This window comes from Ipomoea nil, unplaced genomic scaffold (assembly GCF_001879475.1).
Source record: "Ipomoea nil cultivar Tokyo-kokei standard unplaced genomic scaffold, Asagao_1.1 scaffold2422, whole genome shotgun sequence".
In the NCBI taxonomy this organism is placed as follows: domain Eukaryota; kingdom Viridiplantae; phylum Streptophyta; class Magnoliopsida; order Solanales; family Convolvulaceae; genus Ipomoea; species Ipomoea nil.
The window spans coordinates 1,662,188-1,734,276 of record NW_017618850.1 but is presented as its reverse complement, the minus strand read 5'-3'; the positions used below and the strand labels follow the sequence as shown (position 1 = coordinate 1,734,276).

Genomic DNA, 72,089 nt, shown 5'->3' with positions numbered 1-72,089 from the left:
CATAACTGTACATTCATAATTCCATACTATATATTCATAATTCCATACCGAACATTCATAATTTTCGAAGCTCTATGTTCATAATTGTAAGTTCATAATTCCATAAATGTACATTCATAATTCTATAACTGTACATTCATAATGTCATAACTGTATATTCATAATTTCATAACGAATATGCCGTTAACGCCGTTAACGGCGTTTTGGACATTTTTTTTTTTTTATAGTTAAAACGGCGTCGTTTTCAGTGAAAACGACGCCGTTTTAGCGCCGTGCGCACCTTGCAAGGTGCGCATAGCATAATTTGCCCATGGATTAGGCTAGCTAATTGATTGGATTCAATCTTTTAGTGTGTTTTGGCCCATGTGCATTATAGCCCAGTTGAGTGATCTTGGCCCAATCTTAGTGTTCGGTCTACTTTGTGTCCATCCGGTTGTCTACCGTGGTATTGATGGCTTCCAGGGGCCTGCTTGTTCACCCCACTTTGGTGGGGTTGAATCCAATTTCAAGTGGTCAACCCATTAGATTCAAAATGGTCGGGTTGTCCACTTAAGGAGTGTTAAGAGTTCCTCATTGGAAAAATAAGAGAGAACATATGAGTTTATAAGACCATGGATTAGACTAGCTAATTGATTGGATTTAATCTTTTAGTGTGGTTTGGCCCATGTGCATTATAGCCCAGTTGAGTGACCTCGGCCCAGTCTTAGATTATAACATGTAATTTTTACTGCTATTCCCTTTCAGGTTGACATTCTTTCAAATGCCGGGGTTAAAGTTTCACATTGTCCAGCTGCTGCAATGCGAATGCTTGGATTTGCACCCATAAGAGAAATGCTCAGTGCAGGGATTTGTGTATCCTTGGGAACTGATGGTGCACCATCAAATAATAGGATGAGCATTGGTAAATAGATACTCCATTTTAATTTATAGCCATATTCAAGTTTCTCTTTATGATTCGTGCTTTTTGGCTGATCACTGTCTTCTCGTGGTCTGAACTTCAAACATAGTTGATGAGATGTACCTAGCTTCTTTAATCAACAAAGGTCGGGAAGTTTTTGCCAAGGGAACCACTGATCCAACAATTTTTCCTGCCGAAACAATTCTGAAGATGGTAACAATTAATGGTGCCAAATCAGTACTTTGGGACAAGGAAATAGGATCACTTGAGGTGGGGAAAAAGGTCAGTAATTGTTTTAAACTTATCGTCTACAGTGCTTCGGTAACTATTTTCATCTTTTATTAGTCTATAGAAAAAGTTCCTTTGTGCCATTAAGGGGATTTTGGATCTTCACAATGTAGCACTTTGAATGAACAAATATGCATGCCGAGATACCAATACGTTTCTCAGTTTCAAGGTTCGAATATCTGTACTTGCTCATGAATCGCAAGTGGAGTTTGAGATTTGTAATTAATTTTTCCTTTAGACAACATGCGTGCATACATAAATATACAATGCATTCTCTCATTTTCACAAATTTGTAGCTATATTACTCTCAATTTAGACAATTGGAGCCAATATTTGTTGTTACTTGCTAGGCTGATATGATTGTCGTCAATCCTTTTTCATGGTCCATGATGCCTATTCATGACTGGTAAGAGTTTCTCTCTCTATCTGTATTTGTATGTGTATATTCCCCTCTCCTCCTATGTTATCCGTTTAACACTATCAATAATGGATAGATATGATTTCTTCTTGGTTGGTCATGACTGGTAATATGACTTCACAACCATTGCTGTATTTTTCGGTTCACTGGTTTGCAGCATTTCAAGCTTGGTATATAGCATGAGAACTGAGAATATTGTATCTGTCATATGTAATGGGCGATGGATTATGAAGGATAAGAAGATCCTGACGGTGGATGAAGTACTTCCATTCTCCTTCACTTTTCCATGTTGTTTGTCTGTCTTCTCCTTTTTCACCAGGTGATAATGTAAGGCAGTACACACGTTAACTGGCTTACTGTTTATTGTGCAGGCAGAAGTCTTAGACGCAGCTAAGCATGCCTCCATTGAACTTCTGAGGAGGGCTGGTATCCAGATTCCCAGCAGAATGAACGTGATGTAAACTGTAAAGTGTGAACTATATATAAAAACAAAATCTTCAATTTAACTTTCCGCCAAAAGACTCTGTACTATTGTAAAAATATAGTAATACAATTTCTATTCGTACTACAATTTTACGTTAAAATATGGTAATACAATTTCAAATGTAATATATTCTTTCCTACTTTCTTATTCCTAATACAATTCTAAATTAAAATTACTAATCTTAATAATAATAATCTATACTGTTAATAAAAATAAAATCATCATCTTCAACTTTTTCGTTCAAACTAATATTAATATTAATTAATTGGTAAAAAAAGTAATAAAGCTTAATTGGTAATAAAATTTTATATGAAAATTAATTAATATCTAATGAATTATTACCACAAATTACAGGGCGTTTGGTTGGAGGGGGGGAATTATGTGGGAAAGGAATTGTAATTCCATGGGAGTTGAATTACTGGGAATAAAGTGAGAATTTAAATTTCAGTGTTTGGTTGACAGGAATAGAATTACTGGGAATTTCAATTCCAATGTTTGGTATACATGGGAATTGAAAGGGAATAAGTAGTATAAAGTCAAAAATGTCTATTATTGTTGTTAGACATTAATTTTAGGTTAAAAAAGGAAGTGATAATTTTGACTCATCACTATATTTTTTCCCAGGAATTAAAATACCAGGGGGGGCATGGGGATTTTAATTCCACGAAAATGAGGGAATTGCAATTCCATGGAATTGCAATTCCCTCCAACCAAACTACGGAATTTAATGGTCTTTGGAATTAGGTGGGAATTAAGTGGGAAGGGAATTTAAAATCCCCCCAACCAAACGCCCTGTTATAGTCAATATATACTTAAAAATGTAAACTGGTTACCAAATTCTAAGAATAATTAAAGCATTGTAAACTGGTTACCAAATTCTAAGAATAATTAAAGCATTATAATTGTGAGAATAATGGAAACAAATTCTGCGTAATAAATAAAAAAAAATTCATTGGAAATTCTGTGTAATTTTATAAGAAAATAATAATTTATTATTTACACAAATAATAATAATTTGAATATTGATTTTACACCAATAATAATAATAATAATAATAATAATAATAATAATAATAATAATAATAATAATGTGAATTCTACACACGCAGAATACTGATTTTGTGTAATAGTAATTTTTGAAGATTCTTTTTTTCAATTTATTTGCGTAAATATGAATTACTTAATTTATTTGCGTAAAGATGGATTCCTTTTCCTATTTATACACTTCGACTTTGTTTGGTAATTCGTGACTAGCGGTTAGCGGTTAACAGATAGCGAATTGTGTTAGCGGGTTTGAACAACGGATTGCATTAGCGGTTTGTAAAAAGATGTTTGGTTAAATTGGCTTTTTAACTATTAGCGGTTAAATGTCAAAAGACATATAATAATGATGGTGATGATGATTGGACTTCTCAATGTTGACTTCTCTTTGAATTTCATCTCAATTCAATTGCTCCTCAATGTCTTCTCTGAATTGCATCCCATACTACAAGCTCCCAATTTCAATTCAATTCTACATTGGCTCCCAACTTGAATTGATTCCATTTGAAACTTGCTCCGCGCCCAAAGTTGGCTCCCAACTTGAATTGATTCCATTTGAAACTTGCTCCGCGCCCAAAGCTTAAACTAGCGCCCAACTCCATCAGATTAATTTAATTTGACTTCTCAAATTTTACCTTGTAAAATTGTTGATGGTGAGTTTTGAACTTGAGCCATTTTGAATAATATATCAAGCATCATCCACTTCGTCCGTACAACTTTTGATTAAATCTCCAATCATATTTGATGTACTTCTTTCTTTCCATAGATGCTTGATCTCCAAGTCAACTTCATGCATTCTTCCAATATTAATTTTCTTCACGAAAATTCTTCTGGGATATCTTCTTTGAGTAGTAGCGACGTGAATTCATATCATTCAACTTCTTCTTCAATTTGTCATTTTCTCCAGACAAATTCTTGATTTTCGGCTTTATATCTTCTTCTTCTATTTTCATCTATCTTCCTCTGTTTTTCTCTTTTCATACTTAAATAATTTCCCGATCATGGTCTAAGACTCTACTAGACCTATGAAATAAAATTGGGGGATCTACAAATACAAATTTGGCATATCAAAACCATTACACTTTATTCCTAACAATAAGGTCTTCAACGAAGGATTGATTTGTGAATTATTGAGTAAAAATTGAATAGTTGAGGACTTAATTGGTAAAGTTGATACTCAGAGACTAATTTATGAATTATGGCATAGTCGAGGGACCATTTTGGATATTTGCTCTTTCTACAATATTAGTGGTTTATTTTCATAATGCTAAATGTTTATGTTTATAATATTAATGCAATTAGATCATAATATTGATGAACCTAAAATAGGTTCATTAAGAGAATACATGTTCATTTTCACAATGCAGAAGATTCATTTTATCAATATTGTAAATCCATCAATAAAAAATTAAGATTAAAAAAAATATTAATATGAATATTGTTGGTTTTACGGCTCTCGGGTTGCCGGTCGGCGGGCCAATACTATCGTAAAATACAATAAACGTAGAGCTTATAATGGAAAGAGAGAGAATAATGTGATATTATTTTTCTAGGGCTTCGGCCACTTGGGTGCCAAAGGAAGCCGAAAAAGCCAATCCCTTTACATGATGATTCCTGGAGGATACTTATACAAGGACACAAAATCTGTACAAGGAAAGTAGGGTTGACGTGGAGTCAAAATCTACAAGAAAAGTAGGGCTGACGCAAGAGGGCGAATCATCTATGAGAGATAGCTGCCGCTGCGCCCTAATTGCCTAAAATAATAAAGGAAACTACTTCCATTGAATGTAGAAAGTGAATCCCGTAGAGCATATCTGTAACCACCTATGGGAAGTACCCGGTCGAAGAGCATCCTGATTACCGGGTAGGTGTCTCTGAAAGGTCACCCATCGGGTGAAGGTGTCCCATCTGCGTATCTTGATGGCCCAACCGATTCCATGAATGGCTCCCAGCTAAGGACGCGTTGTCTGCGGAGCCTGGTCGCCCAGTCGAATCCCGGGGATAGTTCGATCGGGGACACGCCTACTGCCGAGTCTACCTGCTCTGCCCGGACCGACTGTCCTTTGCCTAGGTCGTCAGTCAGTGGTCGATAAATGAGGACCGTTTGGCTGGGGCTCCCCCCCCCCCCCCCCCCCCCCCTCCCTCCGTCTCCTTCCGGGAGCCGCAGGTGTTGCCTCTTTTTTGCTAAGTGTTGTATCCCGTTCACGCATGGCCTTTTCTTCCCGCCCGGATGTCCGTTTTGGCGGTATCTATCAAATATCATTCAAAGATCTTAATAATATATTTTGTAACATTTATTTTATTTATACAGAAAAAATAAAAAATAATGCGTAAATGATGTATGTAAATTGATGTCATTTTAATGAATCTACAATATTATTTTAATGAACCTACAAAATTATAATAATAAATGATCAATGATACTCTTTATAACATATTGAGAAAATGGTCAAATAGGCCCCTGAACTTTCCACAAAAAGTAAATTAGGCTCATGAACTTTTATAAAGTACAATTAAACATATCAATTCGCCCACCGGGGCTGGATGAGATCACTGAAAACGACCGGCTCCAAGCGAATTGGTCTCAGAGTGGAAGGGACTAACTTCTCTTTTATGGGGTATCCCCTTCCTCTTTCATCTAAAAAAAAAAAAAAACATATCAATTCACAATTTTAAGACATCTAACCCTGTTAGCTGGTTACATCTCCAGTAAGTTTCGGTAAATGCCCCCGTAGTTCGCTACATAAGCTTTGTTTTGCGTATTTGGCTAGTCACATAAGCATAAGTAAAAAACAAAATCTATACTATTAATAAAAATAAAATTCTACTTTTGCAACTTCTCGTCCAAACTAGGTCCCAAGTTATTATATTACTATATAAAATCTAATAATTATTATGGTAATTAAACTAATAATTACACGAATATTAGTATAATTGACTAATAATTATTATAATAATTAAACTAATAATTTTCATAATAATAATATAATTATAATTAAACATGAATTGTTGTATTTTTTTTTATATATAATTACAAGAACTTTAAACTATATTTGAAAAAATTGCTTGCTTGAAATGAATTTTAGGTAAAATATGTTTAAAAGTATTAGGGTGTATTGTTTTCTCTCTACCAAGCATATATAGGAACAAATTTTGGTTATTCTTGGTGCAAAAAAGAAGCAAAATGACGGTAGTATCACTTACTATTTTGTATTAGAGGAAATTTTAATTTTGATAATATGACTATAGGGGTCTTGTTAATTTTAGTCCTTGACTTTTAAAAGTGTCAATTTAGTACCTTAACTATGTAATTTTTGTCAATTTTAATCACTCCGACCAAATTGCCGGCCAAATTTCGCCGGAAAATGTTAATAGTTAAAATAATGAGGGTATTTTGGTCGTTTCACACCTCTTTTCTTCGTCTCCGGCGAGTCCATCTCTTTCTCTCCCGTTTCCGGCGTTCTTTCTCCCTCTAAACCCTATCTTTAATATCATCAAGCCTCCTTTCTCCATCATCTTAGTTCATTGCATTCACCGGAAACGAGAGAGGAAGGGATGGACTCGTCTGGGAAGAAGAAAAGAGACGTGAAATGATTAAAATACCCTCATTATTTTGACAATTAAAATTTTTCGGCAAAATTTGGTCGGCAATTTGGCCGGAGTGACCAAAATTGACAAAAATTGCATAGTTAAGGTACTAAATTGAAATTTTTAAAAGTCAAGGATTGAAATTAACAAGACCCCTATAGTCATATGACCAAAATTGAAATTTTCTCTTTTGTATTATTACTAAACTAAAAGTGAAGGCAAATGAGTGAAGTTAATATAAATAATATGAGTGTGATAAAACACGCGGCACCGGTGGTCTAGTGGTAGAATAGTACCCTGCCACGGTACAGACCCGGGTTCGATTCCCGGCTGGTGCACCTCTCTTGAAAGTTAGAACTGTAATCTCTAGCGCAAATGGAATTAGATTTTCCGACAGCTAATAAAACTATAGTGTCATTGAAACAAGACATAAATACATGATGGTTTTAATTTTGAAAAATTATCATTCGTAATTACTGTGTTAATTTCAGATTTACGTACTGATTTGAAATTATCGTTAATGTTGTGTTTTAATGTTAACTAGTAAGTTTCCCGTGCGATGCACGGCCATTAAATATGGCTTCTTAATAATTTAAGATTATCGTATAATCTTTTTATTCTATGTAATAGCAAAATGTTTTTTAATAATTTAACATTTGAATCGGAAGCACTTAATCACAACTCAAATATGTTATACCTCCGGATTCATATGTAAGTCTGACAACCTAGTAGTTGCACTCGTGCGATGCTCAGACATATGATACAATAATAAGATTAACAGAATAACAGTACATAAAAAAAACTATAATAGTATATGAATTAATTATTGAAAAACGAAGAACATTGTAATTGTATTACACATTATTGAAAATTTCTCTGTATACGACATTTTTAGTCGTACTTACCGATGGTACATTATTCCCACATCAAAATTTTTAATCCCCTAGGATTACTAACTCTTGAGTCTGCAAATGATACACCATAATTAAAGATTGGCTTTCTAAAAAACAAATCCACGTGTGATAATGTTTGCCATTAACTTTTATTTATTGTCATGGCATATGATAGCATCAAAATGAATTGCTTTCTTTGGAACTTGAAACAAAAATCTTGAATCAGGATGTGTTAACGACATTCGAGGAATTAAAACTTTTGTTCCTACACTCGTTCCACACATCATTTGAGCTTCCACAACATGATCAGTCAACTTTGTAACAATAAACCTTGTATCATTAAAGTATGTTAATATTCTCACAATAACATATTAATATTTTCAGAATATTATATAATGTTAAATATATCATTATATAATTATATATAAGATAAGATATAATAATAATTGAATAACATGGAAAGTTGAAATAGAAATCATCCAATGGGTTCATAAATATGAAAATTAATAACAATCCAAACGATGCCTTATTATTTAGGCGGGAAAATGATGTGGCAAAAACATTTTGCTATTATATAGAGTAAGATTTTAGTCACATCTCCTATAAATACTGTCATTGAGCATATGAATTTGCATACATTCAAAAAATTTCTTTTAATGCTGAAACCAGTCACTCTTAAAACTTATGTTCTTTCTACTCTGAAAATTTCAATGTTCTACCCTTGGTTGTTTGCTGTGATTTAATAATTGCACAATATTAATATAATTACCTAATAATTATTATGATAGTTAAGAAATTAATTGTACATATATTAGTATAATTGACTAATAATTATTATGTTAACTAAGTTAATAATTACACAAATATTAATATAATTACAATTAAACATGAGTCGTTGATTTTTTTTTATTATTATAATTATAAGAACTTTAAATTATATTTGAAAAAATAGCTTGCTTGAAGTGAATTTTAGGTAAAATATGTTTAAAAGTAATACGGTTTATTGTTTTCTCTCAACCAAGCATATATAGGAACAAATTTTGGTTATTCTTGGTGTCAAAAAGAAGCAAATGACGGTAGTATCACTTACTATTTTGTATTACTAGAAGTGAAGGTAAATAATATTAATATAAAAAATACGAGTAGTATGAAGCAAGTGGCACCAATGGTCTAGTGGTAGAATAGTACCCTGCCATGGTACAGACCCGGGTTCGATTCGCGGCAGGTGCACTGGAGAAGCGATGATGAACATAGCGCTTGTGGTGATTGGGTCGCCCTATGTGTCTGAAAAATATTGATAAGACACAGTTTATATCTTTTGGGAAAAAGACGACTTTTTCATTCTTCTCACAGCTAATAAAGTATGAATAACAAAGTCGATCTGAGGATACAAATATATAAAGGCACGAAGTAGAGTTCTAGTCTAAGTCTAATAATATGTGTAGACTAATACTAATAATACAGTCCTAACTCCTAATACATCCCCTCAAGCACAAGGTTGGCTAGCCAAAACGTTGAGCTTGTTACGAAGAGAATTAAAACGTAAGGAAGAAAGAGGTTTGGTAAAGATGTTGGCTATTTGATCTTTGGTTGAAATAAAGTGAACTTGCAACTCCTTTTTGGCGACTTTATCTCGAACAAAGTGATAGTCGATCTCGATGTGCTTCGTCTTAGCATGGAAGACTGGATTAGCACATAAGTATGTAGCCCCGAGGTTGTCACACCATAGTTTCGGCGCAGTCACGGGTGGGAAGCCGATTTCACGCATGAGAGAGAAAAGCCAGGTAACTTCAGTAGACACGTCAGCCAACCCCTTGTACTCAGCTTCAGTTGAGGAACGGGTCACGGTTCTCTGCTTTCGACATACCCAAGATATAAGATTTTTTTCTAAGAAAAATAGCAAAACCACTGGTTGACTTTCGATCATCCGGATTGCCCGCCCAATCCGAGTCAGAGTATGCATGAATATCAAGAGAATCATAAGCAGACACGTTGAGGCCAAGATGAAGAGTACCATTAACATAGCGCAACACTCGTTTTAAGGCTGCCCAATCTGCAGTTGTAGGAGCATGCATGTGTTGACACAAACAATTAACAGTGTAAGAAATATCATGACGAGTTACCATAAGATATTGCAGAGCACCTGCGAGACTGCGGTAGTGGGTCGGATCCGCATATGGTACGATAGTGCCATCCACGAGGTGCTCGATATTCCCGCAGTCTCGCAGGTGCTCTGCAATATCCCGAGATATTAAAAACCCTACCACGATTAATCCTACCACGCGAGATATTCCCGAGGAAACCTAGCAAAGGGATTTCCCCGCCACCAAACTTGGAGGAGTCCATTGGAGGGAGATCTTAGAGAAGAACCTTAGTAGCCAAGGATATTGATTAGGGCTAAGAGGTAACCCATGTCTTACAAAACCTATTTTCCTTGCTATATTTTATTCATTGGCTCCTTTGATAATCGTATGTGTAATTCAGTGATTGAGTCTTGATAGAGCCTTGCCTAAGATTTATATTGTGTTTATTTGATAATCTTGATGTTCTTGATATTGTGATTGATTATATGTGTGATCTTGTATTTTAATTATGTCTAGAGCTTGTCCCTAGGGTTTTGATAAACATTATCTTTAGTGTTATTTTTAATGATATTTTTATAATTAATTAATAATAATTGATTAATTTTTATCTATTTTTATTTGTTATTGCTATAAGTAGTTTTTATTAATATTGTTTAATTTTGGGTTTTTTTTTTTGTTATTAAGTTAGTTTATAATTAAAAATGTCAGTCCAATAATTTATTGACTCTAGTTTTTATTATTATTATTATTATTATTATTATTATTATTATTATTATTATTATTATTATTATTATTATTATAGTAATCGTAATAGCTTATCAGTAGTAAATTAGTTGTACATTACGTAAGGTTAATGAATAATGAGTTTTAGTGATTTAAGGTTTTAATGTTAATTATATAAATTACTCTGCGGCCTCATTCTTCATCGAAGCCCTCTTTGTGCGGCGAACCAGAAATCTGAGCCACATAGCATTGGAATCCCTTCGTTTCTACAGACCTATTCTTCCTCGATGTCCGATTGACCAACGTAGAGCTCTGAACAGAGGAAATATTCTTCAATGATTGCCCTTGGTTCAAGATCAGTTGTGCACTTGAAACCACAATTCAGAGACAATTTTGGACGAAAGTTCATAGAAGCGGTTAAACTAAGCATTATAAAAGGGAGGCCAAATCTTCATCACCCATCATCAATCTCACTCCGGACCAATTCCGGAGGCGGCAACCGTTTCAATTTTCCGATAAGGCATCTTCAATTTCTTGGTTGGCGGCTTTGATCGATGCAACAATTTGGCAAGCTTAAGTTAGTGTTTGTAATTTGTTTTCCTTTCCATCAATTCGTATGTTGTAAGGTTCTCTGATCTGCTTCAATTAGTTAATTTTCCAAATTCTGCTACACTGTTTTTATTACTTCAAAGTCCCAACTATTTAGCTTGATTTTAATTTAATTATTGCTTTTAGATTTTGATTGTTGATTGTTGATGATAGCAGCATATTAGCGTTTATTACTTTAGTAATTGTTAATTTACTTTGATCATTCTTTACAGTTGTTAATTTACGTTGTGATCATTGTTTGAAGATTAAATGTTGTGATTAAATTGATGTTAATCCCATGATTCACTACTAGTTAAATTTGTCTGAGAGCATGATTCAATTTACTATGAATATTTCCTATTAATTTATTTAATTTTGCCAATCAAAATTATGTTTTATCTTTCATTATTATTTTACGTTTAAGTTGATCCTGATCTTTGGTATTCGTTTCTGATCTAGCACTTTAGAATTGTTAAGTTAATTGTTTTTTCAAGTAATTAAATTGCATATTATCAATTCCCTGTGGGATCGACCCTTACCTTTGTACACTATTTACTACAGTGACTCGTGCACTTGCGAGGACATTTATATTATTAAAAATTGTCCATCAGGTTTATATCGTGAATCTCGTTGTTGTAATGTTCTTGGTATATTTGGGTGGGATTATGCATGATCGGGTGTTGAGTCTAGCCTATGACTTGTCTTTAGATCTTTGCATATAGATTTCTTGATGTTCTTGAGGTTCCCGGATGCTCTTGAACCGTTATGTGATTGATGTCGAGTCTTGGTATGTTTAGGAATCGTGTTAGAACGTATTTGGAACGATTCTTGATTTAATTCTGTTAATTGAATTTGTGGTGTCGTCGTTATGTGTTGTGTCTGGACATGGTTTTGGGTTCCACGAGTGATCCCGGGACTGAAAAGTTGTCTATGTACCAGTGGGGGGTAGGTGGGGGGATGACCGCCCACCACTTACCCGCTGCCCGGCGAGCCCAATCCAGCGGGCAGCCGGCGGGCGGAGGCCTGCCCGCCGGCCACGCGCTGGAATAGTGGCTGCTCACCGGCGGGTGGCTGGCGGGTGGTCCTCCACCCTCCACCCACCCGCTGGAAAGTTGTTAGGGTCGTGATGTTTTCTCCCGTTTGTTGTTTCTCCGTGTCCCGTTGTACCCCGTTTGTCGTATACGAGTCTCGTTTGATGTTTCGAATACCGTTCTAGGAATTTATGTGTAGTACGTGTCGTTATTGTTATGTCTTGATTGTTATTGATTGATTATGTGTTGATTGATTGAATGATGATGAGTATCGTGGTCATTGCGCAATGGCCGGTGTGACAGATGATGATGATGGGATTGTGATTGGTGGAAATGAATTGTTGGCGGTTGGCACAACGAGTGCCCGGTCATTGTACTAAAGGTACAGACCTAGCGGTTATTGTGCTAAAGGCACAAACCCACATTCGACTAGCTTGTCGTTGAGCATGGGTCAGGTTATAAATGCTGCGGTGTCATGTCAGGGCTATATGCGTTGACCCCTTGGTATTGATACTAGAGGTACGGATCATGCGAATGGCACTGCGGCGCTATCTTGATATGTTGGTGGTTGATAGGTGGTTTGTCGGTGGGGGCATGTAGTTGCCCGGAGGAATAAGGGAGGCGATATAAGGGTGGCCTGGAGGTACAGGTTGGAGCTGATATAAGGACGGAGGGGAGCCACAAGGTTGGAACTTGGAATAAAGTTGGAAGATGGATTGTGTGCCTTGATGTTTACTTGCTAATTGACTGTCTTGCATTCCTTTATTGCCTTTAGTTGCTATTTATATGCTTATCTGTCTATTATGTCTTGTATCGTGTTCTTAAGACGCATGCTAGTCTTATGATTGTTCTCTAATATCGAGTCTGTTGTTGTGTCTTGAATTTTGATCATGGATTTAAATTAGAGTCTCGTAAGTATATATGTATTCCAGTTTCAAAATGATTTCTTATATCTATCTATATTGTACTTAACGCATTGGAGTGGGTTACCAGCATTATTCGCTGACGGTTGTTACACCGCATGTTTTTCAGGTACAGATTAGTAGCTTGGAGAACGCTAGTTGGGTTCCCCGAATCTGGTCTAGATAGTCTTAGATTCAGTTAGTCGGCCTGCGTGCCTTGTTTGTACTCAATTATGGATTTATGGATTTGTATTTGGTTAGTTAGTGTAGCCTGTGCATCTAAGTTCTCCAGCTTAGATGTGGCATAGCACCCCGACTATTATGTTTCGTTTACGCTCTGTTTGGGATTTAATATTAGATTCACCTTTATTTTATAGACTTTAAATATTTTAAAATTTAGGGGTGTTACACAATTGATCAATCAAGGTTGTAACACGATCCGAATCAGACCCCATAATCAAAATATCATCCACATAAACAAGAAAGTACAACCGAGTATCTCACATGAGTAAATAAACAAAGAGACATCAATTTTAGAAGGCGAAAAACCCACGAAGACCAAATAATCATGTAATCGTGTGAACCAGGCACGAGGTGCCTACTTGAGCCCATAGAGAGAGCGCTGAAGCAGACACACGTGATCAGTTAGAGTCTTGTCCTCATAGCCAGGAGGCTGGTGCATATACACAGTCTCAGTTAAGTTCCCGTTTAAAAACGCATTATGAATGTCTAGTTGACGAATAGTCCACCCACGGGAAACAGCTAAAGATAAGAGAAGACATACCGTAGTCTGTTTAACTACAGGACTAAAAGTCTCAAAAAAGTCCTCTCCAGCAACCTGATTAAAACTCTTAGCCACCAATCGAGCTTTATGACGCTCTATTGAACCATCGGCCTTCCTCTTGGTTCGAAACACCCATTTACAACCAACAACATTCATACCTGACTTATGGGGAACAAGGCGCCACGTATCATTATGAATCAAAGCATTAAACTCCGAGTCCATTGCGTCACGCCACTCCGGAAATTTTACCGCCTGAGAATAACAAGTCGGTTCAGGCACAGCTGTAGAGACCAAGGCAACATGTTCATGGGGACCTGTACTACGAGTGGCCATCACGTGGGAGCGAGGAACGGCCGCAGCCGCACCATGCCAAGAGGATCCTAGAGGCCGACCGCGACGATGCACGGGCTGGTCTGAGATAGTCCGCTCACTGGATGGGGACTGCTCGGCACCGTCCGTAGCAGGCGGCGAAGGTTTGGTAGGGAGCCCGTGACCATCCGAAGCAGTAGGGAGCCCGTGACCATCCGAAGCAGTAGGGAGCCCGTGACCATCCGAAGCAACAGCCGCAGTGGTGCGTGCTGGAGCAACAACCGGCGCAACACACCATGGACTTAACCGAGATTCCGTAACCGGCGGAGTAACATGAACAGCAAACGGAAAAACAGTCTCATCGAATCGCACATGGTGACAGATAAAAACCTTGTTAGTATTAGTGTCCAAACAACGATAGCCACGATAAGAAGGAGGGTAACCTAGAAAAACACAAGGGGATGAACGAAATTGAAGTTTATTACGATTATATGGTCGTAAGACAGGAAAGCACAGACAACCAAATATTCGTAAATAGGAATAGGACGGGTGGGAATGATGCAAACGAAAGTGGGGTGACTCATCAGACAAGACACGAGTAGGCATTTTATTGATAAGATAAACAGCTGTCTCAAACGCGTAATCCCAAAAACGAGTGGGAACTGACATCTGAGCCATCAAAGACAATCCCGTCTCAACAACATGACGGTGCCAACGCTCCACTTGACTATTCTGCTCATGAGTATAGGCACATGATTGCCTGTGCCGAATACCCAGAGAAGCAAGAGTGGAACCAAGTTTATTATATTCTCCCCCTAGATCAGATTGAAAGAAGATAATCTTACGAGAAAAGGAATGTTCAACAAGTGACCGAAACCTATCAAATATACCATATAGCTCAGACTTAGCACACATAGGATAATACCACATATAACGAGTGTAATCATCCACAAACAAGACAAAATATTTAAAGCCATTTGCAGAAAGTAATGGCACAGGGCCCCAAATATCAGAATAAATTAATTCCAAAGGATGCGAACTAGTAGTTTCAACACGAGATAATGGAAAACGAGAAGACTTTCCCAATTGACAAGACGAACATATATTGGGAAGATCATAGAATTAAATTTACTAACAGAGGATGAATCTAAAATTTGATGTAAGACTCTAGAATGCGGATGCCCCAACCGCATGTGCCAAACGTAAGATGAATGCGCAGCAACAAATGCAGCAGGAGCTGGAAACGACGCAGGCCTTGAGTAAAGACCTCCAGATGCATGCCCCTTAAATAAGAATTTCTTGGTCATAATGTCCTTCACAAAGAAACAAAGGGGATGAAACTCAAAGAAAACGTTATTATCTTTGGCAAAACGCTGAGCAGATAATAACCGAATTTGAGAGATCAAGAACATGCAAAACATCACACAACTTAAAAGACCTAGAATTAGTGACCAACGAAGCAGAACCAACATTAACAATAGGCAAACTTGTACCACTGCTGACACGAAGAGTCTCTGGGCCATCATAACCTGTTGCAGAGGTCAACAAGGAGGAATCAGGTGTAGCATGATTGGTAGCGCCAGTATCAGGAAACCACTCATGAGGACCACCCAAATCATCACCACCAGAGACAGCCACATTCGCCTGAGGAGCCGTGGAAGGTGTAAAACGATGCCAACATGTCACTGCAGTATCACCCTGTTTGTCGCAAATCTGACATCGTGGCCCAGAGCCATAGCGCCCCCGACCGCCGCCTCTGCCGCGGCCACCACTGCCACACGAATTCTGTCCGCCGTCGCCTTGCGGCTGCTGTCCGCCGTGACCACCTCGGTTCACGGCTAACGCCGTCGGTCCACCAACAGCAACGCCATTGCCCGCGCAGATCCATTCCTGCAAAACCAGAAAATCTGCCACCTCAGTCAGAGAAACCGGAGCACCTCGAGTCAAGGTTGCCACCAACGAACGAAATTCGGACCGGAGACCACGAAAGACATAAAAATTTTGATCGTCCAACGTAATCTCCTGCCTAGCTAGAGCCAAGTCCTCAATCATCATCTGAGCCCGACTGATGTAGTCCGATATAGAAGAGTCCCCCTGACGTAGGCTTTATAACTCACCGAATAACCGTAACGCCCGATAACGAGTAGAAGAGGCGAGAGATTATTCAATGGTTAGCCAAAGCTGTTGGGATCTTTTTCGACCAACCGCAAACCGCAGTGTCTCCTCGGAGAGAGACGAGATCAAAAGCGACAGGATCGCTTTGTCCTGCCGCCGCCATGCCACTTGCTGGGCCGAGAGGTCGCTGACCGTCGGAGCAGCCGGCGCACTGTCCGCCGTTGATGGAGCAGCCAACGCCGATGAGGAGTACGGTACGGTACCGTCGACAAACCCTAGCAGGCCTTGGGTTTCTAGGAACGGTAACATTTGCGTCCTCCAGAACAGATAATTCCGAGAGGCGAGTTTCAGGGAAACAAAGTGATGAGCCAATGAGATATCGTTGCCAATAGGCACTGGAGAGGTCTCAGTAACGGTCCATTCAGACGAACGAACAGATCTGTCTTCATGAGCACCGAGATCCTCCACGAGAAAAACCTTGAAACTGATACCAGATGAGAATATAGATTGTATTATTGAATACCAAAGTCTGAGGATATAAATATATAAAGGCACGAAGTAGAGTCCTAGTCTAAGTCTAATAATATGTGTAGACTAATACTAATAATACAGTCTTAATAGAAACAACACATAAATACATGATGATTTTAATTTTGAAAAATTATCATTCGTAATTGATGTGCTAATTTTAGATTAATTGGTGTGTTATGAAGGTTACATACTGATTTTAAATCACCATTAATGTCATCTTTTAATGTTAATTTTAGTCACATCTCCTATAAATACTGTCATTGAGCATATGAATTTGCATACATTCGAAAAATTTCTTTTCATGCTGAAACTCAGTCACTTTAAAACTTATGTTCCTCCTCCTTAGCAAATTTCAATGTTCTACACTTGGTTGTTTGCTGTGATTTAATAGTTGAATACTCAAATTTTAAATAGAAATTCGTTTTATCCTGTGAAATCTAGACTACACTGCTCATATCACTTTTGGGAGGTAGCAAATAAAATTTTATGAAAAATGTGTGTGATACACGACTCGAATTTGAAATCATAACCTTTCGTATTTGTGATTGCTATTCGGGATTTTGAAAAATTACCCAACACCAGTTTGATCCATGTTCGCTGTTCCTAGCCTCAAGCGTCGGTATCTTACTTTGGTCATTTAACATCCATGGGCAAATTATATCGTGCACCGCGGTGCATAATCGATTATGCACCATGCATCAAAACGACGTCGTTTTGTTAAATGAAGAGAAACAACATTTGTTTTCCGCCGTTCCGCACCCTTCCGCAAAAAGTAACTCTGTTATTCAGTTTCATTTTGTATACACTGCAGTTTCAGTTCAACACAACTACAATTTCATTTCGATATAACTACAGTTTCATTTGATATTATAGACTCAAATATGTGAAAATGTTATTTAATTTTATTTTATATACAATATAGTTTTATTAAAACACAACTACATGATCATTTTTTATATAATTATAGCTTCATTGTACAATATACACTTAAATATGTGAAATGTTATTCAATTTCATTTTATATACACTGCAGTTTCATTTCATCACAATTACATTATCATTTTGATATAACTGCAGTTTCATTTGATAATATAAAAATAATATGTGAGGCAGTGTCGATTTAGATGTACTGTAGTGTCAGTTGGTGTTTAATACACCAAACATGCGGACTCCGTTAACAGTAACGACGGAACGTTTCTTTACTTAAAGAAACGACGTCGTTTTTTACCGCGGTGCACAATATAACGACTGACATCCATGAGAGAGGACACATTGACATTTTCAATTTTGATGGAAGCATTATCAGTAATTTACAGTTAGGGGTTTGTTCAAATGTTAATAATATATGTTTTTGTTTTTATTATAAGTGTTTAAGTGGGTTACAACTTTAGCCCTCAATTAATACATGCATTTTTCATATTTAGTCCATTCCGTTCTTCTGTATGTTTGGGCAAATTATTCTGTGGACCATGGTCCACACAATGTTACGTGGACCATAATAAAAATTACATTTTTAATATACTAAAGAGTAAATACCTAAAATGGTCCCTTGACTATAGCTAAATTCATAAATTGGTCCTCAACTTTCAATTTCACCCAATTAAGTCCTTAACTTTGTAATTTTAACACAATTTGGTCCTCTGTCTATTTGACCGTTTGTTGACTGTGATTTTTGAGGATATATATGTAATTTCATGGTCCATCGTCGGTTTTTTAAGGTTCCGGTTGCATTTCCAGACCGCGTTACATTTGAATCCACTGTCGAAAGCAATCTACCAAACCCGGTCACCTTCTTCATCCTCCCTTTGGATTCAATGTAGTTGAATTCGTACCAGAGCGAAGAAGACGACGTGTTTCCGAACTGGTGCAACGTCATCCTAGAGGCCTCCACGTGCTCCGACGAGAGCTGAAAGTTGAGGACCAATTTGTGAATTTAGCTATAGTCGAGGGACCATTTTGGGTATTTACTCTATACTAAATGAACATTATTTTTATACTGGATGTACATTATACAATATAATGTACACTCAGAACAAAAATAATGTACATCCCCTGAATACAATGTATATTATTTTTGTATTGAATGTACATTATTTTTGTACTGAGTGTACATTATTTTACAGTAGACAAAATATGATTCACACAACTTGTGTGGACCATGGTCCACACAATAATGATTCGTTGTTTCCATTATTCTTACAATTAAAATGGTTTAATTATTCTTAAAATTTGGTAACTATTTTCCATTTTAAAGTAGAGTAAATACTCAAAATGGTCCCTTGACTATAGCTAAATTCACAAATTGGTCCTCGACTTTCAATTTCAACCAATTAAGTACTTAACTTTGCAATTTTAACACAATTTGGTCCTTTTTCTATTTGACCGTTTGTTGACTGCGCTTTTTTAGGATATATATGTAATTTCATGGTCCATCGTCGGTTTTTTAAGGTTCCGGTTGCATTTCTAGACCGCACTGTTACATTTGAATCCACTGCCGGCGCTGCACCCCATGCCGGAGAGATTATAGCTTTTGATAGATAGATCGTCGAAGTCCCTGGAGTGGCTCTTCACGAAAGCCGTGACTCCAAGCGATGTAGACAAGCTGAACCGGCTCGGGATCCCCAAGCAGCAAGCGGAGAAGCACCTCCCCCTCCGAGACAACGATGTCACCTCCAAGAGCGTTCTCTTGAGCTTTGCACGTGAAACTACATATATATCCTCAAAGATCGCGGTCAACAAACGGTCAAATAGATGGAGGACCAAATCGTGTCAAAATTTCAAAGTTAAGGACTTAATTGGTTGAAATTGAAAGTCGAGGACCAATTTGTGAATTTAGCTATAGTCGAGGGACCATTTTGGGTATTTACTCTTTAAAGTATATATTGACTTTAATTTGTGATAACAATTCGTTAGATATTAATTAATTTTCATATAAAATTTTGTTACCAATTAAACTTTATTAATTTTTTTACCAATTAATTAATATTCATATTAGTTTGAGCGGAAAGTTGAAGATGAGGATTTTACTTTTATTAACAGTATGCATATAGATTATGATGACTATTATTATTATGATTAGTAATTTTAATCTAGAATTGTATTAGGAATAGGAAAGTAGGAAAAAATATATTGTATTAGGAATTGTATTACCATATTTTAATGTACAATTGTAGTATGAATATGAATTGTATTACCATATTTTTACAATATTACACAAAGGAGTCTTTTGAGCAGGAAGTTAAAATGGATGATTTTGTTTTTATATATAGTATAGATAACTAGTATTTTTTATGCGCGATGCGCAAAAAATAGATGCCCAAAATTAGTACATTATATTAAAATTTTAAATTTATTTATATTTTAAATATTTAAATTAATGTAAATAATAATAATAATAATAATAATAATAATAATAATAATATAAAATATTTTTATAAATTTGATATTTATATTTTAGAAAATAACTAACATATAAATCCAATATATAATGGTTATATTATTATTATTATTATTATTATTATTATTATTATTATTATTATTATTATTATTATTATTATTATTATTATTATTATTATTATTATTATTGAAGAAGAAGATAAGAAAATATATGGTGAATGTATATGCATAGTAATAATAATGGAAAAGATAACGGAGATTATAACGGTAAGGGTATGTTTGTCCAAAATATTGTATAGTACAACTTTTATAGCATAATGTATTAAAAAAAAAAACTTAACGGAAAAAACGGACATAAATGAAAGCTATAACCTTCATTCACACTTATTATGCTTTTAAAAAATAGATAAATATTTCATCCGTCCCACTTTAAGTATTTATATGGTTTTAAAATTTTAATTTTAGGTTGCATTTGAAGGGGATGGGAATTGAACTAAAGACAATATTCTAGCTAGAACAATAAGTTTATGCCACAATTTGTCTTGAATATATAAATTTGAGAATATCTCAATTTATCCAAGTAGTATTCTGGTAAAGTTTAATGTTCCTAGAGCCCTAAACATAGTATTGAAACCATCTGTTACAGGGAATTGGAGTTAAAAGCATATGGTTTTACATTTAAAGATGAAAACTTCAACTTCAACTATAACTTTTAGACCTTTTACTTTTCCTTAGTTGAATCAAAATAAAATATTTTTCACTTATCATTTGTTTTATCAATATAAAAATTCATGCAGTATCTTACCTGCGCCTGCAGTTGTGAGCATGGAAAATGCAGTCCCCTAATACTAATGGGAGCCAAATAGTTGAAATTCTCTTTTGAATTTATTGAGCTAGACCTTGTCTAGCTGTGGAGTTTTCTAGGGCATATTTTTCTTTCTTTCTTGCTCCATTCTAAGTTTGAAGTTAAAGATAACTAAGAAAATGCGTATTCCAGTGACAGAGCAAGAAAGGCACTTAGAAATTGTCATTTTTGATAATAGAAGTTGTGGGTGCGAGTGATACCGAACCCGTAACTCTAATTATTAATATTACATTTAAATCTAATAAAAAATTTATACTACAATTCTAATTATGACAATTTTTTTTATAAGTTTGAACATAACTCTAAAATTTAATAAGAGCTAATGAAGTTAATCCTTAATTGAAACGAAATTTGTGTTAGTAATATAAATTGTATTAAGTGTTTACTCATTGTGTTATTGGTGTTGTTCTTATTCAATTTTCATTAACAAAAAAACTAAGAAATTTAATTCATTATACATTTTTAATTATAAAATATACATAAACTTATATAATAAATGAATACTAATAACAATATATATAATCCCGCCCCGCACCCGCCCTCATACCCGCACGGGTTTACAAAATTCCTCACATACCCGCACTCATTACCCATGTTATGCGGATATTTTAAAACCCTTAGGGGCAGAGATGCTAGGAACCCATTGGATGCAGGTAGAATTGTCATTCCTAATGAAGTGTGACAATTTTTGTGATATTTGTTTGTCATTCTCTTTGGAAACCTAAAAATTGACTTTCTAATGTTATTTTCTGAATTTTTCCATATTTGAGTATTCAAGGAAAATAAAATCAAAATATTATTCATTATAATGAACGAAAAAAAGACACGTTTTGACGGAAAATGTCTTCTTAAATTTTTAATTGAAAGAAATTTTCTAAATTTTTTATTTACTGTATTTATCTAATCTCTCATATCTTTTTAAACTTGTTTCCGAATTATTATTATCACTACCACCAAATAGAAAAAGATAGTTTCTGATCTTCAAACAAAAATTAAAAAATTAAATATATATTTTTTCTAAATGTGTTCTCGACAAATATTTTTCAGATTTTCAAATGTACCCTTAGTGCAAGAAAAGGCAGGAGAAGTAGTGAGGCCATTTCTAGGGTGATGAAATACAACCGTGGAGCATATGATGCTCCAGGCCTTATCATTATTATCCTTTTAGTAGGCCTGTGTACAACCCGACCCACCCGACAAAACCGACCCACCCGACGACCGTGAGAGACCAACCCGGTAATACCCGAACCTGACTCTCTATACCCGATCCGCTTTTCAAAACATCGTCGGTTAAGAGGGTTCGGGTGGGGTATGCTAATTTGACAACTGACCCGTCCGAATATCCGAACTATCCTAGGGTTCACAAAGCTATGTACTAAACGACGTCGTTCCATCAAGATATATATGCATGTGGATGTAGACTTGGTCTTCATTCTCCCATCTGCGCAGCTAACCTAGGGTTTGAGATCTCATCTCTCACTCTCTCAGAGTCTCAGTTCTCTCAAGTCTCATCTCCGATTCTGTAAATCTGTAAGCTCTAATCTCTTACTCTCTAGTCTCTAGTATCTAATCTCTTACTCTCTAATCTGTGATCTCTAATCTCTAATCTCTTAATCTCTAATCTCAGGCTTCTCAGCGTTGCAATCTCTAATCTCTAATCTCTTACTCTCTGTCTCTAAGAGTCTGAGTGGTGGAAGCCGTGGTGAACTGGTGATTAGAAGCCCTTGTTCTCCAGGGATTATTTGGGAGAAATCAAGTAATTCGTAAATCCTAGTTTATATTAAGAAATGTTTGTGACTTTGTGTTATATTATATTATTATGATGATCTGTAGTGAATATTTTGAGAAAGCATTGTGAAATCGAAAATCCTAGTTTTATATATCTTGATTTATGTGAGATACTGAGATGTATTGTGTTCTGTCTCTTCTAGTCGTCTGTAACTCTGTGAGAGTGTGATGAATATTTGGTGATATATTCATATATTATGCCATTATTTCATTTATTGGTGGAAGCCTTTTAGAAACTGATTTCTGAGTGTTGATTTTGTGAATTCTGGATTTTCTGCCTTGTAAATTCGTAATCTCCCAATCCGAGTTAAAGGCTTAAATGTGAAATCTCCAATGTTGGAATTTCCATTTATTGGTGGAAGCCCTTAACAATTAACTCAAATCCAGATAATGATGATCTGGAGTGAGTTCCTGAATTTGGATTTGTTTGTATAATTGTATATGTTATTATGTTTATCAGTTTATGGATGTATGACCCTTAATTGCTAATTGTTAAATCTGGAAAAATGATGACACAAACTACTGTGTCTAATTCTAGATTCTTTGTATGTTTAATTGTTTATTATGTGGCTGTTCTAGTGTTCTGTCACACTCACACAACCCAAAAAGTGAAATCTAGTGCCCATCTTTGTAGATGGAAAGTGCCACTCAAATGACTCAATCTGCACTTCCACCCTCAACTGAGGAGGGGCTTGGAGGAGTAACCCAAGGCACAGAGACAAATGCTCCTCAACAGCCTGAGGTTAATCCTGCTGTTCCTGCAAAGAAGAGGAAGAATGTTGAGTCTAGATCTAAGGTTTGAGAACATTTTGAAAAGATCTTTGATTCTGAAAACAAAGTAATAAAGGGGAAATGTATATACTGTGCTAAAGTCTATCAATGTGAGAGTAAAAAGCATGGCACTACCTCTTTAAGAAATCATATGGTTGCCTGTCTAAAAAATCCACATTCTAAGGAGACTAGGCAGTCACTGCTTACTTTCATTGCTGTGACAACATTTGATACTCAGGGGGGTTCTGAAGGGGTTGTTGGGGAGTTAGGGACTTGGATTTTCAATCAGGAAGCCATTAGGGGGGCATTATGTGAGATGATAATTATTGATGAGCTTCCATTTAGGTTTGTGGAGGGGCAAGGGTTTAAAAGGTTTATTTTGGTTGCTTGCCCTAGATTTTGTATACCTTCTAGGTGGACAATTTCAAGGGACATTTACCAAATTTACCTTGATGAAAGATTAAACCTTAAGAAGCTGTTTAGACTTAACACTCAAAGGGTTAGTTTGACTACTGATACCTGGACCTCTATGCAGAGGATCAATTATATGTGCATTACAGCCCATTTCATAGATGATCAGTGGAAGTTGAATAAGAAAATCATATCCTTTGTCCATATTTCTTCTCACAAGGGTGAGTATATAGCTAAGGCATTAGAGAGTTGTTTGATTGACTGGGGGATTATGGATGTTTTTTCTGTCACTGTAGATAATGTTTCTTCCAATGATACTGCTATGGGTTTTTTTAAGTCCAAATTGTTGTCATGGGGTGCAACCACTGTTAGGAGTAAGTACATCCACATGAGATGCATAACCCACATTTTAAACTTGGTGGTCCAGGATGGGTTAAAATTTGTAGATAATTCTGTTAAGAAGGTGAGGGATTCTGTTAGATGGATGAGGAACTCACCTGCAAGACTAAAAAAATTCAGAGATCTTGCAGAACTGTTTGGGGTGGAAGCCAAAAGTTCTTTACAACTAGATGTTCCAACAAAATGGAACAACACCTACATGATGCTTAGCACTTCCATACAATACAAGGCTGTGTTTGATGCATATTCATTGAATGAGCCCTCATTTGCTGCTGATCTGGGTGATTCTGTCCCTTTTTTTCTTGACTAGACATCTGTTGAATGCTTGGTAGTTCTGTTGAAAGGGTTTTATGAGATGACAGTTAGAATCTCTGGTTCTCTATATGTCACCTCTAACAGTTTCTTCAGTGAGATATCTGATTTGAGTTGCATGTTGAATAGCATGATTGTTGCTGGTAGTGCTACAAAAGTAATGAAAAATCTTATTTTTGATTTTATCATTTTCAGTGGTTAATCTGATTATTTATGAATTTGTGTTTGGCTATTTGTATTTAACTCATTGTTTTCTTAGGTTATGGGATCCCAAATGAAAACTAAATTTGAAAAGTATTGGGGAGATCCTGAAAAAATGAATTCCTTGATCTTCTTTGCCAATATCTTGGACCCAAGAGATAAGTTGGAATATATGTCATACCAGTTTGAGGAACTGTATGGTAAAGATAATGGGAAGAAGTGTTTAGAGAATGTCCAAGCTGCCATGGTAGAATTGTTTGGTGACTATGCAGCAACCTACTCTGTCAATGTGCAACAATCATCTTCTAGTAGCCAACCAGATGTGCCTCATGTTCAATCTCATACCACAATTGGTAGACCTCAAAATATGTTAAAGAACAAACTAAAAAGGCAAAAAATGGAGGCTAGTGGAAGCTATAAAGAAACAGAGCTTCAAGTCTATTTAAGTGAAAAAATTGTTGAGGACACTCCTGACTTTGATATCCTTAGGTGGTGGAAGCTAAATAGTGAGAGGTTTCCTACTCTCTCCAAAATGGCAAGGGATATCCTAGCAGTTCCTATTTTCACTGTTGCCTCAGAAAGTACATTTAGTACTAGTGGAGGGTATTAGATGCATTTAGGAGTTCTTTAACTCCTAAAATTGTGGAGGCCCTAGTATGAGCACAAGACTGGATGAGGTTACCAAATCAACCAGTTAAGGTTGAGGAAAATATTGATGATTTTGAAAAGCTTGAACAAGGTAATTTATTTTAATTTTTCATTCTGTTTTTACCTTTTTAACTTTGCATTCAAATTCTAATTTATTTGTTTGAGGAAATTTCAATTTTGGTCATATGACTATAGGGGTCTTGTTAATTTCAGTCCAAGACTTTTAAAAGTGTCAATTTAGTACCTTAACTATGTAATTTTTGTCAATTTTGGTCACTCCGGTCAAATTGCCAGCCAAATTTCGCCAGAAAATTTTAATTGTTAAAATAATGAGGGTATTCTGGTCATTTCATGTCTCTTTTCTTCTTCCCAGGCAAGTCCATCCCTTCCTCTCCCGTTTCTAGCGAATGCAATGAACTAAGATGATGCGGAAAGGAAGCTTGATGATATTAAAGATAGGGTTTACAGGGATATAGAACGCCTAAAATGGGAGAGAAAGGGATGGACTCGCCGGAGAAGAAGAAAAGAGGCTTGAAATGACCAAAATACCCTCATTGTTTTAACTATTAAAATTTTCCGACGAAATTTGGCCTGCAATTTGGCCGGAGTGACCAAAACTGACAAAAATTACATAGTTAAGGTACAAATTGACACTTTTGAAAGTCAGGGGCTGAAATTAACAAGACCTTTATAGTCATATGACCAAAATTGAAATTTCCTCTTATTTGTTTTTATTTGCACTTTGCAGACTTGGCTAGTGGAGTAAGTCGAATTGGAACCACAGGATCTGGGGCTGCTGGTTTTCCCCTTCCTACCATTCTTGTAATGTTTTATTTACACTTTATTCACTAAATTATGATTTTATTTTCAATGAGAAAAATTGGATTAAAGAGCAAGGTTATGGATTAATGGCTTGATAACTAACTAACAATTCAATTGTTGGATTTGTTGTTGCCTATGATAAGTATGATCCCATCAGGTATAAGTGAATATAACTGTATCAGCCTACTGCCTATATGAATGTCATCTCATCTGGTAATAACAGTCACTCTACCTTAGTCCCTTATTCTCAAGTTTTCAATATGTTATTCCTCTTTACTGATTTGGCTATGATGATGCTTCCACCATTGTCTGAAATGGTTTTGGGTTGGTATGTTGCTCATTAGTTTTAGTTTGCATAATTGCATTCCAATGTCAGAATGTATGATTCAATGATTGTATAAATCATTTTGCACTTTTGTCATTTATAACTTTAACTAAGTAACTTTGTATAGTTGAATAGTTCTATCTTTAGAGTCAGACTTAAGTTTGATATGGAATTTTAGCTAGTATTTTACTTATGTTTGTTGAATATTAAATCCGAAATTACCCGAACCGATATCCGAACCGTCCGATATCTGAATCACAAAAACCCGAAAGGAATATAGTCCAAAAATAGTCGGATAGGACTTGGATTAAGAAAACCGAAATCCGATCGGGTGGACTAATCTGTAAACTGAACCGGACCTGAACCGTGCACATGCCTACATTTTAGCTAGATTGCAATTCAACACAAATTCTAACAATTTCATGGAGAACAGTTGTCACTCTATAACTAATCTACCTCTATATATGTAGGCAAAAATTCAGATTCTATAATCCATCGCGATTGAATGAATACCAGAACAGGCTTATCTTGTGTCAAAGATTCACGGTTTTTGCTCCAAATAAAGCATTGCAGATTTAGTTTGCAGACCACCATGTCTGGATTCTCCTTAGAATGCCGACCATTTTTTCATCAAATAAGACCATCATCATCTCCTGTCTTGGCCATCATCATCCACTTGGGAGTCTTGGTTATGGTTCATTGGGTTTTCAGTCTGCCCCATCCGCTGATAAAACTGTGGCAATGATTGAAAATTGATGGTCCCATATCTCCCCTCCTGGGAGAGACCAAGCTCCAAACCTGGCAGATCCTCCTGACTAAAGCTTTCTGGATTTGGGAATTCAAACCCATGAAACCCCAACCTCGGGTTAGAATTCAAGATTTGGTTCCCCAACTCGCAGCTCGAGTTCTGCACAAAAGACCATGCTCCATCGTCAGGTGGCATCTGGGGTCTCCAATCACTTGTAATTATTCCTCCAAACTCATCCAACCTCGAATTCAAATTCAAGACAGAAACAGAGTTCCCCTGTTCCGAAACAGAGCCCCCTGCAGCTGCCACAGCCAGAGCCGAGGCCGGGATAGTCCCCGTCCCTGTGGCCGCCATGATCGCCGGTTCTGCCTGCTGTAAAAGCCACTGGATTGTCTCCCCATCAGTCTTGTGCCCCAACTCTCTGGTCAGCTGAAATATCCTTGCTGCGCACATGGCCGGCATCCTTATTCTTCTTCCTCTACCATCCACCTTTTTATGCCTGTCTTTATTACTACTTCTCTTTGGAGCTTCTTGCTTCCTTTCTTCCTGTTCTTTACTCTCTGCTGGACTTTTAAGCTTCATCTCTGCTGCCTTGTTTTCTCCCATTTATGGATTCCTTTATATTGTGTGTTAGGGGTATAATAGGTACACGGGCCCTCTGCGCATAAGAGACCTTCTCTAAACTATACAACACAACAACTAGCTTGGTTGGTGTGAGTGGATGTACACTCTCATCACTAAAGAGAGGTCGAGAGTTGAATGGATCGTTATATCGTGCACCGTGATAAAAAACGGCGCCGAGTAAAGAAATGACGAGAAGTTACAGTTAACGGAGTGTGTATTTTTTGTGTATTAATTACCAACTGAAACTACAGTGTATCTAAACTGACACTGCCTCACGTATTATATTTATATTATTAAGTGAAACTGCAATTGAAATGAAATGAAACCGTAGTTGTGTTGAAACGAAACTGCAATGTATACAAAATGAAATTGAATAACAATTTCACATATTTCAGTGTATATTACCCAGTGAAACTGTAGTTATATCAAAATCATATTGTAGTTGTGTTAAAATGAAACTGCAGTGTATGTAAAAAAAATGAAACTGAATAACATTTCACGTATTTGAGGGTATATTGTGCAATGAAGCTGTAGTTATATTGAAATGATCATGTAGTTGTGTTTTAATGTAACTATAGTGTATATAAAATAAAATTAAAAAACATTTTCACATATTTGAGTGTATAAATATCGAATGAAACTGTAGTTATATCGAAATGAAACTGTAGTTGTGTTGAACTGACAGTGCAGTGTATACAAAATGAAACTGAATAACAGAGTTGCTTTTTGAGAAACGGAGCGAAACGGCGCGAAAAGGGTGTCGTTTCTTTCATTAAACAAAACGACGTCGTTTTAAAGCTCGGTGCATAATCGATTATGCACCGCGGTGCACAATATAATTTGCCGAGTTGAACCTCCTCTCGTATGGTCAGCACTTTGCCCCTTAATTGAGCCGGCCTGGTGTGAACGAGAATTAGTTTGAGTATTGTACGGGCTTAAAAGGTGTCTCCTACGATTAGGGCTTGCTCAGGACACTTCGTGGACAAAAAATCAATACAACTCAACTTTTCTAAACATATTTTTATATATAATCGGCTCTGTTTGGCAAACCTAGCTGAAAAGGTATAAGTTAGGAGCTGAAAGTTGAAAAGGAGCTGAAAGCTGAAAAGCTATAAGCTCTGGAGCTGAAAGCTGAAAAACTATAAGCTCGGAGTTAAAACTGAAGAGCTGTTAAACTAGCTGTTATGATTGAAAGTGTTTGGTAAAATTAGCTTTTTGATAAGTTGATAAATGTAAAAGGACTAAAAAGGACATCTTCATAAAATTTAAATTAGTTTGCTTACATATTAAAATTTAACATTTTATTTTTAAAAAAAGTTAACATTTTGAAATAAAACTAATAGCATAATCATGATCTAGCCTCTCATAATGAAGTAGCAAATCCACTTTCCAAACTAATGCAGGACAAATGCTTTTCCAAACCAAAGTCTTTCCATTTTCATTTTCCAACTCAAATTGATCTATTTTGACAATCATTCATCCATTATCCGTTGTGAGCTTATAATATATCGATTTCTTCATTTTACTACGGAGAAGTCGAATCCACTCTGACCCGATTCAAATCGGGTATGGACTTCACATATTTTTGTACCACAAAATAATCACTTACAATGTTATTTTATGTTATTTTTTCCAATATTGTGCATGGGACAAAATATTACCGTGAAATTTGACTGATAATTTTATTACATTAAAAAGTTTATTGAGTGACGATGGGGTTTAACTTAATGCGATTTGTTTATTTATTTATTTTTTTTTCGGATAGCTGTTTGTAATTCACAAGAGACATGGTTTCAAGAAACATTTAAAACCCAAAGAGAAATGATATTCTATACTGTGGTTGGTGTGCTATTTTATATTGTGACGTACCGGTTTGACCCTTCACCAAATTTTGTGTTGTAGTACAGAATACATTTTAATTTTAGTACATTCATTATTTTCACAACATCTTTTATCTGTCGATTTCATCATTCCGCTTGGTTTTGTATTTCGTTATTATTATTATTTTGTTTAACATTTGATGAAAATTAAGAGATATTTGACAACTAGTACATGTGTGTTGGTGGTTTTATCATTTAATAGCATTAATAGTTTATAATAATTTGTTTGGTATGGTTGATATTTAAATTTTGATAAATATTGATTAGTTTTTAATATTAGTATATTTGAAAAATTTTGAATAATATTCATATTATCTAATTTGTTAATTAAATAATATCAAAAGAGTTTGAACTTATCAAAACTCTCTATCCTACAACTATAAATAGGGTCTTTCATTTCTATGTAATCACACATCACTATTGGAAATTATTGAATTTCCGACCACCTGAAAGTGATCTTAAATCAAGTCGAAAGCCTTGTTCTGACCACTTTTGGTATCCGGAAAAACCTTTGTTGCTATTTTCGACCACATTTTGGTATCAATTTGCTTCAAGATCACTTTCAGATGGTCGGAAATTCTATAATTTCCAATAGTGCATCCTGGGAAATAATCATGTAAACTATCTGAAAATATTATTCAGAGATCACAATAAAAATGTGATCCTGAAAGTAGATACCCCTCTCCATGAAGATCATGCATGTTGATCCAAACCTCTATGAAGATCAAGCCATTTGAACTCGGAGGCCCTTCAATGAAGAACAAACATATAAGTTCTTTTTGGAGATCAAGCCACTTGAATTCCGGAGGCCCTTCAGTAGTGGAGTGTTCAAGGCATCCAATTAAAGAACCAGAGGGACCATCCAGAGACTTGTACCTACACTGCTTGATACTCAATGTAACCAGAATTTTGAATATTAATATATTTTATTCAATTTTCTTTGTTCACAGGTACATTATTATATAAGTTTATACCTCATATAAAAATTTTCTATTGATTTAATTTAAAATTTATTATTGTTATTGTGGAACTTGCTGACAACTGAAAGAGAAACTTGTGTGCTTACAATGTGAATAAAATGAAAATACAGAGTAATAGGATTTAAATTTTATACTTTTTAAATTATTATATAGATATAAATTAATGGTAATATATTCAAATACAGATATAAATAAATTGTATTTTTTAATAATTATATAAATATAATTAATAAGTAAAATAACCTTTTGAACTAAATAAGTACAACTTGTAAATCTAAAATGGTACTCCGTACTATAAGCTATTTTCCAAATCAATTAATTTTTAACAAATTCACCATTTAGCAAACACTCCAAAATAAAAGTAGCATCCAATATAATATAATAATTGTGTAGTGTACTATTGTTGATGGGTTACTCATTTGCATAAAAGATTCTTCTATATTCCAGTTAGGTTTATTATTTAAAAACGTTAAATTTTTACACACACAAACGTAGGATTTGAAAAGTGTTTCACCAAACGTGAAAGAAGAGGAATTTGATTCTGATTTGGAATTATAAAATATTACAAATAAGTAAACAAGGCCTCAACAACTTTTTATTTCGATTTTGTTCTCAAAAGTGCTAACTCAATGATAAGTGTTCAAACGTGTTATAAATATAATTAAGTGTGGACATTATGAGTTGATTATGTAACTGATGTAACGGTCACATTTATGTCTACCATTATTACCTTCCGTTACAAATGTATATTATATATATGTTTGTTTTAATATGAAAAATACAGATGAATGGACCTATCCTCCTTTTCTCCCTCATCTTTCTATTGTCTATTCTGAATATTCTCTTAACACGTTATCAGCACGATGCTTTACCCAATGAATTATCAGCACTGATTCGGCCGATAGAACCCGCTCGGTGTTGGCGATGCTGATGTGAGTAACGAATAGACGGAACAAGTTGATGCCGGGAGGAGAAGGAGATGAGATCGAATGCTTCTCGTCGACTTCTTCTTCTGCGAATCGGAGCAAAGCCGATGCGAGTGGCTCAAAACAAACCTCCCGTTCGAATTGGTGGGACCCGTTTTTGGTCTGAACTTCATTAACGGTTCTGTTACCACCAAGACCGATGAGATGAAAATTCAGCCAGCGGCGGAGGAGATTTCTGTTTCAGCGGCTGAATCTGGAAGTGGATCGAAGTTGATCGCCATCGCCTTCGATTTCCGCGACGAGAGCACCTACGCCGTGAAGTGGGCAGTCCGGCTAGAACTACCTCCGACCCGGCGACGCCATAATCCTGCTCCATGTTCGTCCCACCTCCGCCATCTACAGCGCCGTTTGGGGCGCCATCGACCTCTCCGTCGTGTCGGAGGCCATGTCTGCCAACGACGTCGCGCAACCGCTGGTGGAGGGGAATATTCCGTTCAAGATCCACGTATGATTCGGTACTACAGAGAATCAGGCCATCTATCGGAATGTCTCCCCAACCCCCTAAGCACTTCGAGCGACGCCAAAGCTTCCGCGATATTCAGCATGTCATGATCCCGAAGATCAATCTGTTGGTCGTGAAGAATGCGATTGCTTTCGCAGTTCCGCCTCTACGAATTCGAAGGAGGAGCCTAGCATATGAGCATATCGATCTATTGATATTGTATATTGAGGGAAAGTACGAGTCTCATTTGTGCTTTCGTGAGAGAGATGCAAATGTTTCTGGAAATGCGTAGACTCCAGCAGCACAACAAACAACAACCATCCACAATCAATGGAACATTTTAAATTGACAATCTTCGTCAAGTTCAAGAGCTAAGTACTCTAGTCCTCTCTCTATATAAATATTGCTGCTCTGTTCATATGATTGATTTGGGCACATTATTTTCTGCTTAGCTTCCTGAACATATGACTTATTAACAGCCTTGCATGCATTCATGAATGTATTCGTCACCACTTTATTTTGCCAACCTGATTTGAATGCATTGCTTAAATACACAGAGCATGGCGCATGAAAATGCTTGCAGCTACTGAAACATTATATTGAGGGAGTTTGACATGCAATGGATTACATTGGAACACTTCAGTATATTTGACATGGTTTATTAACTACTCACATTCTTTGTATTGTGTTTGACAACTGCTGAATGTTGAGTGTAGTGTTTACTTGCTATATGTGTGTTATTAGGAAAATGGAGTAATGTTTATTATGCTGCACCTTTAAATTCAGCTTTTAATAACACTTTGCATAATTCTGGTGCAAATTTATGGTCCATGCCATTTGTCAATATGCTAATACGCAAAATGCAGCTTAGAATGGTCCTAAGTCTTTTCTCAATCGTTGGACTGTTTTATTTGCTGGTCTTGGCCTGGATGAATCCGATGAAGTGAGGAAAGGAAGTTGTGAAGTTGCTCTCAGCATGCTTGAGTCCAAGAGATAAGTTGCTTTGGATTCATATATTGCGCCTGCACTTGTAGAATCATCGTGGTTACACCCAAGTATTACAATTATTTTCAAATCTCTATGAGCTAAGTATTTATTTTCCTGTAGAAAATATTTATATATGCATATATTTATGTGATACTCTGTGCACTGTCATATTTATATATGCATATGATAATCACACCGTGGATAAATTCTATCTTTGAGAAGGAAATATGCCATGTCCTTTAAAGCATTATGATTGCTACATTGTGATATGCTTACTTGGCATGACTACTCCATATATTGTATATATGGTGATTTTATGGTGCTAGTCTTTATTTTAGAAATCTATTTACATGAGTCATTGAAATAAATCTCAAATCTGAATATCCAAACAAGATGATAGTGCTTAATTTTTTAATATAGTTTTGCCCAGAAGGTAAACTAAGAGCACTAATTTATCTGTCACTCGTTATCTTGCCCATCAGTTATGATTGTCACATTGTACTCCAGTAAAAGTACATGACAAAATTATGCTAAGTGTTTGGTCATTGGGCTATTTTTTTAATAAGGTCTGGAAGATCCTGAGTGTGGATTGATCTTTAAGGTGACTAATGGCTCATGAATGAAGTTTGCAACTTCTATTTCTAATGCTATGCTACTCTCCAAAAGTCAAAATTGACTCACATCATGTTGGTTTGCCTGAAGCAAACAAGTTGTGACCTTGTTTACACATAGTAATCACTGCCTGAAAATTCTGACAGACGCAGTTTGAAAATTAAATTCGTGAAAAATACTTGTTGAACTCCTTTTGGCATGAAATTTTTTCTGGAAAACCTAGACTCGTGATATTTGATGTCTGTAAAAATATTTTGTTAAAAATATGCTTGGGTTATTCCAGAAAAATTTGTAAAGTTTTGGCAGTGTGCTGCCAATTATTTTTCTGCCTGGAGCAATGTTGTGAAAAATTTCAGAAAAAATACTTCCACACCTTGGATTGACATGAAACTTTTTATGTACGTTCTAGACTTGCTGAACTACATATCTGCCAAATTTTGTGTCAAAATGTGTTACCATTTTCCCCCAGAAAATTCTGCAATCCAGGTCAAAATTCTGAAAATTTTTTTGCCGTTTTCAGCTTGTATATCTTGCTATTTTGTGATGTTTTCATGCTGATATGAAACTATGAAATAAAATGAGAATTTGCTTGGAAAAGTGCTGTTTTTGACGCCTCGAAATAGGAATGAATGGGCCCGGCAGCGAACATATGCTCATTATTCTTCGGCGAACGGTACTTCTCTCATTTTTCTAATTTATGAATTAATAAACAATATCTCTTGTCATGTCATGCCTTGTGTGTACCAAACATGATATTCTTTATTTTAATGGATGTGCATGACTCAATTGAGAGTTTGGTGTCCAAGACATAAGGGACAATTATATCACATGCTATTGCATGCTTCTCTTTAATTGACAACTTTTAGCATATAATCTCTTGATTAGGCTCATATAAGAGCTTTTGTTATTTCTTGTTGACAATTAATTATTTGCTATAGGCCATAGCTATTGAGATTTATCACCCAACTTATAAGTGGGAAAATAGCATGAATTCTCAATATGGTTAGGTTGCACCTGTCGTTGCTAAACCTTAGCTTGCTTGTGATAATAGTTAAAGGCGCTATGACATGTTTACAGTGCTAGTTTTTGCTATAGAAACTTTTTGACATGAGATTTGGGCATATGATATTTAAATTTATAGCCCTCATTGTTTTGTATATTTATTTGCCCAGAAGGTAGATTAAGGATTTTAATTCTCTAAGTCATCCTTTTAGGATGAATCTTGACAATGAATTCTTGACCAAAAATGGTCAACCTATCCCATCAATCCCCGAAGGATTGCTTGACGTTACTATGAGTCGAGTTTTTTTTTTACTAAGTCTAACTCGATGCATATCACAAATCAATCCCTCAAGGATTGTTATACCCCCTTTTTCACTTAGTACGTGGTTTCAAAAGTAACATTTCCCTATCTGCGTTATTTTATTTGCGCAGTCTATTTTATATCACCACTACAACGTACCTCTAAAAGGGCTATCAAAGAAACCTCCGTCTATTGATTACATACCGAAAGCCCATGATAGGGGATCAATACATATAAGTGGGTACGTTGACTGCATTCCTAATGAAGATTGTTTCTCGGCATTAGGGGGAGATAATATACTACTCCGTAGCTTTTTGGAATGCCAAGAAATTTCATAAGAATAGAAACATCTTCATTATTTAAATCCATGTACTAGTTAGATTGAACTGGAAGTTCAAAAGATAATCTATTTGCGATTTTAGCAAATAATCTGCCAAATACATCTATTGATCATACCGATCATAAAAGAGTGACTAGGTTCCATGTACCTTCCCCAACATGGACCAAATATATCTACCGATACTCCTTGACGCCAGAAGTGTAGGAGATCTATCGATGAAAAAGATATGAATTATAATACTAGATCTAGTAAAGAAATATTGTCACTCTTGAAATAGCTTGAATAATTATGTCCTGCAGACGTTCGTCCAGATGACGAAAAACCCTGGTAAGACTTATAGGTGCACCAAACAAACGTAATACTAGGGACGCGGAACGACCAGATCAAAATATCTTTGGGAAATGTTTAGAATCTGGTTGTTTTAGAAATTGCCATTATTTTTACAGATATGGGAGTTTTACAAAAAGGTTATAGTTGTCGACAACACAATTGCCATTACAAATTGCTCGTTATATGATAATCTGGATCCAGAGTTAGGCACCAGAAGTGCCATGACTATTTAATATATAAAGGAGCAATTAAGGCATAGCTCGACTCGCTAATATGAATAAATTCTCTTTATAGCAATACACCATTAAGCGTTAACCCTGAAGGTTACAAATTGGTGTGTGCATGAAAGAGAAGTAAGAATAACAAGGTGATATGATATGCAGCGAGTTTGTAGCCCCTATGGGTTCACGCAGAGACCCTTAATTGATTTTAATCAAATATACTCTCCCACGGTAAATGGCATTAAGTTCCGCTGCATAATACAATTGGCAGAATAATAAATTTAGATATGCAGTTAAATTTATCTTGAGAAATCCTTGATGGATTCATAATTCTCGAAATGAGGATTTTTTAAGTATTATTATGTGTCATTATTTATTCTTTAAAGGGTTGCGAATGGAGTTAATATCCTCATTGAAGGAATAATATGTACCATTGTGTGCTCGATAAAGGGTTGTTAATGAACTTATTTATTATTTATTATCTCAGTCAAGATTGATGGTGTAAACATCAATGGTATATATATAAAGAGCTTGATAATGTCAGCTCATGTTTAAAGACTGAGACTTTTGAAATAAAAAGCTTGTGAAAGCTATAAGTATTATCTCGACTTGAAGATCGAATTTTTCTTTGAAGTTTTTTTATAGACACCAGTCAGCCTACATCTAAAAATGCTTTTTCACATGTCTATATGCATATAAGTGTCATGTTTTTATCAAACTAAAGGTTGCCTAATAATCTCCTGAAGCAGATAATGAACCTTTTTTGGACTTGAAGTCCCTTACTTCATTATCGTTGGAGCACCATTATAGAACCAGAAGTTCCATAATTGTAACATATTTACGATGAAATTGATAGCAAAATCTAGTGCTCCCCTACAAATGAAGTACTTGAATAATAATTAACATATCCTCCGGTATCTTCGAGATACAAAGACATGACATTTATGTAAGAAACCATGATACAGTTTTAATAGGCTACTTGGGTACTGGCTATTTTGTTTGATCCCCGCAATGCCAAGTCCAAACTGGTTTTACAATGAATTTCCCTAAATGATCAAAATGAGGGCAATAGCACTTGTGTTGCACCAATGTTATATGAGCTCTAGAAGAGCTATATGATTATTGTACAAGATTTTTACTCTAGTGACAATCCAAAAGATTTGTCCAATCAATTTCTTCAAATTTTGAAATACATTTTATCATGTCGAACTTGAAGATTGTTATCTTCAGGGGGAGACGGGAAGTACATTTACTTGAATCAATCCGGAAGATTGAACATAAAATCCTGAAGATTAAGTCATAAAAGACTAACAGTTGCGCACTATTTGCAACGCATAAATACATAAATATCATGTACTCTTTTCCTCACTAGTTTTCTCCCATTGGGTTTTTCTAGTGTGGTTTTTAACGAGGCATGAGTATGAAATAATAATGTAAATGGGAAAATGTTACAAAATAATTGCTTCAGTCGACAAACCCCAAAATCCTGAAGATTATGCAGTTTGCGCCCTGAAGGCTTATGGTTGTACTTTTTTTTCCCTTAACTAAGTTTTTCCCACAGGGTTTTCTTAAGTTAAGGTTTTTAATGAGGCGACCAAATACAATATATGTTTTTACATATATCATGTACTCTTTTCTTCAACTAGGTTTTTTCCCACGTGGTTTTCCTAGTGAAGTTTTTAATGAGGCATGAATGTATGCTATCCATATACCTTGTACTCTTTTCTTGTTTAGGTTTTTCCCACAGGGTTTTCCTAGCAAGTTTTTAATGAGGCAAGATCGTGGTGTTATAATGTCCAAGGGGGAGTGTTATAAATATAATTAAGTGTGGACATTATGAGTTGATTATGTAACTGATGTAACGGTCACATTTATGTCTACCATTATTACCTTCCGTTACAAATGTATATTATATATATGTTTGTTTTAATATGAAAAATACAGATGAATGGATCTATCCTCCTTTTCTCCCTCATCTTTCTATTGTCTATTCTGAATATTCTCTTAACAAAACGCACTTATTTCCATGAGCTATTTCATATCAATTTGGTCTCTTTTTATTTATTTATTTATTTAGATTGATTGAATTTGGTACATATTTCTTTGGCATTTGATTTTCTGGTATTTTTAAAAAACAATTCGTGATATGCTAGGAGTATTTTAGCCATAACTCAATCATACAAAGTTCAATAATTGAAGTGATTGAAGGTATCAATGGAAAGTCAAAGAAGTCCCCTATAACTTTCATGTTGAGCACTTTCAGAGATTCATGACACATTAATATCAAAAAATCAAAACAACCTTAGTTTTCATTTGGTATCAGTTAGCTAGGGTTCTACATCATTGACAAAACTCCACGTAACTGGATAAAGACCGGAAAATTATGCCGGTGATTCAGATTTAGGGGGGTGTATTCAATCATGATGACTTTTGTAGAGTTTTAAAGACTTTTAAAATGATATATTTTAATAAACTTTGATTGACTCTCACAGAGTTGTTCAAAATTTTTTAAAACTTTATAAGACTCTATAAAAGTCTATATAAAAAACATTCATAGACTTTTATCAACTTTTTATTTAAAAAGTCTACAAAAGTCATTGAAATTCTAAATTGAATACATCCTTACAAACTTTCAATGATTTTAATGTTTATTATTTATAATTTTCTTACAAAACAGTTATAATATATCATAAAATTTTTCTTATTATATAGTTCTTCATGTAACGTTTATCCGTTACTATTATTATAACATTAGGATAAGTTATGATAATATTCAGTATTTGATATGTGGTGCAACACTAATAACCTAACAACTAGACTACCATTATGATTAGGAGTCTAGTTAGGGTTTAGGAGACCTAAAGACAATCAACCACAATGATGGCCAGTGGTTATATAAGGTCACTAGTCCTCTCACTGCTCACATTACATACCTCATACACCATCTAGAGAGAGCTGAGTAAAGTGAGAGACAAAGCGCTTATCATCTCTGCAGCAGTTCGGATCGCTCAACCGTAAGAAGAACTATGGCTGGAGGTTAGTACGATCCTATTATCACATATAAGATTATGCATGTGATATTTTAGTCTAACAGTTGGTATCAGTCGCCATAAATAATCTCTGCCTAGTTTTTTTTAATTGCTTAAATGTTTGCACATATATATATTTTGTTATATAATTGAGATACATGTGTAAATATTTTTGAGTATGCAATTAACTTTTCTGGACTGCTGAAAATAATTTTCCGCATTAAGAATTAAAAAAAAATAATAATAAAATTGGATATTTTTTGCTCCCTGCCGAATGAGGAGCTCACTGCTTCTGTTCGACGGAGCTGCTGCATATTGCCGTGTTTAGACGAAGAAGATGATGAATGAAGATGTTTAGCTTAATGGGCCAGGTCTGGCCCAATTGGGCCAGACTTGGGCATATTATTAAAAAAAAAAAAATTTTATTAAATTTGGGCCTGTTATGGTTTTGGGTCAAATCTGAATTGATATTTGGACTACATCAATTCATTCAGATTAACATCTTCATCATATTTGGACTTCTTCTAATTAAATTATCCAATTGAATTTTTTTTTTATTAAGTCTATTTTTAAATTATTATTCAACTTTGAATAATTATTCAGTTTTAATTTTTCAGTTGAATTTTTAATTTAATAATGTTTTTCAGTTTAAATTGTATTAAGTGTTGCAATTTAATTGTGGAGTATTTGTGAGTAATATGCATAATCTGAGCATGCTATTTATCTCTTTATTGCAATAATTATTTGATTGTTATAATTATATGCCTATAGAAAAGCATGTTCATTAAGAAAAATTTAGAGCCTTTTAGGTCTGAATTATATGCTATGCCTGAATTAGTGCCTTTTAGGTGAATTAGTGCCTTTCAGGTTAGATTATGCATATTATTACTCAACCTTCAGTTATTACTCCACTCGTGTTTTATAAAGTTCCTAAAGCACATTAAGTACATAAACAATTCGTAGTTTACCCTATTCAAAGCCTTATCCATAGGTGAAACTACCCTTTAGATCTCTCAAACGATTTTACTTCAAAAATGAGAACACATGAATTAGGGAAGTTTCTTGGGGAGGAATACTAGTTCTATGGCCCTGGCTTAAAAGCCTTGTTGCTACTAGTCCCCTTGCGACGCTACTCTGTCTAAGGAGTTGGTATTTAACCGAGCTTCGTCTCGACCAACTTTCCTGGGAGTATACCTAAGGATTGTCTATCATATTTTGGTTTAATCTATTTGATTATTAGGTTTTCTTGCTACTGTGATTATGTTCTTTGGTTAATTAAAGAGTAGCCACAGCATCTTTAATTTTTCCAAAATTACATATTAAGTTTTACTCACATAAAGCTAATGCAAGAATATTGTAATTCACTCTGCGTGATATGGCAAAATTTAGCCCACAGGCAATTTTGTTATATTTGTAGGGTGAATTAGGATGAAATACCATACTATGATCATAATTTGCCCACAGGGATTATGTATCGGCATATAGTTTTGGTAGTTTTGTCATTAAGGGTGGAAAAATTAAAATCGCCCCTATTTCGTTTCCACCATTCAGTTTTGGTAAATTCATTATGCGTAAAAATTTAGCCCACAGGCAATTTTTATGGCATCCGAATTTATCTTTTGCATAATTTTACATTGGTAATATTGTGTACTTCAGTATCTCTCTCTAATTTTGTGCCTCGAAAATATTCTAACCAAGCTTTCAATTTTTCTTTTACAGTCACTCTTCCAATCACTCAATCAATAACAATTGATATTCCTATCCTCAATTATGACAATCACAAAGAGTGGAAAGACGCTGTTTTATTGAATTTAGGAATATTGGGGTTTGATTATGCTCTTCGCAATAAGAAGCCTGCTGAGCTTACTGCGGAAAGCACTGAGGAACAAAAAACGCTATACGAGCGATGGGCAACAGCCAATCGCTTAGGCGTATTCCTCATTAAGTCTAAAATTGCCAGAGAGATTCGTGGTCCCGTCGATGATATTGAGAACATTGAGCCATTACTCAAAGCCATCGATGAGCAATTTGTTGACGCGAATAAATCTCTGGCAAGTACCCTGATAATGAAGTTTATCAATATGCGTCTTTCCACTGTCAAGGGAACGCGGAAACACATCATGGAACTCAGGGACATTGCGGCACAATTGAAGAAGTTGAAAATTATTCTTCCAGATGCCTTTGTGGTGCACTTTGCACTAAATACCCTATCTCAGGAATATAGCGCGTTTAAAATTGCCTATAATACACATAAGGATGAATGGTCTATCAATCAATTGATTACCATGTGTACTCAAGAGGAAACGCGACTTGTAACTGAGCTTGGGGAAAGTGCTTTAATGGCCACAACAAGGCCTAAAAGAATGTCTGGAAAGCCTAAGGGACTTACCATAGCTGCTAAGGGGAAACTAACCCCGAAAGCAGACATTAAGAAGATACAAAAGTGTTTCTTTTGCAAAAAGAAGGGACACATGAAGAAAGATTGTATCAAGTTTCAGAAATGGATGTCCCAAAAAGGTAACATTTCATCTTCTTTCGTTTGTTTCGAATCTAACATGTCAGAAGTTAATACTAATTCCTGGTGGGTTGACTCTGGTTCAACAATCCACATTGCAAACTCTTTGCAGGATATGACAAAACTGAGACAGCCAAAGGGAACTGAGTGTAGCATCTTCTCTGGAAACAAGATTGCGTCACCAGTAGAAGCTGTCGGAGTTTGCAATTTAGTTTTGGACAATGGCTTTGTATTGACATTAGAAAAGACTTTTTATGTTCCTAGTTTTTCTAGGAACTTAGTTTCAGTATCTAGACTTGTACCCTTCGGATATTCTTTTGAGTTTAATACCAATAATATCAAGTTATTTCGTTATTCTACTTGTGTTGGTACTGGTACATTGTCTAATGGTCTTTTCCGTCTTAAATTAAAGAATGATTCAGTTTACAATTCTTTACATGTTCAAAACGGCACCAAACGGTGTAGTATTAACGACAATTCCTCAATGTTGTGGCATCGGAGATTAGGTCATATCTCCCTTGAGCGTATTAAAAGGTTGGTAAAGGATGGAGTACTTTCTACTCTAGACTATACTGACTTTGAGACTTGCGTTGACTGCATTAAGGGTAAGCAGACAAACAAGTCAAAGAAAGGTGCCAATAGAAGTTCAACGTTGTTGGAAATTATTCATACTGACATATGTTGTCCTGATATGACAATACCTGGTCAGAAATATTTCATCACCTTTATTGATGACTTCTCAAGATTTTCCTATGTGTATTTACTTCATCATAAACATGAAGCATTGGATGCCTTTAAATCATTTAAAGCTGAAGTTGAAAACCAATGTAACAGGAAAATACACATAGTTAGGTCTGATAGGGGTGGTGAATACTATGGTAGATATACTGAGAATGGACAAGCACCTGGTCCCTTTGCTAAGTTTCTTCAAGAGCATGGGATTGTTGCCCAATACACCATGCCTGGTTCTCCGGACCAAAATGGTGTAGCTGAAAGAAGAAACCGGACCCTTCTGGATATGGTGCGGAGTATGCTTAGCAACTCTAAGCTTCCTAAGTCGTTGTGGGATGAAGCGCTTAAGACGGCAACGTATATATTAAACCGTGTTCCAACCAAGGCTGTCCCTAAGACACCGTTTGAGTTATTCAAAGGTTGGAAACCGAGTTTGCAACATATGCGTGTTTGGGGATGTCCGTCTGAGGTGAGGATATATAACCCACACGAGAAGAAACTTGATCCAAGGACGATTAGTGCTTTCTTTATTGGATATGCACAATCTTCTAAGGGTTATAGGTTCTATTGTCCATCTCATACTACTAGGATAGTGGAATCAAGGAATGCTAAATTTCTTGAAGATGACTTGATTAGTGGGAGTGATCGGTTTAAGGACTTAGTTCCTTCCTTCGATCATATTGACTCTCAACCTTCTATGTCATCTGGTGGGGTTGTACTTATTCGCAATGCTCCTTTAGTTATGCCTGCAGATATACCACCTACCGTTGAGATTCCACAAACTGTTGAGGATCAGCCTTTGGAAGAACCAGTTCAGGACTTGCAGCAACCGCCTGAACTAGATTTCGAACCAATGGTTGAACCAACTCAGGATATACAGCAAGATTCTGAGCCGATGCAGACTGAACCGATTCAAGAACTGCCACCAGTTCCTGAAGAGGTAGTTGCCCCGCAGCCTGTACAAGGTGATGAGGGTCCAACCTTAAGACGGTCTACTCGGATAAGGCGATCAGCAGTTCCTAGTTATTATGTTTCGTATCTACAAGAATATGACATAGGGGCTGAAGATGATCCTGAAACATTCTCTCAAGCCACAAATTCTGCACAGTCTGACTTATGGTTAGAAGCCATGAAAGATGAGATGAATTCCATGAAGGACAATGGAGTTTGGGATCTTGTTGAGTTGCCTAATGGGGCCAAGGCCATTGGTTGTAAATGGGTTTTTAAGACTAAAAGAAACTCATTAGGCAACATTGAGAGATACAAGGCCCGGCTTGTTGCCAAGGGATTTACTCAAAAAGAAGGAATCGATTACAAGGAGACTTTTTCTCCTGTATCAAAGAAAGATTCACTTCGTGTCATTCTGGCATTAGTTGCACATTTTAATCTTGAGTTGCAACAAATGGATGTGAAAACCGCTTTCCTAAATGGTGATCTAGAAGAGGAGGTTTATATGAAACAACCTGAAGGTTTCTCTTCTAGGGGTGGTGAGCATTTAGTATGTAAGCTTAAGAAATCCATATACGGTTTAAAACAAGCCTCCCGTCAATGGTACATCAAGTTCGATGGGGTAATTTCTTCATTTGGTTTTGTTGAAAATCCCTCGGATAACTGTATATACTAGAAGGTGAGTGGGAGTAAAATTTGCTTTCTTGTTTTATATGTGGATGACATCTTACTTGCCACCAATGATAAGGGGATGCTTCGTGATGTGAAACAATTTCTTTCTAAAAACTTTGATATGAAAGATATGGGTGATGCCTCTTATGTTATTGGCATTAAAATTCAGAGAGATAGGTCCCGGGGTATACTGGGTTTATCTCAAGAAACCTATATAAACAAAGTTTTAGAGAGATTTCATATGCAAAATTGTTCACCGAACGCTGCTCCCATATCTAAGGGGGATAGATTCAGTTTGGACCAATGTCCGAAAAATGATTTGGAGAAGGAATCCATGGAGAACATCCCTTATGCTGCAGCAGTTGGATGTCTTGGATATATCCAAGTCTGTACGAGGCCGGATATTGCTTTTGCGGTTGGAATGCTAGGGCGTTACCAACACAATCCGGGGTTGGACCATTGGAGAGCTGTAAAGAAGGTTCTAAGGTATCTCAAAGGAACCAAAGGTTACAAGCTTGGGTTTAGGCAGACGGACAATTTAGATCTTGTCAGTTATTCAGACGCGGACTTTGCTGGCTGTGTTGATTCTCGAAAATCAACTTCAGGGTGCGTCTTCATTATGGCCGGTGGGGCTATCTCATGGAGAAGTGTTAAACAGTCCTTAATAGCTACTTCTACCATGGAAGCCGAGTTCGTTTCCTGTTTCGAGGCTACTTCACAGGGTGTTTGGCTAAAGAATTTTATCTCTGGGCTTAGAATTATGGATTCTATATCTAAGCCATTGAAAGTCTACTGTGACAACTCAGCTGCAGTCTTCCTAGCTAAGAACGACAAAAGTGGAAGTCGAACTAAGCACATCGACATCAAGTTCTTAGCAATTAAGGAGCGTGTCAAAAATAAAGTTGTATTCATTGAACACATTCATACTGAGTTGATGTTAGCAGATCCCTTGACTAAAGGCATGCCACCATTTAAGTTCAAGGATCTGATTCAGAAAATGGGACTTTCGCCCAATTTGTAATTTGTATATATACATTCAGTTTTAATAAAATTCTTTAGCATTCAGACATTTTCTCAATTAAGTGTGTACACCTTCATTTACTTTATATTGATGAGAAAATGTACTTCAGGGACTTGGAATAAACATAGGGTTTATTTCGTTGGGTTTTGTTTCCTAATTAAGTGCTCAATGGCAGTTTGCATTTGATCATAATGGATACTACTCGTGCTAATGAGAACATATCATTATGGTTGGTGTTTTTCTGTTATTGAGTGGTAGTGCTTGCACCATGTGGGAGAATGTAACGTTTATCCGTTACTATTATTATAACATTAGGATAAGTTATGATAATATTCAGTATTTGATATGTGGTGCAACACTAATAACCTAACAACTAGACTACCATTATGATTAGGAGTCTAGTTAGGGTTTAGGAGACCTAAAGACAATCAACCACAATGATGGCCAGTGGTTATATAAGGTCACTAGTCCTCTCACTGCTCACATTACATACCTCATACACCATCTAGAGAGAGCTGAGTAAAGTGAGAGACAAAGCGCTTATCATCTCTGCAGCAGTTCGGATCGCTCAACCGTAAGAAGAACTATGGCTGGAGGTTAGTACGATCCTATTATCACATATAAGATTATGCATGTGATATTTTAGTCTAACACTTCACCCATATTAACATTCTCAACATTATTATTTTTATCCATAGTATGCTGATATTTATATGCTAATTACTTATATATATATATTATTAATAAACATCATCAACAACAACAACAACAACAAAACTATTTCATTATAAATTCATAACAATATTGAACAATAAAATTTATAATAAAAGAATTGATCAAATAAAATATTTAAAAATATAATTACAAGTTACATAAAATAAAAAAATAAAAATCTAATATTAATATATATATATATATATATATATATATATATATATATATATATATATATATATATATATATATATATATATATATATATATAATTATACTTGATATATTGCTAGGCATCATACGCAAAGTACTATTATTTGCAATAGCAATTTGAGACTGCGAACAACAACAAAGTGCTACTGTTTGCAACCCCAAATTGTTGTTGCGGACAGTAGTTCCATTGTTTAAAAAGGAAAAATATATATTACGAATATAAATATAAAAAGAATAAAAATCAAAATATAAGTATTTATATGAATATAATGAAACATATACTAAAATTTAATGATGAAAAAATTACTTTGTTCATGTATTTAGGGAGAATTAGAGAAAGTTAGGGATAAAAAATTCATAGAAAAAATAAAAATCAATATAAACAAGCAATAATGAAGTAAAAATAATATTATTTTGAATTTTTAGATGAAGATTGTAAAATTTAGGAGAGAGAGAAAAATTAATAGAGTTTAGGTATGAGAAAAATATAGGATAATGAAGAAAAAAAAATAATTTTATTGAATTTAGATATGCTTATAAAGTTTAAATAGGGAGAAAAAAAATAGAGTTTAAATAGAGAGAGAAAACATTCAAAGTTGTTAGAAAGAAAATTTTGAAATCTTGGGGTTGATGGTTGGATTTCAACTATTTATATTTGAGAAGGAAAAATCTACAAAGTCTTAAAATTAAAAAGTCTACAAAAGTTTATAACTTTTTGAATACCACATGACTTTTAAAGACTCTTTAAAAGTCTTAATCGAATATCACACGACTTTTAAAGATTCTTTAAAAATCTTGATTGAATACTGTTTAACTTTTAAAGACTCTCTAAAAATTTGAATTGAATACCTCCAAACTTTTAAAGTTCATAAAAGTGTTTAAAATTCTATGAAAATCATGATTAAATACACTCCCTTAATTAAGTTCGGTTAGGGCCATTGTTTCAATAAAAATTGAGGTCCTGTGCAATATTTTAATTTGGGGCCATTTTTAAGTAATTTCTATATATAAATAATAGTTGTTCAAAAAGTTGTATCAAAATATAAATATTGTATAAAAATATATATAAAATTTCAATTAAAAAGTGACATGCGTCGTGCATATTTAGACACAAAATCATTTACCAAACTTTTGATATCAACTTATTCCAAAAGCTCATTTTCAATGAAGGTTAAAGCCATTCCATCGAGTCTCTCTTGCAACATACTTTATCGTAAGTAAGATTTCAACAATTTCAACTTTGAAAAACTCATTTCTGCAGAGGCAACAGTAATTGGGATAGTCAGCAATATTCGATATGCAATAGTAGCATTTAGGAAACAATCCATCCCATCTGTTTCAAAGAATTCAATATACTCAGTGCCCCTATATTTTCTTTCGATAAAATTTCTCTAAGCAATTTTAGCTCAATATACAATTAATTTCCATCAATATCACTACACTGTTCATTGAGATTTGGGAATTGAATTAAAAAAGAAAAATAATGGCAATTGCTAATTAGCAGAAGGTCTCGGTCGAAGATAGTAATTGTTATTTGAGATTTTGAATTGAGAATTGCCATTCTTAATTAACAATGGTACTTGTCAATTGAGATTTAAGAATTGGGAGCTGTTAAAAATAGGTAAGGGAGGAATGGATATATATATATATATATGTGTGTGTGTGTGTGTGTGTGTGTGTGTGTGTGTGTGTGTGTGTGTGTCAATTGGACTCAATTTCACACTGTTACAAATTGACCCAATCTCCCTGCACTTAGCATGAAGTCCTGTATATTATGTATACATATAATTTTATTTTTTTTTAATATGGGGCCCCCCAGAAATTTGGGGGCTTGTGCGGTCGCACATGTTAGACATGCTTAGAGCCGGCCTTGATAATTAATATTATATAATAAATGCAAAAATTAAAGTTCAAAATTTATAATAAAACTAAATATAATTTAAATTTATTCATCTTCATTGTAATTTCACAACTTACCTTGGCCCTCCTCAAAATAAGTGTACATTTTAAAATTTTGCGCGTCACTTACAGTGAACAAAAACAAATTTTCAACTTAAAAAAAAAAAATTCTAGTAATATAAAATAAATAAACAAATTAAAGTTTAGAATCCGTTACAAAAATTAGTATTATATAAATATTATAAAATAATATCTTAATCGTTCAAAATTTTTAAGGTAAATAACTATTTATCAAAATTTTAAATAAATTTCATTTATCTCATATTAAAATCAACAATTAAAATATTGGGCGGACCAACTTTATTTTATATGGATGGTGTGTGTATTTATGTATATGTACATTTAATTGGAATATGTGACAAGTACAAATTTTAAACTCTACTCCAATCCACCACTTACTATTACCCAATGAATAAATTTACGCAAGCAAGATTTAGTGAATATATATGTGGTTTGGACTTTGGATTAAATTGTTCCAGCCATGTGTTTATAATTATTTCTTTTATTGACATTCATAAATATAGTGAGAAAATGTACTATTCATAAATACAATTAAAAATAATTAATCAATTATAATATAAAGTAAATGCATGTCTATAGTTGTGTGATATTAGTTCGTGGCTCGATGCTAAATAATAAATAATTTTGAATTTGGTCTCAATTAGTGCAATTCGAGTCCTTTTACATTAAAAAGGTAGGTTCTCATTATCACATTTGACAATATGTCAAAGCAAATTGTAATAAAAGACTTAGAATTTTTTGAATATATGAATTAGTTTCCTATTAATTCTTTTACTTATAAATAGGAAATTAACTATATTAGCATGTGAAATTGCACCATTCATGATGTAATATTTAGTTTTAATTTTACTTTTTTTTTTGTGTTTATTTTTATTGTCAAAAGTAATTTTCTTATTACCATTATATATCCTATTTCTCTGTATAAATCTTTGGAAAAAAAAATTAAGGTGAAATATTGTAGGGAAAAGACAATGCCCGATACAAGATTGTATTAAGTGTACAAGATTATAATATTTTTTTTCGAAGACTGGTTAATGATACAAATTAGCTTCGCTCCACATTTGCCGGTTGACTCTTGCAATGAAATCTTCAACCTTCTCGTTTAACTCCCACAGTTGTAAAGCATGATCCTCTTCCACCTCCTCCATTGCACCACAATCTTCGTGGTTTTCCATTATTGCTCCTTTGTTCTTTTCCTTCATTTTGGAAACTGCCCAAAGAAGAGGAGTCTGCAGGCTTCTCTCACTCTTGGCTAGCTTTGACTCACCAACAAGGACAAAAATGATGATATTTCCAAGTACAAACAGGAACTTGGGGCTCAAAACGTGGGAATAAAGGCTAGGAATAGAAAGAAAGATGGTTTTAATGGAGGGTAAACAGAGAAGGAAGAAAAAGACCAGAGAAGATACCAAAGCTGGTAGGGTGTAGAGAGTGAGGTTTCCAAGAAACTGATGAATCTTGTTGCACTTCTTCATTGCTTATAGGCAAAGCTGGTAATGCAAGTTGTGGGGATGATTCTAATTGGGAGCAAATAAACTGCATTATATTATGGCCTTGTGGGTCATAGGTGCTGTATATATAGCAGACTGGGGTAAAGTGGAGAATACTTTTGCAGATTCCTTTTACTTTTTTTTTTTTTTTTTTTCCCCATCCACTAGATCAAGTACTACTATGATATTTTGTAGATCCAATTCTACGAATGCTGCTTTGGTGTTTTAAATTATAATATAAAGTAAGAATTAAGAGGCTTTACTTCTTGGATTGGAAAAGCAAGCATGTTGGGTAAACCAACTGGTTTGATAATAAATCATAAAGCAGTAAGTTCGACTCTCATGGAAATACTTTCTTAGTTTGAGCTAGTCAGCTATGGACAATCAAGGTTAGTTTATCTCATTGGCGTTACATCTATGTGAGAAGGGTTTCCAAATGCATTGTCAGTCATTCACGAGAAGTGTGAGAGAAAAATAAGGTGAAGTTTTTTTTTTTTTGTTTTTTTTTTTTGTTTTTTTTTTAAATATTCAAAACTTAAAAAGTTTTCAATAATTATAAAATTGACCACGTTATCTTTTTACTCGCCCAAGTCTGCACCATACAACCGCCATCTACCACTCCCAGGATGGACTGAGAACCGAAGCTGGTGTCCCCACCAGTCTAGTGGACCACTCTTCCGTCCTTTTACATTTTTTCAAATTATATTCCATTTCTTGATAACAAACACGCCCTTAGCCCATTCACAAGAAAAGCCATCTTCCTTTGCTTTATTGGATCGGCCCTCCTTGCCTAAGTTCACAATCATTCTCCAATCCCATCTAGGCGATAACCCATATCCTATTACGCGTCCCCCACTTCTTCTGGTCATTTATGATGATTAGAGAAAGTAAAGGATTGGAATCGAACACCCAACCTCCATCTCCAATTTCAAAATACCAAGGAATAATTACGAACCACATTTTTTTCTTTTGTTAGCGACTCCTTAGTTTTGATTCCTCCTCTTTTCCATACATTTTGCTACCTTATTCCAATCAATAATGGAGTTTTTTTAGCTCCCATAGTTGTATGAGGAGTTCGATCTCCTTCTTTAAAGTGTGATACTTGTTTGTGTCATGAGCATATCAATGAATACGCATAAAGGCTCGGTTTTTGTTGCCACGTGACATTTTCAGGCAAGAAAATTTGTACTTGAATTCCCCATTGTGCTCTTATGAATGTCGCCGATGTGGTTCCGGTTGGTCTGGGTACAACTGAAATACTATTGTTGCGGGCCATGTCTTTGCCGAAAGCCATGTGCTCACTGTAAAAAAACAACTCAATTCTGAAATGCGGTACTGTATTGCTGACTTTGCGTCCCTTGTTTCCGCTTTTACCGCACACGCACGTCGCTGCTTGCTTAAACTATGATTGGATAGTTGTTCTGTTGGTTGTGGTCTACGAATTTTACCATCGCTTTTCATTTGAGTTGGGATAGATATACAATTCTTCTCGTTTTTGTCTCAGGGAATTGTTCAACGTTTGCCCAAACTGTTGCCCTCAAATTCGATGTTTCTTTGCCAGTAAATTGGATTCTTATGTTTAGATTTTATGAATATATAGCCTGCATAACTTTTTTATGTAACTAATTTGATCTGCGGCTGTGCTTTATGCTTTGCGCTTGTTCGTCACGTCTTCGGCCGATGTTCCTTTGCGTCTTAGCATCTTTATTATGGAACCTCTGAATCGTCGGTAATATACAGTACACAATTTGCGACTGTGCGTTATTTTTCCTTCTACTGTTTGTTCTCAATTTTAATTTTTGTTGTTTTATGCTGCTCGCTTTCCTGTTAGCTGACTCTGATCTCATTACACCCTGGGTTTTGCAGATACGCGATCTTTGTTTGTTCTGGTGACTCAATTTTCGGTAAGATTGACTGCTACTTGCACCAGTCGTTTGATCTGGGTTCTTTCATTGAGTTCTGGTCTTTCGGGTTATGTTGCAGCTCAGATCAGATTTTGTGGTCATCAATTCGTCTCTGGTATATACACTTTAATTAATAGTCGCGTTTGCTCTGTTATGATTATCTTTTTTGTTCTTGGCGTTCGTGTCGCCGTTGCATTTATTTTTTAAAGGTTTTGGTCGGGCACGTGGTTTCCGTCCATTATCCCCTAAATGATTCTAATTGCCGGTGTGTTCTGATTGTGATGCACACGGTTTTCGCTGATGAATTCGGGCCTGTTCCCAGCCTGTGTATTCCGATCTGGTTGTTGTCCTGATGAGGTTCCTCATTGCTGTTGAGCCGGCGTACTCCCGGGTTCCATTTCTGCGACTACACTTCTTGGGTCTTGTTTACCCAGGTCGACTGCTTTTAGCCGGAATATTGCATGCGCTGATCCGGCTGAAGTCTTTGACTGTTCAGGCTCTCTCTTTTTTACTGTTGAAATTCACGCGTGGTTTGGATACTGTGGTCGTGCTGGCTTAACAATGCGCCTCTTTTGCGCTCGAAACATTGGTGTGATGAATACGACGCCGTCTGTGTCGTTTCCTTAACGATTTGTCACTAATTATTTCTCGGGGACTGTTCTGAATCTTTAAATTCGTTACGGATTGCACTGGCCCGGCTTTGGTTGACTAAGTTATTATATTGGGCTTCTATGCCATTTGTCTTTAGTTATAAATTGCAAGATAACAAGCGCACAATATTCAGCGCTCTCGTTGCGTATTCTGTTGTTCTTTTGTTGTTCTGTATTCTTTACTTGTTAATGCGTTAATGGCCTCTGATGGAATAATATAATATGTCTGCCATATTATTATTATTATTATTATTATTATTATTATTATTATTATTATTATGTATAATAATAATGATATTAATTAGTCAAAGAGAAGAGGTCATCATGGCAAGAAAATAGGGAAGGCTACGGGAAGTTACAACTGATGACATTATATAAAGATTCCGGGATGCAGACAAAGGGGGGGCCAGTCTCAAATATTAAACTTCTCTTCTACATATACTCTCCTATCTTCTTCCATATATTTCAGGGCCATAGCCTACATACCTGTGTACATGTACTACACCTACAAACTAGTGGATTTCGGCTTGGCTTAGCCCAAAAAGGCTCGTGGTTTTCACCATATTGGTTTCCACGTTAAATATCTTTGTGTCCTGCATATTTGTTTCTTATTTATTGATTCCCTGCAATCCTTTTATCATTTATATTTTTTCCATGGAGATGTTTATTCATTAATTGGATTAATTAACACGGACCCCCGGATTAATTAATTCCATCAATGGTGCTCTTCTTGAGAGCGGCTGTACAAGCTTAAGCGTGCTCTCTCCTATCTACCCTTAGCTGATTAAACGCTCAAGATTAATTTGCTTTTCCTTTCATATATCACAACCGCAAAATATATCATTCGTCTCTATAATATTCATATAATTATATTGTTCATCTTTTCTCATGCATAAGCAAACCTCGTTACTCCATCCAATTCCCATTCATTCATTCCGCACATGTCTCTAATATCTAAAGCTTTGTTGCATTTCCACACTACAATTCACCTCCATCAGTGACAGCTTCGGAATACATGCAGCTCTCAAATCTCTTCAACGCCGCAAGGTTAATCTGTTTAGTGCCGTTCTTCATCGGAGCATCGGCGTTATACCAGTGCCGAGGTGGGTTCCGCGCAAAGGCAAGGTGGGGCGGCGGCTTCGGTTCTCCAGTTCGGGTGCACATCGGATTGCGCCCGTCTACTGCTGTGTTGGTGCTTCGCCTCCAGATTCATTGTTGCCATTGGACGTCACAAGGCAGCAAATATCAGTGTTAGGCCCTGCGGAGTCGAGGCTCGCGTCTTAGTGGTCGACTGCTGCCTCCGCGGATGCAGTTTCGGTGGTTGGCTGTGCAGGGAGTGTCACCGGTCGGCCACGCATGAGCAAGATGGTGAGAGCGCACGGTTTGCTTTATCCACCTCGTACGCTGGCGTATCTTGTCCGGCAAGGAGAAGATGAAAGTTCGCTGGCCGTAGATGATCCTGCGATGTTCGACCGGTGAATGCCGAAACAATTTTCGGAGAATACAAAGTTGACGCGGATCGGTACTCTGTAAGGGAAGGATAGTGACGTGATATATATGCAATTCATTATCTTCTCATGGGTCGTGTATCCGTTACGATTAGTAAAGATAAGTTTTATTATCATTTATTATTACTATTATATTATTATTATTAATAATAATATTATTATTAGTCGAATTGTGAGTGTGACCAACTGTCAATTTATTCGAAAATTGTTTTTGTCACTTATATAACGTAATATGGTAAGCTCTGTGCTACCAATTATATTGCGAGGCGAGCCCTGCGCTGCCACCACCGAAATTTTACGGTAAGCTCAGCGCTACCTCTTAAATTTCACGGTAGCTTCGCGCTGCATCTTACAACAACAATTCCGAAGAATAAGTTTGGTGTTGGTCACAATAAATTAAAAGAAGATAGAGATTTTTGAACCTATCTTCAATTTCAATTTCAAATTATTTAAATCAATACTAGTGGCATGACCCACTAATCATGTGTTATTTAGCATGCAGGGAACGACTTCCGTGAACTAATGGGTGCTCCGTGCGCCTAATCGTGACTCATGGGTGCTCCGTGCGCCTATTCATGGCTCATGGGTGCTCCGTACACCTAATCGTAACTTTCATATGATCTCCTCACTCCGAGCAAGGAATGTCACAACTTTGGTGCCCCGTGCACAAACATGTAGTCCAGACTACAATTTAGTAAACATCAGTTTCTACTTTCTTATACTGACAAATACTTGCAGTTAAGAAAGTGGGGGACTCATGATGGAATAATATAATATGCCTGTCATATTATTATTATTATTATTATTATTATTATTATTATTATTATTATTATTATCATTATTATATTATTATTATTATTATTATGTATAATAATAATGATATTAATTAGTCAAAGAGAAAAGGTCATCATGGCAAGAAAATAGGGAAGGCTACGGGAAGTTACAACTGATGACATTATATAAAGATTCCGGGATGCAGACAAAGGGGGGGCCAGTCTCAAATATTAAACTTCTCTTTTACATATACTCTCCTTTCTTCTTCCATATATTTCAGGGCCATGGCCTACATACCTGTGTACATGTACTACACTTACAAACTAGTGGATTTCGGCTTGGCTTAGCCCAAAAAGGCTCGTGGTTTTCACCATATTGGTTTCCACGTTAAATATCTTTGTGTCCTGCATATTTGTTTCTTATTTATTGATTCCCTGCAATCCTTTTATCATTTATATTTTTTCCATGGAGATGTTTATTCATTAATTGGATTAATTAACACGGACCCCCGGGTTAATTAATTCCATCAGCCTCCAAAAAGGACGAGTTCAACATTACGGCTAAGTAATATTGCCGTCGATTTTTGCAACCGAGGAGTCAAGTTTGCCCTAAGGTTCGTTACCGTCAAGGCGATTCCCTAACTTTTTCGATAAACATTTCATCAGACGAAAACGACGACTATGTGGAGCCGTCGGATGGGTTCTTGACTAATTCCTCTGATGAGGACCTCATGCCACGTCCGTCGGAGCAAGTTGTGCCGATCGGTCGGCCTCAACATCTACGTACCCTTCCTTCCTCGGAAGTGGACGACACGGTGCCGCCGTCGGTGAACAGAGAGGTTCATTTTGGATGGTGTCGTTGTACGTTGAGGGATACTAAGGTTGAAAATGACTATATGGATTTTGCTACTTGTTATGAATGCGTACTCCGTTCTAGGGCTACGACCTCGCGTGCACCCAAGCCAAAGATTTCGTTGCGGGTCGCTGGGTGTAATTTCCAACAGTGCAGAGATTCATCGTATAATAAGTGATCGTTGTAGCTTGACTATATGCTATGTTATCTGATTTTAAGAAATTTATATGTTTTTTGACGAATTCGTTTCATCTTGTATTTGCTTGCAAACTGTGTTCTTATTTTGCATGCTCATTGTACCCTTGATTTTTAGCTTTGAAGCAAACCTGCAATTGATTTACTGAAATGTTGTTCCCTTTTGCGACAAACCGTTGTATACAATTGTTAAATGTTTATGTTTTCCTTTTCATTTTATGTTTTTCTTTTCACTTTTAATAATAAGAATGGGTGTATTTCCAGTTGTATTGAACAATGCAGACGCAGGGAAAATGTCGGAAGCATTTTACTTCCGATGAAGCTCGTGAACGTAAAAGAAATAGGGCTGTAGTTGTGGGGCAAAAAGTGACTGCTAATCTACGTACTACTATTCCATCACCGGATGTTAGGGCTAGGCTATCAGATGGCCAGCCATCAAATCCTGAGTCTGCTGCACGTAACACAGGTACACAACCACCTTCTCTATTTTACAAATGATGTTGTTCATTTCTTTCGGGCTGTACTTGACTGATGTTCAGTTGTTCTTCCTCTATTTATTGTCGTCTATGCGCAGTGTGGATTTTTGCTGGAATGTGTTATTTGTGAATGTTTATTGACACAAATCCACAATTGTTTTATTGTTTGCTTATAAATGCACATATTTCATACACCTTGAAACATAAACATTTATTCATTGATTTTATTACTCGCATTTAAAAAATGATTCAGTACATTCAGAAATAGCTCTGTGATTTGCTACAATTCTGTATCCACCGGACCTGCATTACAGATGTACCTCTTATTTTGCCGGTTATCCCTGACTGTAGTTATTGTGGAGCAATTCGTATGGCCTATGACCAGCCTCAGTTCTTCTGTTGCGAAGGGATAGTTTTACTTGTGTCAAACGAAATGTCAGATTTATTAAAGCAACTCAATACTGGGAGTGACAATGGAGCAAAAAATTTCAGGACATTTGTTAGGACTTACAATAATACATATGCGTTCACTTTTCTTGGTATCCATAAGTCTGACCCGAATCTGTCCAAGCGTAATAAGGGAATTTATACGTTCAAAGTTCAAGGTCAGATGTATGATTTTAACAATGACATGTTGCTTGAAGGTTGTCCGTCGTGTAATCTTCAACTATATTTTTATGATACTGATCATGAAATACAGAATAAAATCGGGGTCGTTGCGCGCTTAGATGAAGATATCATACAGAAATTGGTCGCTGTTATGTCTTGCAATCCATAGGCATAGTTTCACTCTGATGAGTTCAGTATTTGTTTGAACTCTTCACCTGCACTATATCACTATATCAAAGAGTTTATAACACCCCGACGAGTTCGCAGGTGGTTGCTGTCTGGATTGAAGATTCTGATGACATTCGGGATAATAAGAATATTCGTGTATAAGCGCACTATGGCCGCTCTCAAAATATTCAATACTATTATGATTGTTATGATCCGTTACAATACCCGCTACTATTCCACTTTGGTAATGTTGGGTGGCACGAGGGTATCCAGAGAATTCGACTATCTTCTCATCTGCAACCTGTTGGCCATGTGAAGTCTGTGTCTATTAATGTTGTTGATCAATTGACTTCTGACCAGTTGATTCGAGCAGAAGACGCGGTGTTCCGTGAAGGACGTAAGCGCCATTATGTTTCCTGCAGAGAATACTACACATATAAATTCCAGATTCGCCAAGGTGACAGATCTATGCTCCTACATACTGGCAGGCTGTTCCAACAATTTATCGTTGACATCTACATTAAAGTTGAAATGCAGCGACTCAATTATTTTAGACAGAAGCAACAACTTTGCTAGTCAGAAAACTATCAGGGACATGTAGATAGTGTTGCCGTTGGTGCTTTGTTAAGAAATGATGTTTGGCGAAGAGTTATTTTGCCGTCTTCGTTCATTGGGGACCCTGTGTGATCGCGCCGGTCTGACATGGTCAGGAACGACCTTGATTATACCATATATTATAGTATAATAATACTTAAAAAAATATTAATACTTATATATTAATTGTCATTATAATTAGTGCATAAATAGATTTATAATAATACAAGTTGTTTTGATCACAAGATTTCGTAATAGAATATACTAATATAATAACTGTATTACTAACAATAATAGTAATTACCAATTTGTTGTAATGAACAAGTCTTCGTGGTGTTGTATCGTTAGTCGTATATTCTCCGAACTAACGAGTCTTTTCGTTTTCGGAACGTTACAGCTTTCTCGTGAACCACATGAGAAGCTTTAAGTCTCGAAAATTGAAAAAATTCTGAATTTGTAGTGCAGACCGGCATTGAACGGTCATTCGGAACGGCACAAATCAATGTACGTGACGACTTTCGTTGCTTATAAAAGAGAAGAAACGCATAACTAGTCATCGTCACAAATAGTTGTACGGTAATTCTCCACAACAATTAAACACGTTTCGTATATTCTTCTTCTTTTACGTTGCACCCCAGATGTAATCCATCAACAATTTCTCCCATAGACTGTCGCGAACCTTAACTGTCCACCAGTCAGGTCCGATATTTGTTCATAACTTGGTCAACCAACAAGACGATCCAGTTATGTATATGCCGCAAAGCACAGGACCCCTGTACTCAACAAACAAGCAAGCCGACAAGGTTAGCCTCAGTTATGGAAAATAAGAAATGGAGTTTTGTTACTCAACAAACAAGCAAGCCAACCTCATTTCGTGGCTTTCCAAGAAACAGCGGATTGTTGTCCGCGCTCCTCTACTGAAACCGAATACAAGGCCTTAGCAGATGTCTCAGCAGAGGTCATATGGATTGTCTCGTTACTGCAGGAACTAGAGTTGCATTCCGGCGAACCAGCTACTTTGTGGAGTGACAATTTGGGCTCCACTTATCTCTGTGACAATCCAATTTTTCATGCCAGGACAAAACATGTAGAAATTGACTTCCACTTTGTTTAGGACAAGGTCGATCAGCTAGCTGACGTCTTCACCAAACCGTTGCCAGGACTGAGGTTTGCGGCTCTTCGTGACAAGCTCGATGTTGTCTCACACCACCCTTGAGCTTGAGGGGGTGTGTTAGTCATGTTATATATTTCTATTGTTGTGTGGTAGTTGCTTAGTCTTCTAGGACTAGCCTATTAGTTAGGAGTTCTTTATGTTAACTCTCTCTTTGTATTGTAATTCCTATCTGATTGTAACTGAATTAATTTGATCACAATCTTATCGACCCGCCCAAATCGGAAGTGGACCCACTGATAATTGTATCACAAAATAACTACTTTAAATGTCATTATATATATATATATATATATATATATATATATGCAAGATTGACTTGGCCAAGTTAGCTCAACTAACTCGACCAAACTCGGTCGAGTTCGCCACAAACTCAGTCGAGTCGGGCGAGATAGGTGCCTAGGCGGCTAGGAGTTAATTTCCCTAGGTTTTGGGGCGCCTAGGCCGACTTTTTGTAACAATGGTGATAAATATATAGTTGAAAATCTGCCTCCTTTCACATAGAAGTGGGATGCGAAACGTAATCATGATTATATAGCCAATCGAAATGAAGAAATTGAAAAGAAAAGGCTAAGAGATGATGAAGCTGAACGTGAACGCATGCGAATACGAGTTGAGGGTAAATAAGCTCAGAAGTAAATCATTGAAAAGCTTGCTTCACAGAAGAACGGCTACCTCATGGACTCTGATGAACATCTCGTGAGCTTGTTGTTTACAATGATGAAGGAAAGGCTGAAATATCCTAGAACTGTTCTCCAACTACAACAGCTTAACAGTTTTAGTTGCCTTTCAACATTTGATAGTGGCTAAAGATACCCTAGTCTCAAGGAACAATATCAATGAGATACTAAGAAGCGAAGAAGAAAAGACAAGGAAGGCTAAAGAAGAAAAGAAGAAGCGAGAAGAGATGAAATTGTAATGTTTATTTGCTTAAGTTTTTTGCCACCGAAATGTAATGTCTAATATTTCTAAGATTAATGAAAACTTTCAGTGTGCGTTACTTATTTTGAATTATTTAAGTTTAATTCCCATTAGAATTTTTGTCAAACTCAAGTTATGGGCTGAATTTAGAAATAAAAGTCCATTCTAGTTTATATTAACCACATAAAAGAGTATAGGTTTTGGGATCATCAAAAGGGAGAAATCTTTAGGAACAAGTGTCAATTAGATTTTCATGATACCAAAATACTTAGGAAATTTAGTCCCCAATTTGTTTTACTCTTTTAGACTTAGGAATTTTCATTTAGTTCGAATAGTTCCTAGGAGTCTGAATTATAATTCTAATAGTTACACTTCGGATAGCAACTAAAATCTCTCAACAAGCAGTTCTAGCAGACGAGGATCTACGAAGAATGGATAGATGCTGCGAAGAGTTCAAGAAGATGTGTCGAAGAGTCGAAAAATTGAAGACCGGAAGGTAGCAACGGCCGAAGCGTGGAAGGGTCAAACTTATTGAGTAGTAGGGATTTGTAATGTGTTGAATAGTAAGGAAAACTATTTGAACGAAAGGTTATAAAAGCTTAAGAATAGAAGCATTAACTTGAAAGGTAAGAGTTGACCACTTGGATGAATTGTTCGAGATATTCTCTGAGCAAACAGTTCATAGCTTTAAAAGTTAAGAGCTTGGTGTGAAAATGTTATCAAGGCAAAAGGAGTCCTAGGTACACATTCTAAGAAAGATTTTTCTTAGAAACCTAGACAAAAGGTGGAGAGCAAAAAGCATAATTGAGCAGGTAAAGGCGTGTCAAACGACTGAAAAATCTGATATAAAGTGGCATCTCGTATTTTGTCCACTGGCCAATAACCAAGAGTTAAAGGAGGCTTGAAATTTATCTCCCTCAAACGAATTTATTTCAAAAATCCATATAAATACCTTCAATCAATACTAAAGAAGGATCTAGTCTTTGAAGTAAAAAATCTACAAGTATTCAAAACTTTCAAGTGCTTGAAACAAGAGACCAGTGAAGAGAGGAGATAAGAGCTAAAAATTCTAGATCAAGCTAAAGACTTTGGCAACGAGAAGTCAAAATTCAAGTGCCAAGTCTATCAGTTAGAGGATCAACATACATTTTGTTGACAATCTTTGTAACTCTACTCGTAAAGTAGAAAGAGCTAGAGTGACAAGTTGAGGCTTGTGAAAAACCTAAGAAGCTTCAGGTTGTCCTTGTGTTCAAGGCTCAAGTGTTCTTTTGTACAAAATGGGTTTTAGAGCATCCTCCTTGACGTATGAGGAGAAGAGTGGATGTAGGTTGGATTTTGGCCGAACCACTTCAAAAATCTCTATCTTAAAACGTTTATATTATAGTCTAAAATAACTAAACCTAAAATTTGCAAAAGATTAAATTGTGCTTAATACTTGAAGGGTTCACGTTTTACGCTGTCAAAACTCTTTATGATAAGTTTTTCTAACTCAAGTTCATCTTATGTCAAGAATATTCGAATTGTAAAGAATTCTCAAAAATCTATACAAGTCTATTATTAGGACTATAGTACTTGTGTTAGACTAGAATTCTATTTCGTATCTTTAGATTTGTATTCTCAGACTTTGGTATTTAATACAACACACAATTAATATCCTCATATGGTATCAGCTTCTATGTTTTCTCTCATGGCAGCTCTCGGTGTTACTGATGACGGTTATGTTCGCAACTCTTCTGAATGGACTGTTACCGAGGCTCCGTCTATTCCAGTTGGAAATAGCCTTTCATCGGCTCAACACTTTGTATCCCTCAAGCTGACCAGCCGCAATTTCTTGTTTTGGCAAACTCAGATGCTGCCATTTTTGGAAGGCCAAGGCCTTCTTGGTTACGTCAATGGCACGATGCCACGTCCTTATCCTTCGTCGGCGGCTGCCTCGACTGCGGACAGTGGTGCGGCGACGGCGACTTTGGAACTTTCGACGCAGCAGCTCCTGTGGAGACGCCAAGACAAGACGATCTTATCGCTCCTCATCTCGTCACTTTCGGAGGAGACCTTGCCCTTAGCGGTTGGCCGGGTGACGTCGAGGAAGCTCTGGCTCACCATCGAGCAGGCCCTCGGTTCTTCGACGAGGGCCTAGGCCTTGTAGTTGTTCGGTGAGCGGCAGGCTTTGCGTCAAGGCGACTCTTCAATCTAAGACTACCTCAAGCGTGCACAGATGCTTGTCGAGGATCTGGCCCTTGCTGGCCGGTAGGTCACGTTGGACGATCAAAACTTGTATGTCTTTCGTGGCTTGCGGCCTGAGTTCCGTCCGTTGGTGGCAACTTTGACGTAGGTGTTGGAGATTACATTCAAGATGGTGGTTTAAAGTGTGTAGAAGGAAGACACTCTTGTCCCACATTGGAAGGATAAGGGACTAATTCCCACCTTTTTAATACCAACCCATTTGGAAGGCTTAAACTATTGTAAAAAGAGAAGGAAAGGGAACCCCACACGCGTGCGCCGCCGCCGCCGCTCGGCTCGGCACGCGCGTCGCGGTGGGGTCAGCGTTTTACTCGGGCTTTATTTTAATTTTGAGTTTTTTCCCTTTTAGAGGTAGATTTCATGTAGAAATCTACCATCCACACATTAAGTTGTGGTGGAACAAGTCTTCCTATTCTTGTGGGCATTTTCACCATAATTTTTCCTAAAATCGTGGAGCATGAATGGCTGAGAGGGGAGGGGCGGGTATTTTCAATACTATAAATACCCTGCTTCTCCTCAGTTATATTCACTCATCAAATTCTCTTCTTCTCTTCTGCAATCCTGAGCTTCGGTGTTAACTGGTCGAAAGCAACCGGTAAGACTACAACCGTCTCCGGGAAATTTTTGCTTTTAAGGTAGTGTCTTGCACACGTCACCGACCCCTTCAGGATTCATCCATTCTCAGCCTATAAAAAACAGTAGCCCCAGGTTTACAACATATTCTATCCGAATTTTCCCAACAGTTAAAAGCAAAAATTTTATTCTTATTTTCGGATATCATGTCGAGCTTCGTACCTAAGCCTGCATCTGACCTTGCCAAGCTTCAACCTCTTGACGGCCTAAACTATCTTCGTTGGGCAGTCAAGATGCTCATACACATCGAATCTGCTAAACTGGAATACGTTCTCACGTATGTTCCTGAACCTGCTCAAGCGAAAGCTGCTGACTCCACTAATCCCCAAACAGAGGACGGCTCCACTTCAACCCCTGCGTTTGTAACACCTGAACCTGTCACAACTGACAAGTCTCAAGACATCCGGGCTAAGTTCGAGCGGGACAACAAAACGGTTCACGGTCTTCTGCTGCATCACATGTCTGACAACCTGTTAGACATCTATGCTAAATACAAATCTGCAAAGGAGATCTGGGACATGCTCAAAAAGAAGTATGACGCTGATGATGCAGGTCGGAGGAAGTACACGGTTGGGAGGTGGCTCAACTATCGTATGGTGGATACGAAACCAGTGATCGAGCAAGTGCACGAATATGAGAATCTGGTGTCCGACCTTGAAGCTGAACTCATTCCTGTAAGTGAAATGCTACAAACCTATGCCTTACTTGAGAAGTTGCCAGAATCCTGGGGAGAGTTTCAAAACAAAGTAAAACATGAGTCCAAGGATTACTCCTGGGAAGAGATGGTCAATCACATCAACATAGAAGACGCCTATCGACAAAGGTCTGTTTCTAATTCTGGTACGTTAAAAGCTAACATGGTTGAATCCAGTGATGTTAAAGGTGATAGGTCCAGAACTGGGAGTGGTGGACAAAATAAAGGCTGGAAAAGAGGAGTCAAAGCCAACAATAACAACAAGTTCAAAAACAACCAGAAGAAAGGGAAAAGAGGACCTTGTTACGTCTGTGGGAAGAACGGTCATCGCGCGGCGCAGTGCTATCGCCGATGGGGCGCAAACGACCAAAAGAATGTCCAACAAGAGAACAAGCATCAAGCAAACGTGGTGGAAGAGACTGAAGTCATAGTAGCGGTTGTGACGCTGGAAGCAAATGTGGTGACTGGCACGGAAGAATGGATCATAGACACTGGAGCAACTCGGCACTTCTGTGCGAGTAGGATCATGTTCAAGGAGTTTCGTGCCTTCACTCAAGGACAAGGAGATCAAGTCTATATGGGAAACGACAGTACTGCTGAGGTAAGAGGAGTAGGAACAGTAGAGATAAAACTCAATTCCACAAAGTATCTGTTTCTGTCTAATGTGTTGTATGTCCCCACTATGCAGAGGAACTTGGTCTCAAGGCCCTTGTTGGTTAGGGCCGGGATCAAACTTGTGTTTGAATCCGAGAGAATGATCATGACCCGTAGAGGGGAGTACCTAAGGAAGGCTTATTTACCTGGGGGGCTGTTTGTTTTGCCCCTCATTGCATTCACTTCTGCAAACTTTGAAACTTTCATGAATAATCATGCCACACGTAATGGCGGTTCTGCGTATATTGCTGTTTCTTTTGATGTATGGCATGCTAGATTAGGACACGTTGGTCTCAAATGCATGAGTAGATTAAAAACTATGAATATGCTCTCAAACGTGCAAGATGATTTGCTTTCTCAATGTGAAGTATGTGCTGAAGCTAAACTAGCTAGAAAACCTTTCATTACTGCAAAGCATCATACAACTTGTGCTCTAGAGTTAATACACTCAGACATAGCTGATTTTAAAAATACTGAGACAAAGGGGGAAAGCGATATTATATATCCTTTATAGATGATTTCACTCGTTTTTCAAAGATATATCTGCTTAGAACTAAAGATGAGGCAGAACAAAAATTTGTAAGCTTTAAAACTGAAGTAGAAAATCAGTTAGAGAAAAAGATAAAAAGACTTAGGTCTGACAGAGGTGGAGAGTATGAATCTACCTCCCTCAAAACCTTTTGTGAAAAACATGGAATCATCCATGAGGTGACAGCACCCTATACACCACAACAAAATGGTGTGGCTGAAAGGAAAAATAGAACCCTAAAGGAAATGATAAATGCTTTTCTAATAAGCGCAGGCGCTTCAAACTCTATGTGGGGGGAAGCTGCATTAACAGCTAATCACGTCCTCAACAGGATACCTCACAAAGGTTATGAAAAAACTCCATATGAGTTATGGAAAGGTTACGCACCCAATCTAAAATACTTCAAAGTGTGGGGGTACCTGGCCAAGGTAGGTCTTCCTTACTTCAAGAAACCTAATCTTGGCCCTAAAACCTCAGATGCAATATTTGTGGGGTATGCAGAAAATAGCGCTGCATATAGATTTATGTACCTAGACGGCCACTCTATGTGCGAGGCACGAGAGGCCGAGTTCTTCGAACACATATTCCCACTAAAACGTGGATCAACTACCTATGAAAAAGTCTCGTCCTCACTACCTTCAACTTCTGAAACAGAACTTGAGTCAGAAGAACCTAGAAGGAGTAAGAGAAAAAGGACCGAGACAAGTTTTAGGCCTGATTTCATTACGTACATTTCTGAACTAAATGACATTAATGAAATTTCTGATCAGTTTGTGTGTCAGTTAATTCTAGAGGAGGAACTAAAATCCTTTGAGGCAGCTATGCGCTCAGTCGATGCGGTCTTCTGGAAAGAAGCAATACAAAGTGAGCTAGATTCAATCAAATCTAATCACACTTGGGAGGTTGTAGACCTACCGAAGGGAGCCAAACTTATTGGCTGTAAGTGGATCTTCAAAAAGAAGATGAGACCCGACGGGTCGATTGAAAGGTTCAAAGCAAGACTTGTGGCTAAGGGATATAAACAGAAGTTTGGTGAAGACTACTTCTGCACCTATTCTCCTGTAACGAAAATAGCCACAATACGCATATTGTTTGCTCTAGCGTCTTCTCACAAGTGGCTGGTCCATCAAATGGATGTAAAAACAGCTTTCCTAAATGGAGACCTGGAAGAAGAAATTTACATGTCTCAACCTCCTGGATGCGCCAACCCCGGGCAAGAAGGGAAGGTATGTAGACTAGTAAAATCCCTATATGGGTTAAAGCAAGCTCCCAAATAGTGGTACGAGAAGTTCCACAAAACACTGTTAGATCTGGGACACACGGTAAATCGATCAGATGCTTGTTTGTACTCAAAAGAGATTGAGTCTAGCATTGTCTTGATTTGCATTTATGTAGATGATATGCTAATCTTTAGCTCAAATATAAATGCAATAAAAGAGACAAAGAGGTCTCTGTGTGACAAGTTTGATATGAAAGATATGGGCGAAGCTGATGTGATACTTGGAGTGAAAGTCATCAAAGAGAAAGATGGCTACAAGTTATCACAGGGTCACTACACAGAGAAACTGCTAAAGAAGTTTAACAGTTTTGAAGTGAACCCTGCTCAAACTCCATATGACCCAAGTGCAAAACTCTCGAAAAACACAGAGGCAAGTGTGTCTCAAGAGGAATATGCGAAAATAATCGGGAGTCTGATGTTCTTAATGAACTATACCAGACCTGATATTGCACTTGCGGTAAATCGACTAAGTCGATACACTCATAATCCCAGCGATACCCATTGGAATGCACTAAAGAGGGTGTTACGCTATCTAAAGGGAACGATGAACTGGGGATTGCACTTTTCTGGCTTCCCAGCGTCCCTAGAGGGGTATTGCGATGCGAATTGGGTGAATGATAGTGATGAGGTGAGCTCCACCAGCGGGTATGTTTTTACCATGGGAGGAGCAGCAGTATCGTGGAAATCCACGAAACAGGCGTGCATAGCCAGATCAACGATGGAAGCTGAATTTATAGCTCTTGATCTAGCATGGCAAGAGGCTGAGTGGCTTAGAAACCTACTAGCAGACGTGCCATTGTGGGGGTCTTCTACGCCGTCAGTGCCCATACATTGTGACTCGCAAGCTGCGATATGCGTAGCAAAAAATAGTGCCTATAATGGTAAGAGGAGACACATAAGAGTCAGACATGAGTCTGTGAGACAACTAATTCTAAGTGGCGTACTTTCACTAGAATATGTGAAATCCGAAAAGAACATTGCAGATCTTCTCACGAAGGGGCTAAACAAAAGAACCATCCTCGAAACATCGAGGGAGATGGGCTTAATAGCGATACAGTGAGCAAACTTCGAGGCTATATAAACCTGGAAGCTAAACACACCTATTCAGAGATAGGTCTCAGGTCAAAGAGTTGACCTTACGAGAAAGACCAAGTTATATATTCTTACAGGGTGATTGCTGGTGTGTGAACTGAGTTCAAAACTAACTCTTCTTTCGATAGTTCAAGATCTAATTCACTATCAAAGGAGAAAGTTACTCAAGTCACTACGTGTCAGTTCAAGGTACAACCACTGACATTAAGATCAGCACTCATGCCAGAAATTCCATCTTCTTCTTGCCACCTTGAATGTGTGGAGGATTGTTGGAGATTATATTCAAGATGGTGGTTTAAAGTGTGTAGAAGGAAGACACTCTTGTCCCACATTGGAAGGATAAGGGACTAATTCCCACCTTTTTAATACCAACCCATTTAGAAGGCTTAAACTATAGTAGAGAGAGAATGAAAGGGAACCCCACACACGCGCGCCACCGCCGCGCGGCTCGGTTCGGTTCGCACGCGCGTCGCGGTGTGGTGTGGTGTAGTCAGCGTTTTACTTGGGCTTTATTTTAATTCCGAGTTTTTTCCCTTTTAGAGGTAGATTTCATGTAGAAATCTACCATCCACACATTAAGTTGTGGTGGAACAAGTTTTCCTATTCTTGTGGGCATTTTCACCACAATTTTTCCTAAAATCGTGGAGCATGAATGGCTGAGAGGGGAGGGGCGGGTATTTTCAATACTATAAATACCCTGCTTCTCCTCAGTTCTATTCACTCATCAAATTCTCTTCTTCTCTTCTGCAATCCTGAGCTTCGGTGTTAACTAGTCGGAAGCAACCGGTAAGACTACAACCGTCTTCGGGAAATTTTTGCTTTTAAGTTAGTGTCTTGCACACGTCACCGATCCCTTCAGGATTCATCCATTCTCAGCCTATAAAAAACAGTAGCCCCAGGTCTATGACATATTCTATCCGAATTTTCCCCAACAGCGGGGTGCTCCTGTTCCTTTAACTGAGGTGGCTGACTTCTTGGTGTCGCATGAGTGGATTTGTGCGGTTGATGGTGTTGGTCTCGGTGCACCAGCAGCTATGACCGCGAGCCGTGGTGGACGCGGTGGTTCGCAACAGCACTGTGGTGGCTGGGGTGGTCAGTAGCAACGTGGCGACGGTGATCGCGGCAGAAGGAATAGAGGCGTGGATGTGGGCGCTCCAATTCCGGACCGCGGTGTCAGATTTGCAATAAGCACGGGCACATTGCTCTTTCGTGCTATCAGCGTTTTTCGGCTCCATTACCACCCTAGGCGAATGTGGCAGTCTCTGGTGATGACGATAATTCGGGTGGTCCTCATTAGTGGTTCCTGGACACTGGTTCCACGAATCATGCTATACCTGATTCCTCTCAGATGACCTCCGCGATGAGTTATGATGGCCTGGAGACTCTATGGGTCGGCAGTGGTACATGTTTCCCTATTATTAATGTTGGTTCTGCTTCGTTAGCCACTGATTCTAGGTCTTTCCAAAATGTGTGATTCTTGCATGTCCCTGGTCTCTCTTCCTCTTTATTGTCTGTTCAGCGTTTTGCTAAGGATAATAATGTTTTCTTTGAATTTCATCCCTTGTGTTTCTTTGTGAAGGACATTACGACCAGGAAGGTTTTTTTTAAAGGGCATGCGTCTGGCAGCCTTTATGCCTGGCCCACTTCGCGTCCAGTTCCTGCTACGTTTGTTGCCGCACGTTCGTTTTTTGTTCAGCATATGCGGCTTGGTCATCCTCATTCAAGAGTGTTGCGTCAAATTTTAGAGTCGTCATCTGTTAGTAAATTTAGTTCTAGTGAACTTCCCAGTATTTGTTCGTCTTGTCAATTGGGAAAGTCGTCTCGTTTTCCTTTATCTCGTGTTGAAACTATTAGTACGCAGCAGTTGGAATTAATTTATTCTGATATTTGGGGCCCTGCACCGTTACTTTCTGCGAATGGCTTTAAATATTTTGTATTGTTTGTGGATGATATAAATGTTTTATGTGGTATTATCCTATGTGTGCTAAGTCTAAGTTATATGCTAATTTCGATAGGTTTCGGTCACTTGTTGAAAGATCTTTTTCTCGCAAGATTATTTGTTTTCAGTCTGATTTAGGGGGAGAGTATAAAAAGCTTGGTTCTACACGGGCTTCTCTGGGTATCCGTCACAGGCAGTCTTGTGCGTATACTCACGAGCATAATGGTCGGGTTGAACGCAGGCATCGCCATGTTGTTGAGACGGGTCTGGAACTGATGGCTCATGCATCTGTCCCATCTCGGTTTTGGGATTACGCATTTGAGACTGCGGTGTACTTAATCAACAAAATGCCCACCTGCGTTCTAGCTAATGAGTCACCTCATTCTCATTTACATAGGTCTCCCCCCTCTTAGTCTCCCTTGCAGGTGTTTGGGTGTTTATGTTTTCCGGTGTTACATCCTTATAATCGTAACAAACTACAATTTCGGTCGTCTCCCTATGTCTTTTTAGGGCATCGTCCATCTTTTCGTGGCTATCGTTGTTTAGACACTAACACTAATAAGGTTTTTATCTGTCGCCACGTGCGATTTGATGAGACGGTTCTTCCCTTTGTTTCTCCTGTTGTGACTCAAGTTCATCCGCCGCAAGACCCGTGGGCTGTTGCACAGGTGCCAGTCGCTCAGGATGTGCCGTTTTCGGGGTTGTTGGGGCTGCTGTGCAGCGTGTTGTGGATGATGGTTGGCTCAGCTGGGTGTGTTGCGTCATCCTTGTCCAGTGAGCACACCGTCTCAGACCAGCCAGCCAAGCGGTAACAGCGTGTGACACAGGGCTGAGGACGCCGGGCAGCAGCTGCTTCGCAACCTCGGTCACATGTTATGGCTACACGTAGTATGGGACCTTATGATCATGTTGCTCTAGTTACTACCACTGCTCCTGAACCCACTTGCTACTCTCAGGCGGTCAAATTTCCGGAGTGGCGTGATGCAATGGATTTGGAATTCAACGCCTTGGTTCATAATAATATGTGGCGGCTTGTCCCATATAAATCAGGTATGAATGTTGTAGGCTGCAAGTGGGTGTTCCGAACCAAGAGAAAAGCTGATGGTTCGGTTGAACGACATAAAGCTCGCCTGGTTGCTAAGGGGTTCAATCAGGTCGCTGGAGAGGTCTTTTTATAAACTTTTAGTCCTGTGGTTAAGCCCACTACGGTACGTCTTCTCTTATCCTTGGCTGTCTCTCGTGGTTGGGCTATTTGGCAATAGACATTCATAATGCCTTTTTGAACGGTAATCTGGCTGAGACTGTTTTTATGCGCCAGCTACCCGGTTATGTGTGTTTACTTTAGAGATCTCTTTATGGTTTGAAACAGGCACCTCGTGCCTGGTTTACACGGTTACACGATTTCTTGGTTGCAGTTGGTTTCTCGCCCTCTAAAACTGATGTCTCTCCTTTTATTCATTCATGTGATAATATCCAGCTTTATTTTCTGGTTTATGTGGATGACATCTTAGTTATGGGCTCTGACTCGGATCGTGTGGCTGGTCTTGTTGATAAGTTGGCTTCGGAGTTCGAAGTTCGTGATATGGAGGTTCCATCCTTTTTTCTGGGTATTGAGACTGTCCCGCTTTCTGGTGGAATGTTTTTATCGCAATAGCGCTACATGAAGGACATTATGAAACGAGCTGGTATGGTTGACTACAAGCTCGTGGGCACGCCGATTTCTTCCGCCAAGCTCACGGACGAGGCTCCCGTTCCCTATGCCGATCCTATGCAGTATCGCAGTCTTGCTGGTGCCCTTCAGTATCTTACGGTCACCCATCCAGATTTGTCCTAGTGGTTAATCGTCTGTGTCAGCACATGCATGCACCAACTACTGCAGATTGGGCTGCTCTCAAGAGGGTTTTTAGGTATGTCAATGGAACTTTGCATATTGGTCTTTGCATATCTCGTTCTAATTCTCTTGATATTCATGCTTACTTGGATTCGGATTGGGCTGGTAATCCGGATGATCGGAAGTCGATCCGACCAGTGATTTTGCTGTGTGTTTGGGTGGCAATCTGGTTTCTTGGGTATGCCGGAAGCAGCGGACTGTAGCGCGCTCCTCGACTGAAGCAGAGTAAGGGATTGGCTAATGTATCTGCGGAGGTAACCTGGTTGGTTTCCTTGATGAAAGAAATTGGTTTTCCACTTGTCTCACCGCCCAAGCTATGGTGTGACAATTTGGGGGCTACTTATTTGTGTGCTAATCCAGTGTTTCATGCTCGCACAAAGAACATTGAGATTGATTACCACTTCGTTCGTGATAAGGTTGCTAAAAAGGAGTTGCAGATCCATTTTATATCGACTAAAGATCAGCTGGCAAACATTTTTACTAAACCTCTTTCTTCATTACGTTTCAGTATACTTCGTCACAAGCTCAGTGTTTTGGCTAGCCAACCTTGTGCTTGAGGGGGGTATTAGGACTATAGTACTTGTGTTACACAAGAATTATATTTCGTATCCTTATATTTGTATTCTCAGACTTTGGTATTTAATACAACACACAATTCATATCCTCATCTCTATTACCCCCCCCCCCCCTCCCCCTCCGTATACTGGTAACCCAACCCTTTCGGTACCAACACTATTCAACCAATTCAAAGTCACATTTCCCTAATCCTAACCATCATTTCTATCCCTTTCCTAGGGGAGTATTCATAGATGTTCACGAAGAACGTAGATTAAGAATAAAAGATTATCCCATAGCAACACAAAGTAATGAATTGAAATTAGAATTGACTTATCTAATTAGAATTGAACTTGAAGCTAGAAAATGAAATCAATTTTCTTGCTTCCAAAAGATAAATATATAAAGCTTGAATCTAACTAGAACTTGGAATTGAAATTGAAATGAAAAGTAAATTGGAAAATGTTGTTATAAATAGATTTATGGTGGACATTAATAATAATTTTGTAACGTTTGTAACTGATGTTACGGATATAATTATCATTCATTATTGTATGTCTTTTATGCTATCTTGTATATATATATATATATATCATTGTACTATGATGAATGAGAAATGAAGAGATATCCTCCTTTCTCCTTGGTCTATTCTGTATATTCTTTTAACACGTTATCAAGCACATGATGCTTTACCTAATGGAGTTTTGCAGTCAATCCATCTGCCCTAGCTATCGTCTCCGTTTACACGCTTCCATAGATTCTCTCCGTTTCCGTCTTTGCCGGCGCTGCGCATCAAATCAGATTATAGACGTAAGCACAGAGGTAGATCGTAGAACAGTGAGGGTTCCGCCGGACTTGAGCAGGGATTAACCGGACGGTGCAGGCCGGAGACCATTGTCGCTCTATGATTCGCGTCGCTCCCGGCGTGTACAAACTGCCGGTGTATGTTCCCGAAGACCGGAAACCTCATTATGAACCACGTTAATCTCATCGAAACTCTCATGGATGTGAGGCAGTGGTCAAATGTGTTCGTTGGCATTATTTCGAGAGGGATAACTTTGGAGGACGACCGCCCATTGCTAGACGCGAGATCGCCTCCGGCGAGACGGTGTAGCCCGCGCAACGTAACTCCGATCCGTAAACCAAAAATTAAGGGATCGAAACTTCTAGACTGGAACGATTTGAATGGCTGCGATAATCCACGGCGGTCTTGGAGCTCTAGCTATCCACCGTCTCTATGTTCCGGAGCGTGAGTTGTTTTGAGTTGGCCTCAGTAGTAGTACCCTGTCATCTTCCAGAAATGTTAAATTCTGTGGCCAGCCTCCAGGAGGAGACAAGTCTTAGATTCATTGTTCTTTCTCATTGAAGAATCACTTTGC

The 72,089-nt window shown here is 37.1% G+C and overlaps 5 protein-coding genes and 1 non-coding gene across 10 annotated transcripts in view; 4 read left to right on the top strand and 2 right to left on the bottom strand.

The window, feature by feature from the left end:
* Positions 1-16,594, top strand: part of LOC109152513 (5-methylthioadenosine/S-adenosylhomocysteine deaminase-like) — a 20,369-nt gene extending 3,775 nt beyond the window's left edge. For 3 of the 5 annotated variants that reach the window (XM_019300213.1, XM_019300211.1, XM_019300214.1), the window contains 8 exons: positions 745-901; positions 1,008-1,180; positions 1,537-1,592; positions 1,762-1,864; positions 1,976-2,073; positions 6,868-6,876; positions 14,003-14,004; positions 16,583-16,594. In XM_019300213.1, coding sequence (XP_019155758.1) covers positions 745-901; positions 1,008-1,180; positions 1,537-1,592; positions 1,762-1,864; positions 1,976-2,065 — 579 coding nt within the window. In that variant the 3' untranslated portion in view covers positions 2,066-2,073; positions 6,868-6,876; positions 14,003-14,004; positions 16,583-16,594. Of the gene's footprint in view, positions 1-744; positions 902-1,007; positions 1,181-1,274; positions 1,356-1,536; positions 1,593-1,761; positions 1,865-1,975; positions 2,111-6,867; positions 6,877-14,002; positions 14,005-16,582 lie in introns of those variants that run through there. The other 2 variants (XR_002049396.1, XM_019300212.1) reach the window with 2 other exon arrangements.
* TRNAG-GCC lies at positions 6,984-7,054 on the top strand. Its single transcript has one exon. It is a non-coding gene; the product is annotated as a tRNA-Gly (tRNA).
* Positions 16,595-23,359: 6,765 nt separating the features above from the next.
* LOC109152492 (zinc finger BED domain-containing protein RICESLEEPER 2-like) lies at positions 23,360-25,410 on the top strand. The gene is made up of 5 exons (XM_019300191.1): positions 23,360-23,521; positions 23,735-24,587; positions 24,639-24,775; positions 24,878-25,332; positions 25,398-25,410. The coding sequence occupies exons 1-5, from the start codon at positions 23,360-23,362 to the stop codon at positions 25,408-25,410; spliced, it is 1,620 nt and encodes a 539-aa protein (XP_019155736.1).
* A 1,729-nt stretch (positions 25,411-27,139) lies between these two features.
* Positions 27,140-27,968, bottom strand: LOC109152500 (transcription factor TCP20-like). Its single transcript, XM_019300196.1, has one exon. The coding sequence runs from the start codon at positions 27,966-27,968 to the stop codon at positions 27,261-27,263; it is 708 nt and encodes a 235-aa protein (XP_019155741.1). The 3' UTR covers positions 27,140-27,260.
* Positions 27,969-48,922: 20,954 nt separating this feature from the next.
* LOC109152491 lies at positions 48,923-49,366 on the bottom strand. Its single transcript, XM_019300190.1, has one exon. The coding sequence runs from the start codon at positions 49,364-49,366 to the stop codon at positions 48,923-48,925; it is 444 nt and encodes a 147-aa protein (XP_019155735.1).
* Positions 49,367-69,924: 20,558 nt separating this feature from the next.
* Positions 69,925-70,358, top strand: LOC109152490 (uncharacterized mitochondrial protein AtMg00810-like). The gene is made up of 2 exons (XM_019300189.1): positions 69,925-70,074; positions 70,119-70,358. The coding sequence occupies exons 1-2, from the start codon at positions 69,925-69,927 to the stop codon at positions 70,356-70,358; spliced, it is 390 nt and encodes a 129-aa protein (XP_019155734.1).
* Positions 70,359-72,089: the final 1,731 nt, after the last annotated feature.

Coding starts and splice junctions, on each gene's coding strand:
- LOC109152492 (XM_019300191.1), top strand. CDS start 23,360: ATGGAAAGTGCCACTCAAATGACTCAATCTGCACTTCCACCCTCAACT. Junction 23,522..23,734: donor ATGTTGAGTCTAGATCTAAG/GTTTGAGAACAT, acceptor TTTGATACTCAG/GGGGGTTCTGAAGGGGTTGT. Junction 24,588..24,638: donor CTCATTTGCTGCTGATCTGG/GTGATTCTGTCC, acceptor AATGCTTGGTAG/TTCTGTTGAAAGGGTTTTAT.
- LOC109152490 (XM_019300189.1), top strand. CDS start 69,925: ATGAAGGACATTATGAAACGAGCTGGTATGGTTGACTACAAGCTCGTG. Junction 70,075..70,118: donor GTGCCCTTCAGTATCTTACG/GTCACCCATCCA, acceptor CGTCTGTGTCAG/CACATGCATGCACCAACTAC.
- LOC109152500 (XM_019300196.1), bottom strand. CDS start 27,968: ATGGGAGAAAACAAGGCAGCAGAGATGAAGCTTAAAAGTCCAGCAGAG.
- LOC109152491 (XM_019300190.1), bottom strand. CDS start 49,366: ATGAAGAAGTGCAACAAGATTCATCAGTTTCTTGGAAACCTCACTCTC.